Source organism: Gymnoscopelus microlampas (assembly GCF_963454915.1).
Source record: "Gymnoscopelus microlampas genome assembly, chromosome: 13".
Classification (NCBI taxonomy): domain Eukaryota; kingdom Metazoa; phylum Chordata; class Actinopteri; order Myctophiformes; family Myctophidae; genus Gymnoscopelus; species Gymnoscopelus microlampas.
Genome location: NC_139950.1, coordinates 13,906,498 through 13,967,445, shown reverse-complemented (window position 1 = coordinate 13,967,445; position 60,948 = coordinate 13,906,498). Strand labels below are relative to the sequence as shown.

At 41.4% G+C, this 60,948-nt stretch overlaps 2 protein-coding genes across 2 annotated transcripts; both read right to left on the bottom strand.

Annotated features, from left to right (window-relative positions):
- Positions 1–443: 443 nt before the first annotated feature.
- Positions 444–9,387, bottom strand: LOC311059141 (caspase-8-like). Its single transcript, XM_084076821.1, has 6 exons — positions 9,358–9,387; positions 5,163–5,470; positions 3,932–3,969; positions 3,636–3,741; positions 2,158–2,722; positions 444–1,951 (listed from the first exon to the last, which is right to left on the bottom strand). The coding sequence occupies exons 2-6, from the start codon at positions 5,458–5,460 to the stop codon at positions 1,813–1,815; spliced, it is 1,146 nt and encodes a 381-aa protein (XP_083932947.1). The 5' UTR covers positions 5,461–5,470; positions 9,358–9,387; the 3' UTR covers positions 444–1,812.
- A 4,534-nt stretch (positions 9,388–13,921) lies between these two features.
- On the bottom strand, positions 13,922–41,287 carry LOC311059140 (acetyl-coenzyme A synthetase 2-like, mitochondrial). The gene is made up of 14 exons (XM_084076820.1): positions 40,867–41,287; positions 38,663–38,759; positions 37,068–37,267; positions 33,032–33,207; positions 32,743–32,895; positions 28,612–28,759; positions 27,040–27,177; positions 26,575–26,667; positions 22,104–22,216; positions 20,397–20,523; positions 19,976–20,103; positions 19,381–19,444; positions 16,070–16,191; positions 13,922–15,140 (listed from the first exon to the last, which is right to left on the bottom strand). The coding sequence occupies exons 1-14, from the start codon at positions 41,216–41,218 to the stop codon at positions 14,967–14,969; spliced, it is 2,085 nt and encodes a 694-aa protein (XP_083932946.1). The 5' UTR covers positions 41,219–41,287; the 3' UTR covers positions 13,922–14,966.
- Positions 41,288–60,948: the final 19,661 nt, after the last annotated feature.

Here is a 60,948-nt window from a genome sequence, read left to right as displayed (position 1 = left end):
GTAGATTTAAAATAATCAACTTATCAAGTCAACTGACTTGATAAGTTTTTGGTTAAAACAAAAATATTTTTGTTAAAAGGTTAAAGCACTATATTCTGATAGCACTGGTTCTCAAACCTTTTCATGTTAAGGATCCCCAAATTGATATTTATTTGGCCGCGGACCCGCATCTAAAAACGTTGGTATAAAGTGTGTAATCTATGATCTTACTTAGGGTGTGTTCGGAAATTGCGCACCGGAGCGCACTCGCCTATTAGTTTGTATTGGCCAGTGCGCTCAGTGCTGTATTTCCGAACGCACCCTTAATGTGCGTTAAACTAGTTCAATGAAACCAAATCAATGTCTCCGTTGAACAATACAGCCATTATGCATCTTGACTGGCATGAATATAGCATTCACTTCATAATGCAACTTTCAGTACAATCAAATAAAAACATTCAAAGTTTGAGTAAAATAAGTATTTTATTCTCAGAAAATTGTGTGTTGAAGGCATATATCACAGCTTATACCAAGACATTGTCTTGGCATGTACAGGCATGTACAGCAATATTCGAAATATGAATGATAATGCATCAAACGTGTATAGCACTTTCCTAAACATTCAAAATACACTTAAAGCTGCACTATGTAACTTTGCTCTTCTACCCCGGATTTGAAGTCAGTTTCCTGCGCAAGTGCTAACTTTTTTTTTATCATTGAGCTAATAGAGCCTGCCTACCTGATGGTCAATTTAATCCTAACCCTAACCCTTTGACTTAATTTGTCTTAATAGAAGTGGGGGGAGACAAAATAAAACCACCACAATTGTATAAATTATATTGAATTAACATACTCTACCATACAGATTGGACAAAATTATATTTCATTTATGGGGGAAAAAGTGACATAGTGCAGCTTTAACCTGTGGTTATTATTAAAGGAAAATCAATAGGCCCGGGTGGCACAGGGGAAAATGTCCTGCCCACCACTGTGGAGACTATATAGTTTGCTAAAAGGGGAAAAAGTAAAAGAAATATATATATTAAACAATAATAAACAAACAATAACAACAAAATAAGTGGTGTTAAAACACGGTAGGATACAGTAGGTATCGAACAAATTATATAGTGATTACAACAATGTGGAACATTTAAAATGCTATGGAAATATCGATTCTAAGATTATGAAACATTTCTATAATTTATCTCAATCACCAGCTTATTTGCTACAAATTGATAAAGATTTTAGCACCAAGAAATTGTTGCCAACTTCAGAGGGTCCCTTATGTACTTTATGTCCTTTGCCTGAGCAAAGTGCAGCTCTCACAGAAAATAGCAGAACGCTGTGACACGTTGTGAACTTGTCAATCGGGTATTTTCAGCAAAAGCTTTCCCCAGCATAACAGAAAACAGAAAAGACGCTAGTATAGAGCCTGAAGGACTCCGCTACATCAAGTCCAACACTTTTTCAAAAGGAAATCAATCAAGAGTGTGTGGCAGAGATTATCTCCAACAGCATTGATAGCCTGCCCTACAATTCCTGGAACTTTGAACATGACAGCAGCAGGAGAGCGAGAGAGTGGAAGAGAAATAGAGACAGTTGTCACCCAAGATATTTATGTCTAGACATCTTGAAGGACGGTGGGGAGTCTCACTTTTTGATGGGTAGGGCATTCCACATTTTGGTGGCATAGCAGTAGAATTAATTCATCCCCATGTTTGTGCCGAATTTGTCCCATCAATCTCAATTTGGATTGCAGTTGCCTTTTCTTTGTCATGAGCAAGACAGGAAGACCCACTTCAAAAACAACGCATGTGAGCTTGTCGTTTGGAATCAATTGGAGATGGGCGTGAACACCAGCTTTTTCCTCAGGGTGACCTTTTTAGCTTCAGGCATCTGCGTGCCCCCAAACTCCCCCTTCTGGGCAACGTCGTCATTGACCCGATAGAGAATGGTCATGAGGTCAACGCCACTGTAACAAACACACACACACACACAACATTCAGAACACTCCAACAACTTTAAACTATGTAGTACATGCAGCAATGAAGGCAATTATGAACATTTAAAAATAATTATGGTGGACAAAGTTTGACTTAGCATTCGTTAATAACATCTTCATTTGACAGTTTATATTCATGTTGGTGTCATATTCTTAATTATGATTTTGAGAGTTACTTGGGACAGAGCTCTCGTAGTTGTTTCCACAAACACTGCATGAACCAGGTCCCGTTTATTGCGTGTCTGTTTGCCGCATAATTCTCCACGGTGGCCATGGCGACCAGGAAATCTGCTTCTGCTTTCACGACCATCCTAGAAGGCATGGTGTCTCCTTCTGCAGAGTTGTCTGCTTGACCCCCAGACTGACTATTCCTCTCTTTCTGACAGGCCTGGATGAAGAACACCTTGGGCTTTTTGTCAAGGAGGGGGCATTTCACCCCATTGAACGTCGTGGTGATGTCATCAATGCAGAGACGCTCCCAGTCGGTCCCAAAGACAGCGCCCTTTTCCCCGTGACTCATGACGCAGCAAACGAAGGCGTCTCCGTGCTGTGGAGGATCGTCAACATTAAAGTCGGTGAACTCGTCTCTGGACCATTCCCGTACTTTGCCGTACATCGGTAGCTCGAAGAGGTTCTCCAAAGAAGACAGTAGTTTCAGCGTCTCCTCCATTTGGATCTTGGTTTGGTCTTTAAACATCAGCACTCTGAAGCCCAGCCAGCTGAATGTACGTGCCAAATCAACTACAAACAACAAACAAACAACCAAACAAACTCATTAATGTTCAACCTCCAAAGAAACACTACCATTACAGCATATGGTCATGTTTACATTTTAGATTTAAAATTGACACGCTTGTGAAGAGCAGTTTACGACCATTGCAGTCATAGAAGGATCAGTAGATCAGTGGTTCTCAACCTGTGGGTCAGGAACCTCAGGGGGGTACCCACAGTATTTTGGGGGGGTTCCCCAGATGACAGTGAGTGAATTGACAATTTAAGGACTTTTAATGCCAAAAAGAAATTACTGCATCAACAGTAATCAACAAACTATACTATAAAAACTGGTTAAAGGAGTAGTTCACCCCAAAAAAAATACTTATTTCCTATCAATTACACACCCCATGAAGCCTTGAATTTATGGAGATTTTGTTTTTGTCTCATTCCTAAACCAATAATTTGATGACCGGCGGAGACTCAAATAGTCTCCTACTGAGTCTCCTACTGACCTATGACCTGTCATCAAATGATTGGCTTAGGAATGCAACAAAAACATTCAAGGCTTCATAGTGTGTGTAATTGATAGGAAATAAGGCATTTTTTGGGTGAATTACTCCTTTAAACATTGACCAAATTGTCAAATAATATAAGAAAGAGGCAAAAAGTGTGTAAATAGACGATCTACAAGCTCAAAACTGAGCTTGTAGATCTGCTATTTTCACAATATTTATCTGTGGAACTGAGTCAAACAAAATGTAATGCCTCAACTCCTACATTCAAAGTGCTTGTCAGGGCGGGGGGTCCCCAGTCCAAATATGATTATGTTGCGGGGTCACGGCCTGAAAAGGTTGAGAACCACTCCTGTAGATAACCAACATTACAAACAACCAACAGAGAGCATGAGCGTAGTGCCATAGCATCCAAACAACATTCATACCAGCATCCTGGTTTGTTCCAGCTCTAGGTCGAGAGCCGGGAAAGATCTCATTGTTCATGATCAGACAGAGACCTGTAGGTTTGCTGGTCAACTTGTACTGACCGTCCTAAAAACAGCAAAGACAGATTTTTGGGTTTTGCACTTCATACACAATGGTACACTACAATGCATGCTCCAGGACTAATCAGACTAAAATACAAAGTTACTACTATCTGTATGCAAAAGGAGTTTTTATAATTCATTTAATAGATAATGCTATTGTTGTTTTTTGTGAATGTTTCACTACTTTTACTTACACATACTGCCTCGTGTCCTTCGTTGTGGACAGGACCACCTGTCAAAAACAAAATCACATTCCAAAATATACATCTTACTGGCTTTTTTTTAAATCATATTTTTATTGACTTTTTGTGACATACAGGACATACACTATCACACACATTCATACACATATACAACACCCTTGCACTTGCAATTAAAAAAAAACAAAAAAATATCACATTGTTTACACTTTCTTTACCATATGAAATATAGTTTTCAGTTTCCTTTTCTCTTAAGTAATGATCTCCATAACATTCATGTTTGTTTTCCAGAGCTGGACAAATTCATTCTGCCTACCCCTAACTATATATGTTAGTCTTTCCAGACTCATAAGTTCCCTGGATGTGCCACATCCTTAATGTTGGGGCATCCATGTTTTTCCAACATAGCGCAACAACTCTCCTGGCTTGAGGAAGTCCAAAGTCCAAGATTTTAGTCTGGTTTGTTGTTTGTACAAAGTTCTTTGGATATATTCCAGTTATACAGAGTTTAGCACTAGAGGAACTGTAGTTTTAAAGATTCCTGACAGACATTTTATGATTTATTTCCAAAATATCTGCATCTTGGGACACTCCCACATACAATGAAATAACGTACCTTTCTCAATTAAACATTTAGTACAGACATCTGGGATACTAGCGGATATATGATGGAGTTTGACAGGAGTTATATACATTCTCAGTAACCATTTATATTGGAGTTATTTAAACCTTGTATTTATTGTCTGCTTTTGCGCTTTTAAACATGCCTGTTTCCACTCAGTGTCATCAATGTCTTCTTGAATGTCTAATTTCCACATTTTGATGACATAAAACTTTTTAACTGTAAATATTTAAAAAAATGTTTTTTAGTGATCTGATATCTCCGACATAAATGTTCAAATGAGAGCATACACACACACACACACACACACACACACACACACACACACACACACACACACACACACACACGCCTTTGTTTGCTCTGTAGCAAACAAAGGCTTGTGTTATTATATATCACAAGTTTCATTCATCAAGATGATCTCCACAAATCAACACAATTTCCAAACCACACACAATTGCATCCAAATATATAACATACAATTTTGGGTGGTCCTGGACATGGGTTTGAGAACCACTGATATAGCAACATAAACTGTTTTAGAGGATATTTTTAGCCTCAGGTCTTAATGGGTTAAGTTAAAGTATTATCAAGGTAATGAACCTGCATTGGTGTCCCACTGTATCTCCTTCAGCCCAGGGTAAGTGTCCTTGATGCCTGCATCAGTTTGTAGTATGTCCAGGAAGGCTTTGCACGTGGTTTCTCCTTTTCCAATAATCTTGTCCACAAGTCCGCCGATTTGGTCTTCATGATTGGCCTTGGTCATGCTGGTCAGATTTCTGTACTCCCGGCGGGTTATAAGCTTCTTCTTCTCTGCTGTGTCAACGATGAGTTTGGGGTCTTCACTCAGAATGTCCTGTAGTTCTGTTTTTCTACCAACAATTGCATCTATGGCTGTCATCGTGCTGAACCTGAAGAGAGGAACAGTGTTAAAAAATAAATGAATGAAGATACAGTCGTTTTGAAATGTGAATCCCATGGATGTAACTTCCTGAAGTGTGTATAATTGTTTTAGGGGTCATCCACATGTCCGTACAAACGTGTCCGTGGCAAGACTTGTCCATGTCCGAGGCACTTTTTTTTAAAATGTTTTTATAAAGATATAAAGATATTCCTATATAATTTAGGAAATGTCAGTGCAGATGTCAGTCATAGCCAGGCCCCGTCCCCACGTACCCGGGTATTTTTTATAAACGTAGCTATATATATGCGTTTGGGGGGTTCGTCCACACGCAGATGCGTTTTTGGCCCATGTAAATGCATCTTTTTGAGAACTCCGGCCACAGTGTATATTTTTTTAAACTCTGTTTATACGTCGTCGTGTGGACGGCATAAACGGATCGTTTTCACATTATAAGCACGCGCAGTGGGAGTAGGCTACTGTAACATACTGTAATATAATATAATATAATATAATATAATATAACATAATACAGTCTTGCCATCGCTCTGGATTAAGAGCGTCTGGTAAATGCCTAAACTGTAACCATCCCGGTGTCATCGGGTACATATGCTCATATGCCTGAAGAACAAAAGCCCAATAAATCCCCCGGCCAAGGGGATTCCTGTTTAGGCTTGTGGTTAAGAAGTTTGCTTTAGTGCAGCACAGTTTCTCTTTCTGTCACACACCTACCAGCCACACACACACACACACACACACACACACACACACACACACACACACACACACACACACACACACACACACACACACACACACACACACACACACACACACACACACACACACACACACACACTGCCCACACCTTCTGGACTTTTAGTCCAAGCGTTTCGGGCCATATTTTGATGGAATCGTGCACTTTACGATACAAGCATGAAATTTGGCACACAGTTAGAGCATGCCATAAGGAACATTTTTGGCTATAGGGCCATCGCAGATTTGTCCTGTGGTAACCATGGCAGCCATTTTCCAAAATGGCCTCCATCTGCTGTTATTTTACCAATAACTCAGGTGCTAGACCACCTAGGATCTTGATTCTGGTGACTAATCCTACATTTTCAAGGATGAGGAATACAGTGGTACTATTTAGAATTGTCTTGTGGTAACCATGGCAGCCATCTTTCAAAATGGCCACCACCTGCTGTCATTTTAGGCTAGACCACCTAGGATCTTGATTCTGGTGACTAATCCTACATTTTCAAGGATGAGGAATACAGTGGTACTATTCACAACATGCTAGTAACTACCTAACTAACTACAGTACATGAGGAGGCTGATACTCGTGTCATATTACACCTAGAAGATGCTGTGAAGAAAGGGTATAGCAAGGTGACAATACGCACAGTAGACACGGATGTGCTAGTCCTGGCAGTAACGTCAGCCCAACGCCTCCACTTGACTGAGCTGTGGGTTGCTTTTGGAACTGGGAAAAGTTTCCGTAACTTAGCAGCTCATGAGATGGCAAGGGCATTAGGCCCAGATCGATGCTTAGCCTTACCCATGTTCGATGCCTTTACTGGATGTGACACAGTGTCATCTTTTGGAGGCAGAGGCAAGAAGACGGCATGGGAGACCTGGAAAACCTATGGTGACGTCACACGTGCCTTCAGTTCCTTAGCTGCCATCCCAGACAAAATAGATGACTGGATGGAGCCTCTGGAGCGTTTTGTGGTATTGCTCTATGACCGCACTAGCGGCCAGGCATCAGTGATTCAGGCACGGAAGCAGCTATTCACCCAGAAGGGCAGAACAATTGATGGACTCCCCCCAACACGAGCTGCACTGATTCAACATACAAAGAGGGCAGCCTACCAAGCTGGCCATTGTTGGGGACAGGCGATGGTTGCAGCCCCTGAACTCCCATCCCCAGGTGAATGGGGGTGGAAGAGGAAGGAGACAGGTGAATACAAATAATTTAATCCACTTCTTTACACTTGTAAACCTGTGATCTGACAATAAAGCTTATTCTAATTTTGACAGGAGGATGGGAAGTGCACTGGACCACACAGAAGCGAGCCTGGCCTTTCGGGAACTCCTCCGCTGTGGTTGCAAAAAGGGATGCAGTGGACAATGCAGCTGTGTTAAGGCAGCACTTCAGTGTACTGCCCTTTGCTACTGTGGTGGACTGTGCAACTAACATTGTGTAGATTATCTGGCTTTATTGAATAGACCCCTTAACAGACGACGTCACACTGATAAGAACCAGTCTGCGCGGAACCAGTATGCGCGCAATGAAACCCATTCTATCAGGTCTCGCTAGGACGCGCCTCACTAGCCAACACACAAGAGGGGGTTGGGGTGTGCTGAAATCAGCGCACCCCAAAACAACAGGTTGAGAATTGATTGCGTGAAACAATCACCTGTGCGTCCAGTCTCAATGTTGGTAAACAAATAATTGGTCTATATGCCATTAGGCTATGACTCATGAGTACTCTGCCTTTGTTGTGTCTTATAGTCCATTGAAAATAATTATGCAATACTACTACTACTTGGGGCGGCTGTGGCTCAGGAGGTAGAGCAGGTCGGCCAATGATCCGTGGGTCGGCGGTTCGAATCCCGGCTCCTCCTCCTGTCCACATGTCGAAGTGTCCTTGGGCAAGACACTGAACCCTACACTGCCTCCAATGATTCGGTCGGCGCTAGCTTGCCACCATTGGTGTGTGAATGTGGGAAAAGTGGGGACGCTGGCGTCGAATGTTCGCCGCTCCACCTCCCAATGTCCCCTCCCTGAATGAATGAATGAACCATTGTAAGAGCGCTTTGAGTAAGTTTGAGTACTTAGAAAAGCACCATAAAAATGCTATTCATTATTATTATTATTACTACTAATAAAAGAAACAGTGAAGTACTGCATTCTTGACTCTCACGTGTCAGTTTGAAAACATCTACTGTACTACATCATTACATATTTTGATGGGTTTATTATTATTTAATTAACTGAATGCCAGATATATGCAGTTAGGTAGTAGAATGTTGTGAATAGTACCGCTGTATTCCTCATCCTTGAAAATGTAGGATTAGTCACCAGAATCAAGATCCTAGGTGGTCTAGCACCTGAGTTATTGGTAAAATAACAGCAGATGGAGGCCATTTGGGAAAATGGCTGCCATGGTTACCACAGGACAAATCTGCGATGGCCCTATAGCCAAAAATGTTCCTTATGGCATGCTCTAACTGTGTGCCAAATTTCATGCTTGTATCGTAAAGTGCACGATTCTGGCCCGAAACGCCTGGACTATTTGAACACATTAGACAGACAGACAGACAACACACACACACACACACACACACACACACACACACACACACACACACACACACACACACACACACACACACACACACACACACACACACACCGCCCACACCTTCTGGACTTTGAACACATTAGACAGACAGACAGACAACACACACACACACACACACACACACACACACACACACACACACACACACACGCACACGCACACAAATGCGTGGATTCATGGTCTTGCAGATTATTTTCCAAAAATCCACGCATTTGCATTGACAAAGCATTGGCAGATTCCGCCCCAGGGGTAAAATAAAAGTGCGGTGGGAGCGTGCCCTTACTTGATAAAGTGGATTTTTTTTTTAAAGTGTTTAGTTTTAGTTTCATATATTTTTTTATGTTTCCTTTGAGCCATTTCTTTTTTGTTTCAACACGATTTGCACGCGACCCCACCCAAAAAAAAGCAACAGGCTGGTTGAGTTCCAAGTCTTACAACATCTGGCTTAGCCTTAAAACATAATGAATCATCTAGGTGCAATTGGTATGTATACAGTAATATAAAAGAATAGACTTACTGGTCTTACTGCGGTAACAAAGTTCTCAAAGTTATTAGGCGGTAGCTATAGCTCTGGTCGGCGGTAGGTAATCTGTAGGCTCCTTTATCATTACTTTCTGTTTTAGCTGACTCTTTATCACTGAGCGTGGCAGGGGGAGGCGGGGCCTTGACCTTGAGAAACGTGACACCTCATACACACATCTGGCTGCTCAACAGTGGCGTACAGTATAACTACATGTACTCAAGTACTGCATTTTCACTTTAGTTGAATATTTCAAATGTTCAGTACTTTTACTTCTACTCCACTATAGGCAAATGTTGTACTTTTACTCTACAACAATTATTTGAAAACTTTATACTAGGTAGGCCTACTTTGCAGATATACATGATTATAAAACCAACATTAACCACTTTAGCCCTATTTTATACCTAGGCTATTTGAAAATAAGTGTACTTTTACTTTTGGTACTTTAAGTATTATTTTGATGCCAATGCTTTCGTACATTTACTCAAGTAACATTTTGAACACAGGCCTTTTACTTAACAGAGTATTTTTATGTTGTGGTATTGCTAATTTTACGTGAGGCATGACAGTGTGCTCATGTGGTTGGGTTCATGCGAGGACAGTGACAGCTCCATGCATCCTGTACTATAAAAAGAGACGTTAACAGCCTCCTGTCATTTCCTGTGGAGTTATGTGAGGATAGGCAAATAAAAACTCCCATCATGCAAGTGATGTTCAAATCATAGTCAAATAGAAGCACCAAAGCAAAGATTAATACATACTCTCAGTCTCACCCAGACAGACAGAGCGGCTAACAGTAGAACATTTTGCATTTCATCAAGCCGCTTTTCAACTGTATTCAAAAAGGCCATGATGAAGAAACAGGTTTTCCTTTGTAGAAGCATCAGAGCGCTGCATCCTGGCCACCCAGGACCACTGAGGTGACTGGTTGACAGTGGAGGAAGAAGCACTCAGATATTTTCCTTAAGTAAAAGTAGCAATACCACAATATAAAAATACTCTGTTACAAGTAAAAGGCCTGTGTTCAAAATGTTACTTGAGTAAAAGTACAAAAGTATTGGCATAAACATAAGTACCAAAAGTAAAAGTACTAATGTTTGAAAATAGTAGATCTACAAGCTCACAACATGTCGCGATGCAATGCGTTGGATACGTTGATTTGGAAGATTTGGGGAGGAGGTTCTTCCTTGGCCTAGGAGTGTGCGTGCATCGGTCGGTCCAGCAGTGTCCAAGATTAGCTGCTCAAAGACAAGACAGACTCACAGGGGTGAAAACATAATTCATCTCCCACCCCTGGCCACTTCGGCCTGGTACCGGATAATGATGAGAATTATGTATTTTTTTGTGGAAACAAACAGACACTTATTTATTTCATGCTTTCATACATTATTCTTTCTCAATAGACTATCACCTGACATTATCCATATTTCTACAGAAATATCTATCAATGTGTGTGTGTGTGTGTGTGTGTGTGTGTGTGTGTGTGTGTGTGTGTGTGTGTGTGTGTGTGTGTGTGTGTGTGTGTGTGTGTGTGTGTGTGTGTGTGTGTGTGTGTGTGTGTGTGTGTGTGTGTGTGTGTGTGTGTGTGTGTGTGTTATATTATGAATGTATTGATTTATTTTCTTTTTGTAGCTTTGCCCACCTACAACATGTGCCACTCAAACTTTTACACTCAAAAGGGCCACAATGAAAATAAGCTCTTGAACTTTGTTTTATCATTCAATGTCCATGTATATGAATCTTTGTTATTATAAAACATCCAAACCTGCAGTTTTCTGTTGGTTTTGATGTAAAGAGAGTCAACGGAAACTTCATTCAGCCATGTGTTATTTCGTCCACGTTTTATTTAAGGGTTTCTCCTGTGGGATTGTGCCCCCTAGTGGACTGCATTAATTCCAGCATGGATAGTCATCTTGGAGAGTGGAACACTTCACTGCATGCATGTGTGTTCCCTATTCTCTCTGGATGATCTATAGGAATCACGGATTTTGTCATATTGGTAGACATTTTCTTTTGGCATATAGCCTACCAGTATTTCTTATCTATCAGTAACATTGATTTGGACAAAAAATACTTTTTTTTAGGCCACACTGAAAGTCTACCATGTCCTCAATGTTCAGGTCTCACTGTAAAATACATGGACTGAAACGCTTCGGCTGAGAAAAAAAAAAAAGAAAAGTTAACCACTTAATCCTAGTGGCCGTATTCTGGGGCGAACATTCAGCAAAGATAGCAGATCTATAAACTCACAGCATCATGTCGCATGATATGTTGTGAGCTTGTAAATCTGCTATTTCCTGTGCTGTAATGGGAAATACTACCAGAGCTAGAGCCCTGAATGACACTGGTCGGACTAGTATAGGTTTTAAGTAGTTAAAGATCTCTCTCAGGAGGAAAGGTAAAATAGTCAAACACTCTAGCCTCGATGCAAAAATGATTTATTTCTAAAGGCTACTGTGCCTGTTTACACTGAGGTCTTCATCAAGGCAAAAAGAAAATAAACAAAAACCTCATGAATACAAGTCAAAACCTTGGCAGTGAATGCATATTTGTTTGCATGGAGGGTGAAAGGACGACTTCACCCATTTTCAACCTATCTTCATATAATTGGTCCTCACTAATGCTCATGATAAAATGGTAAAAAAAAAAAAAAAAAAAATCTACTCGGTCTGTGTCATAGGAGGGCTGTGGACACTTCAGAAACCCGCCTACCAGTGAGATCATCATTAGGCAGGTTTTTTTTTCTAACAAGATTTTTTTTTTAATGTTTTGATTTGTATTAATGCAAGAACAATGGCTTCCATGATATCATTACAGCTTTACAGGAAAAGTCCACAGCCCTCCTCTGAGACACAGATGGGGGGTAGACAAAAATGGATAAAATGATTGTGACACTATATTAACTAAACAAACAAATAAAAAAAATCTCAGAATGAATGAATAACATAGGCCTTAAAAAACACTTTAAAATGTTAACACTTTTTAAACAGCACTTATATATGAATGCATTTATTATAGATTATTTGTTTAGTTTTGCTACGCCCCACGCGGCTGGTATTTAGACAGTAATACTCTATTTGATGTTGTGTGGAAGCTGGTATTCAGAATGAGTTACCATGAAAAAATGACAATATGACAATTCAATATTCACATTGCAAACAGTTTATTCACATAATGCTAAAGAACAATATATTTCTTTCCCATCAAATATAATTAATTAAAAGTGGCTTATTTGCTACCTATAGCAGAACAGTCTGATTAACTGTCGTTTCATTCTTTCAGTCTAAAGATCACAAGGCAACATGGAGAAAAATACATCTCTTATTTAATCACTTACACCCTATATACTTATATAGGGTTATATACAGTACTATACCTTATATCCTACTTTGTCATACGACAGATACCGGAAATAGCGATCTGCAAGCTCACAATGTGTCACGATGTGATGCATTGTAAGATTGTAGATCGTGAGTGGTCAAATCTTCTTCCTCCCTCCCTCACTTCCTTCCCTTTCTTCCTTAATTCCTTCCTTCCTATATATTAAAATCTACCTCCCTTCCCCACTTCCATTGTCTCAGATTGAGACCATGTGAGTTTGGAATGAATCAGGTATCTTCCTGAGCTAACTATAAATAAACACATTCCACGTGAGGAGCTGTTGCTCAGCCAACACATCATCCTCACATGGGAGACACGGTGATGACACGTTTTTTTGTTGTCATATTGCAACATTACATTATTTTCTTATTATTCTATACTTTTTCAATTAATCGAATAATCGAAAATTTTAAGCATATTTTGATTATCACGATAATATCGTTAATCGCAATTATTTTTGCCACAATAATCATGACATTTATTTTTCATATTGTCCCATCCCTAGTCTATTCTCATGCAAGACCCCTGAACAGTGTTTTGCCAAGTTTGGAGTGGATTGGAGAGAAAGAGCGCCTGTGGACCACATGTGGCCGCTGGTGTGACTATTCTCATGGCAGACCCCTGAACAGATTTATGCAGATTGGAGCAATGTTACGCCTGTGGCCTCCGGGGGACCCTGGAGAGGCCCCTAGGGGTTCAGAACAACGGTGCGCCTTGTCCGAATGTTACGTTTGACCCATTAGGCAATTTTAATATAGGATTTGAAAATGTTTGCCCTTTCTTTTTTACTTTTCGCACATAATGACATGCCCCAAATATTGATTGATTATTAATGTATTTATTTAAATTATTGGTTATCGATAAAAAATAATAATCGATTAAATCAATTAGTGTTGCACCCCTAGTCAGTTTGTCACATTGTGAGGTAAGAAGTATGTATATAGTACACATATTTCGGAAAATATTTTCGGCTCAGCTTTCCAAAGCAAATAATATACATTTAATCTGTATCATACCATAAAGGTATCCCCATTCACTGAAATCAGTGAGAAGACACTCGAAAATGGGTGAAGTGGTCCTTTAAGTAAAGGTAGTAATGCCACAATGCAGAAATACTCTGTTACAAGTAAAAGTCCTGCTATTAAAATGTTATTGAAAAAAAACTTTTGTATAAGTAGAAATACCAAAAGTATTGGCATTAAAATATACTTTAACATATTACTTGTAAAAGTAATATTACTTTATGCTGAATGGTCCATTTCACAAACTTATTGGATTGTAATTAGTAATGCATTAATGTGTTCATCGGAGTAAAAAGTACGATATTTGCCTCTGAAATGTTGTGGAGTAAAAGTAGGAGTAAAAGTATCAACAAAATAAATAGTCGTGAAAAACTACTTATTGAAAAAAAATAATAGTACCTCAAAATTGTACTCAAGTACAGCACATTAAATGTACTTGTGACATATTAGCAGATAATGTTTTAAAAGGTCACTTAGAGTGTGCAAAACATCAATTCATTTGCAACTTTGGTTTTCTCTGCGTATAACGGCCAATTTATACTTTGGCATACAACAAGCGTTATGCACCGAAAATAGACGATCTACAAGCTAACAACGCATTGCGTTTGCACCGCGTTAATTTATGAAGAACTTAGATTATTTTTTGTGTGTGGAAATTTAGGAAAATCTTTTGAAATAATAATAGTTAAAAAACAAAATGTAGGAAACAGAAAAACTCGCGATAAAAAATGAGTCCACAACCTACAGTTTATGAAACACTGCTGTACAAAATCCAGCCGATTATAGAGATTTGATGCTCCCAGTGTGTGCGAGTCTAATGACGCTTTCAGCGAGTCCCTCAGGGCTCTATGCTAGTGTGTTTTCAGTTTCCTGTTATTGTGGGGAAAGCTTTCGCTGTGAAAATAGCCGATCGACAAGGTCACAACGCGTCGCAGCGTGACCTTGTCGATCTGCTATTTTCAGTTGTGCATTTTTTTATAGGAATTGCTATTTACTGTGTTGTCACTGTATTTCAGTCGTGAGCTTATCGACTTATCGGCTATTTTCCCACGAAAAGCTTTCCCCACAATACGGATGCTGTGGGTTTTAAGTGGTTTAACTGTCTACTGTCACTGCCTGTGATGATGTCATCCTGTGGCTCCGCCCCCTACTTCTACAGCTGCCGTTTGTACTGAGCGCGTGCCTGGACGATCTCTGTGGCTCCGCCCCCTACTTCTTCAGCTGCCGCTTGTACTGAGCGTGAGCCTGGACGATCTCGGCGACGACGGAGGGGTCGTCCAGCGTGGAGACGTCCCCGAGGTCACCGCTCTGGTCCATCGCCACCTTCCTGAGGATGCGACGCATTATCTTCCCTGAGCGCGTCTTTGGAAGCCTTTTCACCACCTGGGCATACGCACACATGCACCAACGCACGCACGTACACACACACACGCACGCACGCACGAGAGCACGCACACACACACACACGCACACGCACACGCACACACACACACACACACACACACACACACACACACACACACACACACACACACACACACACACACACACACACACACACACACAGTGAGAGAGTAACACACACACATCCTGATGACATTGTTTTTGCAATTTGTCACAGTTGCCACAGTATTTCTGCTTCTTTGGCGAATAGCGCTCGGTCAAACTAGCCTGGAAACCAAACGAATATGCCACAACAACAAAAAAATTGCCCGGGGCAGATTGGTCTGGCACTCCTCGTTTTGATATACATTTAGCTCACCCCAGAGTTGTGGGTGACCAATCAGAGCCTACTATTCAAAGTGGGACATATTTTGCTGTGACGTTTGAATCTGCTTGTAACCGCCCCTTGGAAATTAATCTGAACAGAAGTTCCAGACTAGTATCTACGCAGTGATATTAGTCTAGCCATGCCAGGCTACAGTCAAACACGCAGATGATTGTCTCTCTTTTTTTTTTATAATTTCGAAACACCAAAATGTGTATGCTATGCAGATTCAAACATATTTTATAACCTTTATAAATGTTTTAGTTGCCTTAGGTTCAAGATTAAATATGGTATTGGCAGTTTGTGTGCTCTTTGGAAATCATGAAAAGGCGCAATAAATGATTTAGTATAGGTGAGGATCTTCCCACTCAAATGGTACCGATATCTGGTCTGGGCCCATAACTAAAGTTTTCAAATAATTGAAGTTGAGTAAAAAGTACAATATTTGCCTCTGCGATGTAGTGGAGTAGAAGTGTACATCATGGAAATACTCAAGTAAAGCAAAAGTACCTCATAATTGTACTTTAGTGCTGTGTGAACTCACCAGGAAGTGATCAGGGACGGCGTACTTCGCTATCTTGGTGGCTACCAGCTGTCTCAGCTCCTTCACCACCGCGTCCTGACCCACTGTCACCTCCTCCTTCAACACCACGAACGCAAAGGCCACTGCAGTGGAGAAGAGAAGAGAAGAGAAGATAAGAGAAGAGAAGAGAAGAGAAGAGAAGAGAAGAGAAGAGAAGAGAAGAGAAGAGCTTAAACTAAGTTACAAGTGGAAAATAATATTGGCATTAATTTAAGGCCATAATAATTGAATAGAATCCCTACACCCAACTAGACATAGGTAATAATAATACATTGGTCTGCACTCCTTTGCAGTATTTGTCATTGTATATTTGCATAATAAATACAGAACAGGAGAACTGTCGCGCCTTTTTTTGTCCTTTTGGTGAAGATTAACTGCAGGTGCGGTGGTCTCGAAAAACATAAGGGTAAACTGACAGATGGAGACTCGCTCACTGCATGGAGGTTAAGGAAAAAACTCCTTAGACAAGACTTAAAGAAAAACATTTTCTTTATTTTTAGATGCCCATAATGTGCTCGGTGCTCAGTGGATTTTTTGTCTATGCATCCAGTCCAGTCATGTCAGCATTATCAAGATAATGCTGACATGACTGGACTGGATGCATAAACTGTTTGTATAGTGAACTTCATGATTCAAATGTAACACAAATGTGTAATCCTGGTTTTTCTGTCTGCAATTGATCTGTCCACGCCCTATGGTAACCATGGTGATGACTTTGAGTAGTGATCCTCAGCACCTGAGCTGAGGTGATCAAGCACCCTATAAAAGCAGTGTATTTGTCTGTGTCCCACCATTATAGCACTGACGAAGGTCCTGGGAGGACTGACACGTTTGCTTTTTAATCCACTGAGCACCGAGCACATTATGGGCATCTAAAAATAAAGAAAAATGTTTTTCTTTAAGTCTTGTCTAAGGAGTTTTTCCTTAACCTCCATGCAGCAGTGGCGTACCCACCATAGAGGCAGGGCAGGCGGCCGCCTGCCCAACTAAAATCTAGCCTCCCCTAGAAAATAATAGCCTGGTAAACCCTCCCTCTGGAAATCTCATTTCAATTTGATTTCAAGAATGGAAATGAGATTTCCGGAGGGAGGGTTTACCAGGCTAAGAAAATAAAGTAAAAGACTGAAAAACAGGCAGTGAAAGACAATAGTGGCCGTCGGACCTCCTCGTCCATTCACGCAGCAGAGCGACGTCGCCTATAGTGATGCAAATGTTTTCCTTTATCTTCATGGGGTGCCAGGAGTGCCAGGTGTGGGTGTCTGGGCCATCACCTGTACTCACCTGGCATAAAAGGGGCTCTGAGAGCAGCTTGAGCCATTAAACTAGGCTACAACATGAAGAGACCACCACTGAATAATTGATTGATTGATTATACTTGCATATTGTTTTTATTAACGTTTTTCAGTTTTGTAGTCAGTGTAGTGTTGTTGTTAACTTGTTTCCCCCGAGATTTCCCGGGGGCGGTGGGGTAGAGAAAAAAAATCTTGCCTGCCCTAAATGTAATTTCTGGGAACGCCACTGCCATGCAGTGAGCGAGTCTCCGTCTGTCAGTTTACCCATAATAAATACAGGAAATGTATCTGTATTTAACCAATCAACAGCAGCATCCTATGCAAAGACAACAATTAACTTTCTTTTGATTTTTGTCTGGCAAATTTTGAGGCGATGGGAGGAATGATTTGCAGCAAAGGGAAGGAAATAATGTATTTCACCACCGGGTGGCAGCAGAACACAAAGAATCAACCAGTGAATATAACCTGCAGGAGTTCACATGAGGGTCCTCTCACAAGGGCAGTGTGTATTTACTAGTAAATGTTACCTTACAGTGTCCCTAACTTATATCGTCTCCACAAACACCCTCTTTACGTGATAAAGGCTTAATTATTAACCTGAACAACAACAGGTGTGTGGTGGTGTGTGAGCAGATCAAATATGTTTTTTGTGTTGACTCAGGGTAGGTGAAGCTGGCTGGGTTGTGAGATTACAGTTTTAGTGTCCAGTGGCTGAACTGAACTGAAAGCCAGTGGTGGAAAGTAACATTTACTTAAGTACTGTACTTGAATAAAACATTTAGGTGCTTTTACTTTAACTGAGTGTTTCCCTTTCACACTTTCATACTTCCACTCCACTACATCTCAGAGGCAAATGTTGTACTTTTTTTTGTTCTCTCCACTGCAATTATTAGGACTTAGTTACTAAAGGGATTATTTAGATTATTACAAAATATACATTAACCAGTTAAGCTGTGTTTTAGACTTGAAAATAGCCGATCTACAAGTAAGCTTGTAGATCGGCTATTTTCAAAGGATTTTGACAAATGTTGTAAACTTTTGAAAAAAGGTGTGAAATGGGACATTCTGCATGACTACTTTTGGTACTGTAAGTATATTTTGATGCCAGTACATTTACTCAAGTAACATTTTTAATACAGGCTTTTTACTTTTTACTTTATAACAGAGCATTTCTACATTGTGGTATTGCTACTTTTCTGAAGAAAAAAAGTTATAATCTGAGTGTTTCTTCCACCTTAACTCATGTTAAATGAGTGTTAATATCATGGGATGTAAAGCCAGTGTCAGTGTTGACATGTACACAGATGTGTGTACAGTGTAAGCAGACACACACACGTGGGATCTCAGTGGCTGAGGAAGTCCACCTACTGTGTTTACTGTGACACAAACACACCATCCAACCTGTGACTTTTTATTTACATGAGACTCAGCCACCATGTGTGTGTGTGTGTGTGTGTGTGTGTGTGTGTGTGTGTGTGTGTGTGTGTGTGTGTGTGTGTGTGTGTGTGTGTGTGTGTGTGTGTGTGCGTGCGTGCGTGCGTGCGTGCGTGCGTGCGTGCGTGCGTGCGTGCGTGCGTGCGTGCGTGCGTGTGTGTGTGTGCATGCGTGTGTGCGTGTGCACGCGTGTAAGTACAAAGGTATTGGCATCAAAATATACTCAAAGTACCAAAAGTAAAAGTACTATACAAAATGTGCAATTTCACGTGAAAACAGCAGATCTACAAGCTCACAATGTGCCACATTGCGACACGTTGTGAGCTTGTAGATCTGCTATTTTCAAATACCCTAAGTAGGGCTGAAGTGGTTAATGTATGTTTTGTAAAGTAACTAGTAACTCAACTTTGCTAATAATTGTAGTGGAGTAAAAAGTACAATATTTGCCTTTGAGATTAAAAGTACTGAAATTGGATATACTCCAGTAAAGTAAAAATACCAAAATATTGCACGTGTGCGTGCTTGCGTGCGTGCGTGTGTTGTCACCTTCTCCTTTGATGTCATGTGACACTCCGATCACAGCAGTCTCAGGGACGGCTGGGTGTTCATCCTGGAAGCCGAACACAACCCAGATCAGCCTCCACAATCAGTGTTGCCATGTCGGCTTATTATAAGCAACCTTGTGCTTAGTTTTTCTGTAAAGTTGCTTGTAAATATTAGTAGCTTGTTTCCTAATGTTGTTTAAACCAGTGGTTCTCAAACATTTTCATGCCTTCTACATCAGTAGTTCTCAAACTTTTTCGTGCCAAGGACCCCCAGAATGATATGTATTTGGCCATGGACCCCCATCTGAAAATGTTGTGTGCCAGAGAAGATCTGTGTTATGTTGCTATATAGACAGCTAAAATGTAAAATGACACAGATGCTTTCCCATGGGAGCGGTAAGGGGTTTAAGTGACGTGCTCAGAGACACTTCGAGAAACATACTGGTTAGGTCAGCGGATGAACCGGGGACCTTCTGATTACCAGACAGACCTCTCTACTCATTCTGTCACCCCCCCCCCCCCCCCCCTGTCTGTACCCACTCAGTTTTCCCATTGTCTGCCCATAAAAGAAAACATAATAAGGCGTGCGGTCTCACCAGAGCGTCTTCTATCTCGGCTGTGCCCAGGCGATGTCCACTGATGTTGATGACATCATCCATGCGTCCAGTGATCTGGTAGTATCCGTCTTTGGAGCGGTACGCTCCGTCTCCAGTGAAATAGTGACCTGTGAACAAACTCACTTAAAAACTCTCCTCAACCACTTTTTACTTTGGCTATTCAAAAAGAGTCAACAGCAGAGCTCACAATGCTTTACAAGCTCACATTCACAAGCTTGTAGATCTGCTGTTTTCAGACGTTGGCCTATTATGACCATGTCCAGAATAGGGATGCTAGTGTTCATGTAGTTAAAATAAAAAAAGTCATAGATTATAGTTTTAAACTGGGTTGCATTGTTGTGCTATTGAATAGAGAGGAGAGGAGAGGAGAGGAGAGGAGAGGGGACTGTGTGTTACTGACCAGGGTATGGTTTGAAGTATGCGTCCACATATCTCTGGTGGTCTCCATAGATGGTCCGGGCCATTCCAGGCCAGGCTTGTTTGATACACAGAGCCCCGGTGACATCATTACCGCACACTGTCTGGCCCTGAGGACATAATATCAACCACAAACACGCATTTCATTCATAAATTTACATAGAATGAAAGTGACATCAAACTGAAGTTCAAACGCAAGGCTTCAATGTGTCTGAAGTTTGACCTGTTGCGCCGCGGCGCCTGGTACTCCCCTTGTGGAAACAAACCATTCCTCCCCCATTGTCCCTATATGTGTATCAAAACTTCTGCTTTTGAACGTGCCTTTTGAAGTCTGAAGTTTGAGAATGGAGGCGTGGGGTTGGGGTGAAAGGTTATGAGGATGTCCAGGATCCCAGGGGAGATGAGTGTGACTTCTGAAGAGGACTGTGTGTCGAAACATTAATCTATAATAAAGCCTTGACTGGGAGCTTTTGCAAAGTTACAGTGTGCAGACTTCTATTTTGTATCTTGCCTTTAATCCACTGTTGGTCCTGCACCTGCCATCCAGCGGATGTGCCAGTTTTATGTTGTCTTTATATGAGTGTGACAGGCCTTATATTAAGAGGAATAACCCAAGACCACACTTAGTAAACAGTAATTAAAAATAACCTCTCTCTCTCTCTCTCTCTCTCTCTCTCTCTCTCTCTCTCTCTCTCTCTCTCTCTCAGACTGAGCTCTATAGATTACAGTTCTTGGACAGACAGAGGTTAAACAGGGTAAACTGGTGGATAATTAAGCCGGAGTGTTAACAAGGTCAAACAGATGCTGTCCAGTTTTTAATTGCAGAGGGTGACGAGGGCGTGGCTGTGACCCCATACAGTGCAAAGGTCAGTGGAGGAGGTCAGATCAGATGGGCCTGAGAGATTGAAGGAAGATCTGTTTAAGAACTGATTGAAGAGGAGAGAAAGTGAGAGTGTGAGAGACAGAGATAATCAAATCTGGGCTTTATTGATTAAAGCTTAACCACTTTTCCTGCAAAAGCTTTGCCCACAATACGGATGCCGGGGTTTAAGTGGTTAAACACTTGGCTATCGGCACCCCTGATATTTATGTTTAACATCTCAATTTAACAATGTTTATTTTTTTTAAGTATGTTAAGCACATATTATGTTAACCCTCTTTTGAGAAAATGTGTCGATTTTGTTTTCTCTTTTTTTTTTCAAAACAGTGAAAACAACCGATCTGCAAAGTTGTAGCTTGTAGAATCGTAGGCTATTTGTCATACAAATAAGTATATAAGGCTTACTGTAAGTGGCTAAGAATCCTGCTGAAGGGGCACTTGGGGTGGCGCAGTGGTACAGTATCTGCCCACCTGACATGGAGGTTGTGGGTTTGAATCCACCGTGGGCGCATCCGTCTTTGTCAAGCGTCTATATGAACTCAATTTATGGGCCCGTGTGTCACTGCATGTATTTGTACGGCCTGGGGGCGGAGCCTGTCAGCAGGGAGTAATGGGCGCGAGGAGTAGGACGGAGGCTCTAAGTCCTGCCGGTGGGGTTTCCTCACTGGCAGTGGGTCAGTAGGATAGAACAGCAGTGAACAACAACACAGAAATGTGTGTGGGGAGGAATACATTGGCATAACGACTAAATTGGGGGTAAAAAGCAAAAAAAAAAAGAAAGAACCCTGCTGAGGAGAAACGTGAAGTCACCTTGTCATCCAGGAGAACTGGCTCGATGCCAAAGAAGGGTCTCATGGCCATTGTTGGAATGACCTCTGACCCCGGCTCTGCTGGCCGCGGAGCGATACAAATACCTCCTGTCTCTGTAGAGAGATGGAGAGAGAAGATGGAGGGAGGGAGAGAAGAGGGTCGGCAGGAATTAGGTCAAAACAGACCACACAATTGCATGCGCATTGCACAGTGAACCAGTGATGTACAGTAACTAAGTACATTTACTCAAGTACTGTTTACTCAGTACTGTTTACTCAAGTACTGTGCACGCACACACGCGCGTGCGTGCGAGTGTGTGTGTGTGTGTGTGTGTGTGTGTGTGTGTGTGTGAGAGAGAGGATTACTGTACTTCATTTGCACAGTGATGCGGTGCAGATGTTTCTGGCCACTAATCGTAAATTAGGGTTAAGCCTGTTGTAAATGACAGCATCAACACAGAGGGGGATACCTAGTATTGGCCCCTGTGGGACGCCAGTCATCTAGAGTTTAAAGGGCAAGAGCACTTTGGTAGAGGTTTGGGTTGTGTAGTTACCTTGCCATGAGGCAACTTCAAAGGTGGACAAGAAAACTAAAATAATTGCTCCATTGATTAAATATGCTCCTCATGTACTTACATTGTACGGTGAACAGCTTTCAAAGACACTCATTTTGCCCCTAAACAAACACAAACAAAGCGCACAACCCAGTGCTGTTTGTTTTTTGTATAAAAATGTCAACTTCCTGTTGACTTAATATTTCAAGATCCGGATCCACTGATCTGGTCCAGGGCTTCTAATAAAAATCAACAGGAATTTGACATATTTATTCAGAAAACAAACAGTACTGGGTTTTGACACATGTGATGCATTGTGTTGTCAGGGAGAAACCTTGTATCTCCATTATATTATACTACTACTTTTGAATATAAAATGTCCAAAATGTTTTGGACATATGAGGTTTCCACCCGACTGACAATATATTACTTGAGTAAATGTACTTAGCTACTTTCCACCACTGCCACACGCGCTACGCACGCACGCACGCACGCACGCACGCACGCACGCACGCACGCACGCACGCACGCACACACACACACACACACACACACACACACACTCACGCACACACTAGAGCCGTGTGCACCAGAGAGAAAGAAAGGAGGATAAGATGGCATGATGCCAAATGTCCTACTGCTCTTCTACAGAGACACCACACCACTGAGAACATCCTGACTGACTGCATCACTGAGAGAGAGACAGAGAGAGAGACAGAGACAGAGACAGAGACAGAGACAGAGACAGAGACAGAGACAGAGACAGAGACAGAGACAGAGACAGAGACAGAGAGAGAGAGAGAAAGAAAGAGAGAGGGGGGGAGAGGGAGAGAGAGAGAGAGAGAGGGGGGGGGTGGTATCTGTTATGGAATCTGTAGATGTGAGCTTCCCTCGATCCAGTGCATAACATATCGTTGCTGTCGCGCAGAAACCTCTTACAGAATCTCCATATTTAAACATAACATAATGAGGTTTCCACCCGACAGAGACGATAAGCTATCAATTGTTTTCTAAAAGAACCCTTTGCTTTGGTCAAACAGTGAGTATGTTTGAATGGAAGTGAACCACCTTGCAGGGTAGGAGGTTGATGGAATCTAATAATGCAATACTTTTACTAATTGATTTAGCTGATTATTATTGGAATCTGTTTTTACATCTACTTTTCCAACACACTCTCACTCCCCAAACGGCCTATTGTGACTTCTTGGGACAAATGTGACCAAAACGTCAAACGTTTGACTGGAACCAAAAGCTCACCTCACCTAACCTGACCAGTTATGATGCACAACGGTTTATAGTTGTGGAATAAAAGATCATAATTATAACTGTGAAAGGACATTTTACAAGCTCCAGTGAATGACACCGCAGACTGTAATAACCAGTGGTGGATGAAGTTGTCTGATTTTCTTTATACGTAAAAGTAGCAATACTGCCACATAGAAAAAGGTCTGGTCCTTTTAGTTGAGTAAATGTGCAGAAGTATCAAAGCATCAAAATACTCTTACTATACAGTACCAAATTAGTAAAAGTAAAACGAGTTTCAGCACTGCAGAGAGCACCTGTTGATTTAGCTATTTGTATGAGGAAGAAAACCCGGACTGGATCGTAGTACCAGGTTTTGTGATGTTCTATAATCTATACTGTCAGAATCAATTTTGTTTGTTTACAGGCTAAAAGAGCTCCTCCTGAGTCTCTTCACCGTACAATTGATGTCATCGATGAGCATATTTTGAATGATCAATTTCTAGTCAATGGAGCAATATTTTTTTCTTGTCCACCTTTGGTGTCGTTACATCATGGCAAGGTAACTACACAAACCTCTACCAAAGTGTTCTAGCCCTTTTAGTACAGTATACTTACATACTATACATTCCACCACTGCCAATAATTCTCTCTGCATTCATATCCTTTGTTCTCTTCCTGTTTAAAGGTTGTTTTTAAATACTTTTTTTCATTTCCTGGTATCTTGCGCTGAACCTCCAGGTTATTGTCTTTTCCATCTCTGTCACATATCAACATGCAGGAATGTTGCTTCTATTGTCTACAGCACTGGTTCTCAACCTGTTCAGGCCGTGACCCCCCAAAATAATCATATTTGAGCTGGGGAACCCCCATAATAATCATATTTGAGCTGGGGACCCCCCAAAATAATCATATTTTAGCTGGGGACGCCCCAAAATAATCATATTTGAACTGGGGACCCCCCACCCTGACAAGCACTTAGAATGTAAGAGATGAGGCATTAGATTTTGTTTGACTTGGCTGCACAAATAAATATTGTGAAAACAGCAGATCTACGGCTATAGTTTGTTGATTACGTTTGATGCAGTAATGGCAGTACATTTCTTTTAAGTATTAAGTCTTAAAAGTCCTTTAATTGTCACTTCACTGTCATCTGGGACCCCCCAAAATGAACCACAGGTTGAGAACCACTGGTCTCTACAGCACTGGTTCTCAAAGTGGACGACGAGGCGGGTCGGAATGGACCCTTACGGATGAGTTAGAGCGGTTTCACATTGGGTGCGTTTGAAGCGAAGCGTTCCTCCTCCGTTCCCGAGTGCGCTTCGTTGGCCAGCATTCACACTGGCCAAGACTCGAGACCATTTCATTTAACAGTAATGGTAAATAGGTGCCTGATGGGGGCGCTGTGGACTATGACGCTTTGGGAGAGCGAATGTCATTCACAGAGGAAAAGTCATTCTAGAGTGAATAATAAAGTTTGACTGTGTTCCTGACGTTGTCTTGAGTTATAATAACAACAGATCAACAATACACAACCAAAGCAGTGTGTGCACTGGTCTTTGAAACCTCGAAATGCACTGTCGTCTGTTAATATGATATTGGCGTCACGGACGCATCCTTTGTAATTTAGCAGTGACGTCACGTCACGGACTAATCCTTGGTGTATTTATCCTTACAAATACGTTCGCCACACATGTGTTTTTTGTTTATTATTTTTCACGGCTCGCGCTACTCAAACACTAGCGGGATTATTATTTCTTGTCAACATTCAAGTATAACTATGAGAAGGTATAACCCAGCTAAAATAATGTGTCATTATAAAAATATATAAATGATATATGATTAGCAGTCCACTTCCTTCTCTTGGTACGGATGGATTCACACTGCCGCGTTTCGTTCCCGACTCCGCAGCAAACGGACCTGAGACTACCTCCCGAGGTGGTTTCGAGTACGGAACGGTGATGCGTTACGGGGAACGGTTCGCTACGTTCACACTACCACAACGTCAGCCAAGTGGTCCAGGGTGCGCACCCGGGACCATAGTGTGAAACCGCTCTTACAGATCCATACAGATTTAGTTCCATTTGTACACTCTCAGAGTTACAGACCCGTAGGGGATCTTTTGGACCCCTGGTGGCCCCCGGACCATTCGTTGAGAAACTGTGGTTAACCTTTGTACTCAACCATGTGATGTTTTAAAGAGTCAAGACTTTTATTGTTACATCCCACAATAAACAACTACACCGGAGTAAGATTCTTGGTTTTATGTTTGCAGACTGGTGATCTTATTGTTTTTTTGCTCTCACTACTAGGTGACATAAATAAATATGTAGGTGTACTTTGGGGGAGGAGTAGGACGAAGGCTCAATGTCCTCCCGGTGGGGGCTCCTCACTGGGAGGTGAGTCAGTACGATACAACAGCAGTGGCAATGCAGAAATGTGGCATAACGACTAAATTTGGGAGAAAAAAAGGGTAAAAATGTTTGTCTACTCAAAGAAAAAATGTAAGAGAGAAACAATATATATTTTAACCAATTTGAACCTGGCATACATATTTTGGGCATGCAGACGAGAAGAAAGAACAAATTAATAAAAAATCAATTAATATATATATATATTTAAAATATCTTTGAAAACTGTTTACTTCTAGGTTTTTATGATGAATATATTATTTACCTGTCTGCCACCAAGTGTCCACTAGGGGGCAACGTCCTTCCCCGACAACATGGTAGAACCATTCCCACGCCTCATGGTTGATGGGCTCCCCAACTGCACAAAGACAAACTCCAGTCAATTACAAACACTAGGACAGCTCCGGCCTATCTGGGGCCATGCATGTCGGGAACGATGCAAGTCGTTCCTATTGCACTGCTATGCGGCACAAATGCCACATGAAGTACGGCCAATCAGTTAAGCCTACGGGTCAGGTTAGCCAATCAGGGAAGCCGATGCAATGCATACAATCTTCCGAACATGCTGAGAATTTCTGAGTGTGTTGGATCGACCACGTTTCAAGCTTGCAGATCTGCTACTTTTGATGCTTTTGTGTGACGCTGTAGTATGATCTAGTAGGGCATTAATGTACAAAAAGTTAGAATATGGAGATAAGAGGTTTCTGTGAGTAGTAGTGTGTTATTGTACCAGAGCCCAGGGTCTTCAGGGAGGAGCGGTCGTATTTCTTCACCCAGCTGTCATCATATTTGAGCAGCAGTCTCAGAGCAGTTGGAGCTCCATAGAACTGATTGATCCTCAGCCTCTCTACCGTCTCCCAATACCGACCTGGAGAGGAGAGGAGAGGAGAGAAGAGTGTTATTAATTGTATAATCATTTTTATTGTTCATAATCCCGTAGTGAACTAATTAAAAGTGACCAGCAGCCAGCCATAATGTTTACATTTTACACATTATTTTAGGCTAGTTCTGCAACTGCTTTCGACCACCTGACGTCCCTAATTTGGGCATGTAATTAAAGGTGAACATTTATAACATTTGTAACATTGTTTTATTGTTTTTTATTGTTCAAAAACTATTTATAAGCTCACAATGTGTCACAGACAGTGCAGCGCTTTGTGTTGTACGAAATTTCCCCCCGCATATCTCAATAACTGTCCGACCGATCAACTTCAATCGCCGAAAATCCCAAGGAGTGACGTGCCGAGCGGGAATTTTGTACACGTTGGCGCGTGAGCTTGTACAGTCTAGTTTTAGTTTTAGTCTAGTTTTTATTTGTTAACATCATTGTCAGTATATTTTGTCATAGTTTTAGTCATAATTTTTAATGTTTTTATTTCGTTTTTGCCAGTGATAAAAGGAAGTCGGCGAACATTATCGTCATAGTTTTAGTAATAACAGCGGCCATTACGCTATACCTCACCTTTAACACGAGGTGAAGGTCCTTTATGTGTGTTTTATGTGTGTTCACATAAAAGCAGGGCAGTTAAACCCTCAACCTCTCCACAGCTTACGGGTCATAGAGCCAGAGGCTGATGCAGGTTAATGAGCCACCACACCACTACTTCACACTCACATTGTGTTACAATGTAAATAATGACACACACCTCTATAGCTTGTGATTCATTAACCTCTCAAGACAGATTCTGCTGCTAACAGCAGCCTTACACATGTGTGCTGTTGTTAGTAGGAATAAACACAGAGGCACCCGGGAGGAAGTGGTCTATGAAAGGGGAGGAGCCCAAACTGAGTTCCTGTCTCTACACAAAAAAATTAGGTGGTGGCCCCAGAGGCAAAAATGGGCTCCCAGATTGGTGATTCATTAACCTCTTCCATGTTGTATGCTGTTATTGTGGTGTTGGTTTATTTGTTACTCTGTGTTTCCTCTGTCTGTCTGTCTGTCTGTCTGTCTGTCTGCCTGCCTTATGCTTCCGTCCGTCCGTCCGTCCAGCATGTTTATTCTAATTCAGGGATTCCCAAACTTGACACCCATAAGAGAAATGTACGTTGTCTCCCCAGGAAGCAAACGTACAAAGATGCATTATGAAATAACCACTTTAGCCCCTATTACTGTAGCTAAGTTTATTTCAAAAGCATGAAAATAGCCAACAGCCTACTTTGAAAACCTTTTTTTTTCATTCACTATTCACTAATGATAAAAAGATGCATGCGTGTCTGCGTGCGTGCGTGCGCGCGCGTGTGTGTGTGTGTGTGTGTTCCTCCTGCCTGGGTTGGGGTAGACCGGTGTGTGTGTTGATCCTACCTGGGTTAGGGTAGACCGGTGTGCTCTCAAACAGCACGGTGGTGGCTCCGTTGCACAGTGGTCCATACACCACGTAAGTGTGACCCGTTATCCAGCCGATGTCCGCCATACAGCCAAACACGTCCCCCTCCTGGTAGTCAAACACACACTGACACACACGCACGCACGCACGCACGCACGCACACACACACACACACACACACACACACACACACACACACACACACACACACACACACACACACACACACACACACACACATCCATGCATTAACACCTGCTAGTCAAAAACACTGCAACAACAGAACATCACAGTGCACATTAATACCTTAAGGACAAGTCCAGACTAAAATAACACATAGCCTTTTTATCCACCTCATATTGATCCCCAATGACTGGCCATGGGGTCTATTTGCAGAATGTCCCGCTGTGACGTGTTGTGAGCTTACAGATCGGCATAGATCTATGAAAATGTTTAATCAACCCAATGTAGTGCGGCGGTCCCTGCTTCATCTCTCTCTCTCTCAGCTAAGGGGTCCTTGGCCTGAAAAACGTTGAAGACCCCTGTGCTAGAGTATGTTAATACAATATAAGTTATACAATTGGGTCGGTTGTATATTGTCTCCCTGCTCTTCTATTGAGACATTTAGATCGTGTCAAAGGTCATGTCTCACCTCGACATAGGATCTGACAAGAATTTTGACCTGATGGCCAAGATTCAATTTATCCCCTGAGCAAGCAGGCTATTAGCTCAATGGTAAAAAAATGTCAGCACTTGCACAGGAAACGGGGTTCAAATCCGGGAGTAGAAGAGGAAAGTTATAGTGCAGCTTAAAAAATATTATTTTAAACAAACACCAAACACCCTCTTGTGTCTCTCTTGCCGACCAACTCGGTCCCTGACACCATCTATCCACTTGCTCTCTCTTAATCCCTACCCCCCCCCCCCCCCCCCCTCTCCCTCCCTCTCTCTCTCTCTCTCTCTCTCTCTCTCTCTCTCTCTCTCTGGCAGGGTCAGTAGGTATTGTGTGTGGATAGAGTAGGCAGATAAAGCGGCTTTTGTCTGATAGTCTCTCCATAACAACCAGCGTTGCCAAACTATGCGGCCCACAGTCTTGTCTAATAAACTCCTTCACAACTTAACCAATTGAACCTCAGCATCCATATTCCGGGTGGGGGGGGGGGGACATTCGCCAGAAATAGCAGATCTCTGGCTTAAGCCCTGCGTTGAGGAATTCAAAAGTACATCGACTGGATCTGTTTTTTTTGCTATTTAGAAACATTTAGAATTTTTTGAAATTCTTTGAAAATGTGTGAAAGTGTGTGTGTGTATTAAAGGCTACGTACAAGTGTGTTTTGACTTGAGTATGAAGAATGTGGTGAGGATTAAGAGAAAAACTCATTTGGGTTTTTCTCTTTAGATAAAGGTCTTTAGACTAAATTTTCTAAATTAATTAATCTTTAAATTAAGTAAAGTTAGAGAAGAGAGAGCATGATAGGCCTATAGATAGTATCGATACTGTGGAAAAAAGAGTATTGTAGGAGCCATTTTGATGGTTGTATATTATTTGCTAGGTTGGCATTAGTACTATTGGACACTGGGGGTGGTTATTTAAAGGGTCACAGGTGCACTGATTAGGCAGGACAGAGGACACAGTTTGGTGAGGAGCCACACCGTTTTTACACTACAGAAATGACACTGCAATATCACTGGTATGTTCTTTTCAACTGCAAAGACATCCATCTTGTTTGTTTCTACTGTATGTCTACTGCGTAGGATCACTCCACCTACAACACCTGTGAAGTAATGTGCAATATAGGAACCCTGGAAAGTGGAAATTGCCATTACAAGTATTGAAATGGATTGAAATATTCAGTAGCATATGCATTGACAAATGTATATATTGTACAACAATACATGCATTTACACATACATTTATATAAACACATGTAGCCTGGCATGGCCAGAATAATCACTGTTTTGTTCTTAACCCATTGAGACCTGAGGCGATTCGACAAATGTCTTCTAAATCCTAAGAGTTTTCTGAAAAACTTAAGTTGCTATATCAGTGGTTCTTAAACTTTTTCATGTCAAGGACCCCCAAAATGATATGTATTTGGCCGCGTACCAACACGTCTCACACCCCCATCTCAATAATATTTTGTTCTAGGGAGGGAACCCCAGAAGCAAAAATTTGATTTGTGCACACATTTTAACAATTTTTCCAAAAATAACAGATCTACAAGCACATAGAAGCTCGAAGTGTCACAAAGCTTGTAGATCTGTCATTTTTGAATATCAAAAGAAATCTAAAATTACCGGTTTCAATGGGTTAAAGATTTGTCCCCCCCACACACACACACACACACACACACACACACACACACACACACACACACACACACACACACACACACACACACACACACACACACACACACACACACACACACACACAGAGTTCCCAGGGTTGGTTACATAATCACTGTCATAGTTTTACCATGTATTGTCTGTGGCCCTAATCACTGCAAACAAACAAGTCCACTTCTGTTGTCTAAATATAATAGAAGCTCTTTAACCACTTAAACCCCTAGCTAAAACAGATTTCCACTGGCATGGCTCCACACCACCCCACCCCACACCTTGTGCCACTGTTTCCACTGTTTCCACTACAAGGAATTGGGTTGAGTGGTGTCAAATGGCACAAAAAAAAGTCACCACTCCTGGGGCCAAAGCAGTGACGTATAACGCTGCTGCCACTGATTGGTCGGAGAATCCATTCCTTACAGCTGTGTCTGTCAACACAACAACTTGAGACAGATTTGAATTTGCGAATCGCTAAATAATATAGCACAGTGCAGTAGGGGGTGAAACTGAAGTTTTGTAGACAACGATTGTTTTTGTCTAATTGTGGACTCAGGTTTAGTGACTTTTATTGCGTTTTAGCCAGTGGTGAGCTGTGGATTTTTGAACTAAGGGTACTGTATTTTATGACGTCACGTGCGCGCGCACGTGCGCAGGCATGTGCACATAGCCACTTACTAATACTGTATTCAACATGTGATTATTAATGTATTTATATTTCTTATTATTTTGTTGCATTGTTAATTTGTTGTTTTTATTTTTGTTTCAATTAATCAATTATTTTATTTTCCTTTTAGTTTTATATAAAAGCCCTTTACATAGACTCACCCACACATAAGCAGTTAAAATAATCAGACAACTTGTCTTTGTCTTGTCTCAGAGAACTGGGAACTCATTGTGAGAGGAACACATTCAATTGAAGTCCATGGCTTTTCTCCAGTAGCCTAATGTTATGCAAAGCAGCCAGGTAGACGCTATAGACGCTATATATCGCCACTGACGGCGCGAACCTTCAGAGGCTATTGTTTAAACTTTAAGGTGTTAACGACCGCCGCTGACGGTGAGTGCATGTGGAGCACGCGCGAGCCCCCAGCCCCCACAGTCTCAGAACTAGGGGTACGCCGTACCCGCCCGTACCCCCTAGAGCTCAACCCTGGTTTTAGCTACAAGTACTGTACACTTTTGGCTGCCCACAGTTACCTTGGTCCTTGGCTGAAAATAAACCCCGCAAAATGATGGACTGAGCACACTCTCAGAGTTGATAAATCTGTATTGCATCTGTATTTCTTATTGTTTAGTATGGTCGAGTTGCCTGTGCACTCACAATCGGTGTTTGTGACTTGACTATTATTGTCAGGCTGGCCTCCTTAAAGTACCATGCATGTATCAATGTATCGATTAAGGTAACAGGGTGGCCTTGTGTTGTTGGGATATTGGAATACGTGGCAGTGACACTGGTTGCTTGGGAGACAAGATTAAGGTCGTGGTCTGTTCTGGGGACGAACTGAATCGCTTCATCACAATCTGTGTATAAAATGCTTGTACTCGCTGTTAAAACTTCTGAAACTATATCAAAACCACTTGTTAAGAGACTTTCTCTGGAATAAACCCTTTTTATTTATTTTAATTAGAAGTTTTCTCTCTTCATTTGGCTTCATATTTGGCTTAATTAACTTTGCTACAAACAATTGAGCTTTTTTTTACGAGATCAATGGGGCTCCTCGGAATTCCAGCTGGAGAATCACTCATGGAGTAGCGTACTGTACCTGGTGTGTGACAGCGGCGTACAGCAGGTATCCAGCTTGAGTGTGAACGATGCCTTTAGGCCGACCCGTACTGCCTGATGTGTACAGCATGAAGAGCATGTCTTCACTGTCCATGGGCTCTGCAGGGCACACCGCAGACTCCTTAGACATGGCCTGGAGGGGAGGAGAGGGGATGAGAGGAGAGGAGAGGGGATGAGAGGAGAGGAGAGGAGAGGAGAGGAGCTTTGTGAGCCATTTTCGGCAAAGACGATACTCGTGTACTCAGTATCTCAGTTACAGACTATCTCACCTCCTCCAATGAGACGTCCATGCTGCCCATGTGGGCGGGGCTGGAGGTGCGCTGGGCGGTGAAAACGTGCTGGACAGACGGACAGCTCTGGACGGCTGCGTCCACCGTGGGTTTGAGCTCTATGGTCCTACCCCCCCGCACACCCTGGTTACATGTCACCACCGCCTTACACTGAGCTGCAGGGAACACACACACACAAACACACCTCTTATCTCATATCAACCTTTTGTGTTTTTTCGCAAATGAACGCCCTACTTGATCGACAAGCTCGAAAGGCCTTTTGAGCTTGTAGATCTGCTACTCTTGCCGTTTTGGACATAATCTAAAAATCTATAATCTAAAAATAATAACCTTTTAAATCACCGCTATAGCACATTCAGAACTCATGGCCTCATGGCCACTCATTGCCGATCTACAAGCTCACAATGCGTCAAGCTGTGGCACATTGTGAACATGTAGATCTGCTATTTTTGCCTAATGTTCCCCTATAGTATATGGATGCTGGGGTTCAGTTAATGCTATTTACCAAGTACCAAGAAATACCACGGCTAGTATCCCAGTGTCAATACCAACAGAAATGGATGGCATTGGCAATTTCTACAGTGAAAATTGTTAAATGTGGACATCAAAATCTTATATTGAAAGCCTGCGTTAGTACTGTAAATAAACTGCAAATGATCAGACTTCTCTCTTTGATTTCTGTTTAATAACATGCAGCAAAAACAACATCCTTTTGACTTTTCTACACACATCAGATGTTGCCTCTTTTTACGTTGGAGTGAAATAACTCAAACAAACAATACTTCTCTTTCTCTCTGCCATACCATTCTCCGCCTCTGACCTCGCTGCGACTGACTGCGTGTGACGTGTGAGAAGAAATATTTCAAAAGATTTTCAATTTATATATTTTTCCCACAATTATTAATAAAAAAAAAAATCTAAATTCTATAAAAAAAAATACAAACTAGTGAAAATAGCAGATCTACAAGCTCACAACATGTCGCTATTGGTTCCCGATCAAAAAAAGGTTTTAGAGGTTAGGGTTAGGTTTAGGCATACAACCACGCCCACCTGGGCGAAACACCAAAGAAAGAGGGAGTCCCTTCATGCACTATTTAGCAGTGTAGTTGCTCATCCATGTAAATGTCATGTTTAGTTTTAGAGGACAGACAGTAAACACAACAGTCCTGGAGATGCATCCCATCTAGAGAAGCTGCAGGCCTTGTGATCTTGTTTGGTTTAATCATTTAAGAAATACTACATGAAACACTTAAGCCACAGAATGCATTGTAATTTACATCACTTCACAATAAACAGGCAAGCTTGGTGATCGCCTATTTCCGAGAATATGTATTTAATGAAAATACATTACAATGTACCAGAATAGAAATAATATTGCATGTCTGCATATCCAACAGCATATCGCATCCTGGACTGGTGAAATCTTGTAGTGTGTGATCCCTTGTCACCGAGCAATCATGCAGTCCGGAAACCACAACTTAACCCATTAAAACCGGGAGAGCATCTGTGTCATTTTAGATTTTTACTATTATAGCAACATAAGTTTTTCAGAAAACTCTTACGATTTCGAATGCATGTCATTGCTGTCAGGCAGAAACCTCTTATGTCCATATTCTAACGTTTTGTGTTTTTTTGTAAATGAACGCCCTACTTGATCACACTACAGCATCACACAAAAGTAACAAAAGTAGCAGATCTACACGCGCCGCGTTTTGAGCTTTTGGTGCTTTTGAATGTGAATCCTGAAAAGTTACAGTTTTGGACATGAGGTTTCCACCCGACAGAGATGTTTACTGTAGTGTGTGAACTACACAGCGATCTGACGACTATCTGATGGTTCTGAAAGTCGTGCAGGAGTCAGTGTGTATGAGACTTATGTAATCACAGGCCACCTCTCTCCCTCTCAGTATGACCTTGAAAGTGTTTTCCTGGCCAGAACCTGCAGCATTGCTTCTGAAGGAATGTGGGCCTCGCAGCAGTATGAGGGAAACATGTCAGACTGACCCACGCAGAGCTGTGCTGAGCCGTTCCAGGACAGCAGCACACAGTGGGATAAAGAAAAGGGAAAGGAATTCTAACCGTTGCTCTTAAGGGACGTTAAACAGACAGTGGAAAAAACTAAGACTAGGGATTAATAATAGCAACTCTATTTATATAAAACACTTCTTAAAACAAACGTACAAAGTGTATCCGAACAAGAAAGTCCCAGGCACTCACAAGTGGTAACAGGAAGGAAAATACATATTTTAAAAGTCTTTATTGTAGAGTGGAGACATTCTATCCTATATTAAAACTGTCTAGAGCGTGTGTCGGCCGCGGACGTCACAAGTGTAACATCCGGACTTGTGAGGCGTACCGTTCCTCCAATCTGCACCAAACTTGGCACAAACACTGTTCAGGAGTCTGCCATGAGAATCGTCACACCAGGGCCCCTGGCCCCCAACGGCCATACATTTTTGAGGCGCACCGTTACTCCAATATGCACTAGACTTGGCACAGACACTGTTCAGTGGTCTGCCATGACAATACGGGCCCCCCCAAGGGCCACACGTTGTCAAGGCACGATGCTGCTGCGGTCCATACCAAACCAAACTTGGCACAAACACTGTTCAGGGGGCACCGCAAAACCTAAATTACACACTACAGCAGTGTTACTGCAGTGTTTTACACTTCAAATGGCCATAACTCTACAGCAGTGCAACACAGGACTATATTTTGAGGCCACGTAAATGAAAACAAAAAAAATGAAAATATAGTGATTTAAAACAGTGGTTTCTCAAACTCTTTCATGTCAGGGATCCCCGAATTGATACAGCATTTCGCCGCAAACCCCCATATGAACATGTTTTGTGCCAGGGACCCCCAGAGGAGAAGATTTGTGTTAAAAAATTCAAAATTATTATTAATTAAAAAAAATACGTGTCACGTATAACGCGTTGTGAGCTTGTACATCTGCTATTTTTGAATAGCCAACGTTTAGAATAGGACCCCTGGGGGTCCCTGGACCCAACTTTGAGAACCATTGATTTAAAAGGCCAACATGTATCGACCACACAGCTGGTCTTTATCAGGAAGATGAAGAGAAACATTAGAGAAGCACTTCGGCCCTTTTTCAACCTTATCTTCGTGTAATTGGTCCTCATTAATGCTCATTATAAGATGTCACCATTTCTGTCAATACTCACTCTGCGTCTCATTGGGGGGCTATGGACAAGTTCAAAACACTGCCTACCAATGACATCATCAATGGGGATTCCAAGCTAAATAGAAACTACCTTTCTCCTCCTGGAAAGTTTGCATGCTGAAATAGAAGCCATTGTTCTTGCATTAACAATTATTTATAATTATTATCATTTTTGTATCTTGTTGGAAATTACCAGTGCCCTCAATAGCCTCATACCTGACTAACTACTTCTCCAAAATGAGTGACACCCACAGCCACAACACTAGAGGGAGCGATCATGATCTGGTACCAACCCAAATATAGAACAAACATGGGAAAATTCTCATTCTACTGCTCTATCCGTCACCAAAATGTGGAATGCCCTGACACCATCCTTTAAATGATGTGTATCACTGGTTTCTTTCAAAATTGGCCTGAAAACCCACCTACCAGGAGGCCACAAGGGGAGGTGAATGCAACTTCCCATAGAAAGGAGATGCGATTCACTGCTGCCGTTTTTCCTTTTTCTCCCTTGTACATACAGTGTAGACTCCGCCAGTCATCGCCGGTCAGTAAATTAGGCTTCATGGCATGTGTAATTGATAGAAAATAAGCACTTTGTTGGGTGAACTACTCCTTTAATCTTACTGTACCATGTACTGTTTACATTTAAAGTAGTCAATCAATCAGTCAAGAACCACAGATGATGTCATTGGAGGAAACAGATGATGTCATCGGTGGGCAGGAATAATCGCTAACCATGATGTCGTTGTACATTTTAAATGTACAACGACAAAAAAAAATAAGTTCACTTAAAATAAAAACGCTAATAGAACAATAAAATAAACTGACCGTCCTGTATTCTGCCTGCCAACGCCTCTGAGCTGAACCCCGCGAAGACCACGGTGTGCACGGCTCCGATGCGCGTGCACGCCAACATGGCCGCCACCGCCAGCGGAGAGACGGGCATGTAGATGGCCACCCTGTCCCCTTTCCGGACCCCGTGGCTCTTCAGGACGTTGGCCAGGCGACATGTTGTCTCCAGCAGCTCTCTGATGGGGGGGGGGGGACAGGGGGACAGGAAGGTCAGGAGGTCACACAATGTTTGACATCAGTATCCAGAGATGAGGATCATTTGTTTCAGATTTAACCCTTTAAGACCTGAGGCCGATTCTACAAATGCCTCTCTAGTTCTCAAAACTTTTTTTGTGTCAAGGACCCCCCAAAATGATACGTATTTGTCCACTTTGAGAACCAATGATCTAATCTATACAAATTGGTGTTTTATTATTTTCTAAAATGTCTTCTTTCTGTAGTTTTCTTCAGTAAATAATTGTCAGATTCTCCATGTGCATTGCTGAGGGAATAACTGCGGTCATAATAACAAAGAGAAGGCACACAGCACTGACTGAACTCCAGCCTTAAACAAACACTTTCACTTTTAGGCTTGGCTGGGGTTCATGGTCGCCGTGACAACCAATTACTTCCTGTTTACTGTGTACAGTACAGTACATTACAGTAGAGTACAGTACAGGAGGCAGCTCTGTGTCTGAAGCAGATGTTTCTCAAAGCATGTTCTGATACAGTACAGCAGTAGTAGTTCTCAAACTTTTTCATTTCAAGGACACCCAAATTGATGTGCATTTGGCCGCAGAACAAGACGCTAGTGCGCCTGCTCTATTTGCTCCAATGTTGGAGCCAATCCAAGAAGAAGGGCATCTTTCATTGAAATGAATAGGTGGGGGCGGGGCCGTCAGATACATTGTAACTCTATCGGCTGGATGTTGAATGGGAGGAGTAGGACGGAGGCTCTAGGTCCTCCCGGCGGGGGCTCCTCACTGGTTGGTGAGCCAGTAGAGTACCACAGAAGTGGCAAGCAGTGGAAGGAATTCATTGGCATAACGACTAAATTGGGAGGGGGAAAAAAGGGTACAAACAAGATCTTGAACAATGACATCATGGCCTATAGGTCACACCCCCAATGTGAACACACACCAACGTACAGTTTAAGTGTATAATCTGCACATTTCTAAAGTTACAATTTAAGGACTTTTAAGACTGTTTTAATACCGCTAAAATAAAGAATTAAATAGGCCTACAAAATAAAAAATAAGACTATTACTGCATTAAAAGTAATCAACAAACATAAAACATGAAAAATAGTCAAACATTGGCCAAATTGTCAAATATTATATAGGAAAATATTATTGTGAAAATAGCCGATCTACATGCTCACGCGTTGTGAGCATGTAGATCGGCTATTTTCACAATTTGTATCTGTGGAACCGAGTCAAACAAAATGTTATGCCTCAACTCCTATTATTCCAGGTGCTTGTCAGGGTGGGGGGTCCCCATTTCAAATATGATTCTTTTGGGGGGTCGTGGCCTGAAAAGTTTGAGAACCACTGCTTTAAATGAATAAACAAAAAGTTGAAGACAAGTCTCACCTGTATGTGACCCTGACCTCCGTGCCGGGCTCGTCTCTTTCCCAGATGAGAGCTACTCTGTCTGGATGCTTCTCCACGTGCACGTCCAGACAGTTCACTGTCTCACACACACACACACACACACACACACACACACACACACACACACACACACACACACACACACACACACACACACACACACACACACACACACACACACACACACACCAGTGTTAATTTTGTCGTCTAAAACTATGACGAAATATATTGGTCGAAAACGAAATAAAAACTGAGCTATGATTACTAAAACTAGGACTAAATATACGGACAATTTTGTCAACAAATAAAAACTAGACTAAAATGTTAGGGAGGGACTAGTGGAGAAGAGATCCAGTAGAACTAAAAGACAAGTAATTTTATGTTTGGTTGTGCTCGGGTGTTGCACTCTGAAAATAGCAGATCTACAAGCTCATCTTTAAATAGATTAAACTGGTTACACTTAAAAGGTGAAAATCATAATACTTAAAGGTAGGGTAAGTTATTTCCTTTGGTTAAAATAAGGGTTAAATAGCTCTATATTCTGATAGTACTCATTGCTTTAGAGTGTAACAGGAGTCTCCATGTCTCTCCTGAAAAATCGTTTTCAGGTCAGGATACCAATTTTATCCAATCAGGATAGAGAACTCAGACAGTATACAGATCAAACAAGTGACATTGGAAGTGATGACACAAAGAAATGCAATTGGAACTGGAACACTAGCTGATAAATGGGTACTCTCTCCTGATTGGCTGACATTTTGTCACCTACCTGAAAATGTATTTTCTGTTTATTGAAGAGCTGGAGAGACATGGAGAGCTGTTACTGAACAAACACTATAGCTTAATGTTTATTTTGTCCAACCTGTATGGTAGAATATGTTAATAATATAACTTATATTGGAGTGGTCTCCCTGCTCTTGTATTGAGACATTTAGATCCTGTGTCTGGTTTGACATAACCTTTGACATGATCCCCCCCCCCCCCTCTCCTTCTTCTTTTGTACATATTTCTCACTCTTTATACCAGTAACCTGTAAACTGATTGTATGACATTCTATAGTAGTTGTGTATAACTGTCTGTCTCTTATATGTCACCATGATTTGTGTGCATGGGGAACTCATTTGAAACAAGCTCAGTGCTTTTATGAGTCTTCCAGTTTAGTAGACCTCGTATTGTGAATTTGTACTTCCATGTACTGTTGTTCTCATGTCTTACTAAATAAAGTACATCAATCAATCAATCCTGTTTCTGGTTTGAGGCAAATTTTGACCTGAAGGTCAAAATACAGTTTCTCCCCCCGAGCAAGCAGGCAAAACATTAAATAAAATAAAATAAATAAACAAACAGAGACTTTGACACATTTTGAAAACATTTGGATTTTTTTTTTTTTTTTAATGGAACATGCTGCATAAGTAGGCAGTAAAGGCACTTTACATTTGATAGCATAGGCTGCAGTATATTTTGATGCCAAATTAAACGTATACTTTTAGCATTTAAAGTAACATTTTGAATAGCCTACAGGACTTTTAGCCAACTTGTAACAGAGTATTTCTACATGGAGGTGTTGCTAATTTATTAAGTAAAAATTATAATAATCTGAGTAGCCTGCATTTTCCACCACTGTCAGCCAGTGGTGTAAAGTAACTAAGCACTGTACTTAAGTGCGCTGTTTACTATCCATGGAGTTTCCCATTACTTTTACTTCTACTCCACTACATCTCAGAAGCAAATACTGTTTTACTCCACTACAATTATTTGAAAACTTTAGTTACTAGTTACTTTGAAGATTTTGACTATGATTATGAAACATCCATTAACCACTTCAGCTCTATTTAAACTTTGGCCATTTGAAAATAGCAGATCTATACATGCTGGCGTTGTGAGCTTAGATCTGCTATTTTTCAATTACGTTTTATACATTTTAGACATAATATGCATAACTTGTGCAATGGGACATTCTGCATAATTAATTAGTACCTACTTTTACTTTTGGTGATTTAGCTTTAAGTATTTTGATGCCACAATAATATTGTTTTACTCAAGCACATTTTGACTACCAGACTTTTACTTGTCGTTTAGAACTACATTGCAGTATTTATATACTTTTACTTAAGTAAAAACATTTGAGTACTTTTTCCGCCGCTGCATGATGTCAGCTATAACACCATCCAGTGAAGTCTTACCAGAAACATTAAGTTGACCTCCTAGGAACCAGTTGACCTTGGCGCTGCTAAGGTCACAGTCCGTGACCCTGTGGAAGGGTCGCGTCCACCTGAGTCTCTGTCTGGCCACGGACCCCCAGAACGTGTCGGGGTCCGTCAGGGACAGCTCCACCAGCTCCGTGTGCGACCTCCTCCCGGCCAGGAGAGGATCCGACGGAGACCCCGGTCCCAGGCTGACCCCTGATCCCGATCCGGTGCCGGTGGTGGTGGTGGAGACGGTTCGGCCGCCGGTTCGAGATCCGTCGCGTCTTGCTGCAGCCGCGACGCTCCTTCTGGCGAGGATCAGTCTCCTGCAGGAGTGGAATGCTGCCATGTTCGGTACCTTCCTCCTCCTCTAGACTTTATTTAAGATCCCAGTCTCTCCTCCTCCTCCTCCTCCTCCTCCTCTAGACTTTATCTTAGATCCCAGACTAGTCTCTCCTCCTCTAGACTTTATTAAAGATCCCAGTCTCTCCTCCTCCTCTGCAGAAGTTCTCCCAGGTAGGCTGTAGCCCACGGGTAGGCAACCTACCCAATGGTGCCAATCCCGGGTGCCAACATTGGCACAGGGGTAGCCTTTAGTTTGATCAACTATCATAGATGTATTTTATCGAGTCTGACTACTTTCGTATCTGCGATAGTCTTGGCTAGCAGCTAAAATACCCCTCTTTCACCAGTAAAGCCCGTAGCCTACTTCTCTGTACACTGTGCTGACCCAGTTGCCCCAAATGTTAGTTCACGCTGCGGGGTCTTTGTGCAGTGTATTAGTCCGTATTATTCATAGATATGTGTTTTAATCGCGTCTGTGTCTGATTCTGTCCGAAGTTCGTTAATTGCGTTCCTCAATGGGCGGTAGTGACCGGGCGGGCGCATCCGGTGAATTCTGGTATTATACTCAATGTAAACAGGAAGTCAACGAGGGGGATACGATATCGTTCGTCCACAGACGGGATTAAAATACATATGTATTGTAAGATACGGAGTAATACATTGCACAAAGACTCCGAAGCGTAAGTTAACATTTGGGGCAGCCGGGTAAGCACCTTATATATATTTATTTTACATCTATGGAGAAGTACGGGCTTTACTGGTGAAAGTGCAGGACGCACTGGGGGGTGGTAGCCAAGACTATCGTAGATACGAAAGTAAAAGTCAGACTCGATAAAAATGCATAATAGTCTTTCTTGATCCAAGGCTAGCACAGGGGAGGGTGATGATCACACTGGTACAGTGTGAGAGAGAATATTATTCTTTTGGAATTTAAAAAAAAGTTGAGTCAGTTGAATAGACCAATTATTTGTTTACCAACATTGAGACTGGATGCACAGGTGATTGTTTCATGCAAATGTGCCGCACTATGATCAATGATCATCATTACAATGTCCTGATATGAAAGAACATATTTCTAAAGAAGGAGAAGAAGAAACAAAGGTTGTTATGCAAAAAAATGTATTTTGATGTGGTGTTATAATTAAACTTAGTTTTAATTTGGCACACTGACTATGAAGGAAATAAAAACATGGCACTTCATTTCTAAAAGGATGCTGACCCCTGCTGTAACATTGTGTCATGCAACGGTTCTTCTCTCAGAAAAACACCAAACAAACAACTGAAGTCTAATATAAATGCATGCATTGTAACTCTGAGTGTACAAATGGAACCAAATGGTTATTTGTCCAAATACAAACACTCCATTTGTCAAATAAAAAACACTAAGGACTTTACAGTGTAGTCTCTATGCACAGCAGACATATTATCACTTCCTTCACAGGTGTTACTAATGATACTAATGAAGGCTCTGTTCCATTTAGTGACCCCCACAACTCTGAGAGTGTACAAATGGAACCAAATTGACCCGGGGCCATTTGGAACCCCATGAGGGTCCCTGGACCCCAACTGTAGACCCACTGGTGTAGCAGAGTGTTTCCAGTGAGCCAACATGCACAATATCAGCATCCTGACTCTGTTTGGCAGCGGTGGCCTAGTGGTTAGAGGGGCGGCCTTGATGCCGGAAGGTCCCTAGTTCGATTCCCCAATTCATCACATCAATCATGAATCACCGCTGAATAGCCCTTGAGCAAGGCTTCCATGCAGGGTCCGGCTGGAAACAAGCTTCGTGCTTAGTCCGACACCCTGGGTAAACAACAAACTTTGCTTTGCTTTTGCTTTGTTTGACCAGAATGGAACAGAGCCTTCATTAGTATCATTGGTAACACCTGTGAATGTCTTCATAATATGGCTGCTGTGAATACAATTTATACAATGGAGGAAACAGATAATAACGTTTTAAACCAGAGAAACGTTTCTGTGCAAGTTGTTATTATGTAGCCTGCAAGTAAAAGTATCAATCAATACTGCTATGTAGAAATATTCTGTTACAAGTAAAAGTCCGGAATTCTAAATTTACTTTACTTTACTTTACTTTACTTGTAAAAGTACAAAAGTATTGGCATCAAAATGTACTTAAAGTACCAAAAGTAAAAGTAGTCTACTCGATATACAGACAGTGGTCCCGTTTCAAGCTTTCAAATGTATAAAAATATTTTTAAAATAGCAGATAAACTGACAATGCGTCACATCTCGACGCATTATGAGCTTGTAGATTGGCTATTTTCAAATGGCCAAATTAACCCTGAAGTGGTTAATGTATGTTTTGTAATAATAATCAAAACTCTTCAAAGTAATTAGTAACTAAACTTTTCAAATAATTGTGGACTAAAAGTACAATATTTGCCTCTGAGATGTGGTGTAGAAGTAAAAGTACTGAAAACTGGAAATACTCCAGTAAAAAATCTACTTATACTTTTGTTTCAACCACTGAATTTCGGTGTAAATGGTATTACCTGGGTACTGCTGCCACCTAACGGCGCAGAATGGAAATGTGAAAGTAATCTGCGGATTAAAAAACAATATTTCTCAACGGGATTATTTAGGATTTTAAAAACAACACTTATTATTGCGCAGATTGACTTGTTTTTCAAAGCAGATGTTGTAAGGTAGACTAAGGATTGGTTATTTAGGTTATAGTTGTTCTGTTGATACACACACACACACACACACACACACACACACACACACACACACACACACACACACACACACACACACACACACACACACACACACACACACACACACACACACACACACACACACACACACACATTTGAGATGATATGGACCAGTGGTGTAAAGTAACTAAGTGCATTTACTCAATTTGTGTACTTATACAATTTTGAGGTATTTTTTACTTTCTTCAGTATTTACAATTTTCAATACTTTTTTTCAGAAAACATACATTAACCACTTCTGTTCTATATTTTGGCCATTTGAAAATAGCTGATCTACAAGCTCACAATGCGTCACATGGTGACTCGCCATGTGAGGCATTGTGAGCTAGTAGATCAGCTATTTTCAAAATATTTTTATATAATTTGAAAACTTGTGAAATGGGACATTCTGCATAATGAGTAGGTACTTTCTATGTTGGTACTTTAAGTACATTTTGATACCAATACTTTTGTAGGCTACTTTATCTCAAGTAAACTTTGCATTCCGGACTTATCCTTGTAACAGTGTTTCTACATTGCAGTATTGATACTTTTACACAAGCCATCTGAGAACATATGGACTCATTAATTGGACTGCTAGCCTATATGTTTGCCATGGTGATGTCTTTCTGAACTGGTCAGACATATATGTGGACATGGTAGGCTAATTTGAACAGCATAGACTTAAACCCTATATTATGCTTTAAATGTTCTGAAGAGTAAATGTAAAAAGACAAAAAACAGAAATGTTTTACAAAACTATATGCATTTTATTTAGTAACGTTTTAGAACAAATGTGGCCTATAATGAAATGAGGGACACCTGGTTGAAAGTGGTTAAAAATAGCCTACATTTGAATTCTCTCAGAGATGTGAATTGTGTGTATATAGATTTTACAGTATTGATAAAGAATGGTGTGGTGGGTCTGTGGGTCATAATGCATAATCAAACTAGGATCCTTGATTGATTGGTGTACTTTATTTCGTAAGACGTGAGAACAACAGTACATGGAAGTACAAATTCACAATACAAGGTCTACTAAACTGGAAGGCTCATAAAGCACTAAGCTTGTTTAAAATGAGTTCCCCACGCACACAAATTATGATGACATATAAGAGACAGACAGATATACACACAAAATATGTGAAATTAAAAGGGCTGACAAACAGTGCTCTGCTGAATGGCTGTTTGTTTTTTTCTGACACACTAAGTAGATTTAAACCATTGACGGACAAAACACATCATTAGGTTGATGATGTTCTGCCAGGGCCTTTAATACACGGTTATATACCATTCACCACACTAACAAACAACTTAAATCCACACTGATCCATAATACCTCCACACATAATATCATTGCTGTTGGGCAGAAACCTCTTATCTCCATGCTCTTACTTTTTGTGTTTTTTTTCGTATAAATTAATGACCTACTTGATCATACTACAGCGTCACACAAAAGCATTAAAAGTAGCAGATCTACAAGCTCGAAACGCGGAATTGAATTTGAATCCTGAAAAGTATCAGTTTTGGACATATGAGGTTTCCACCTGACACAGAGAGGATATAATGGTTTGTTGTTTGATGAGCTAGAGGTGATTAATATGATGTGTTGTTCAACCCAGTTTATCTGTTAACCATAAATGCCTATGTTTGTTTTAGGAGTGTATAGGCAGTGATGCATCCTATTATTATTATTGAAGATTATTGGTTATAATGCCTTCTGCTGCCTAACAAACAATTCCAACTTAGATCCAGATTAATAGGCCTCCCTTAATACCCCCAGGAGGCCAGGGATAGTGTGTGGTTGATAGAAGGTGAACTATTGAATGAATGGACTGATGAATATAGGCCATTATACTATATTACCCCAAGAAAGTAATCCAACTTAATTCCAGATTATTTAGACCCCCCCCCCCCCCAATCTACAGCTCTTCACCCCAGAGTATAATAATATAATATAATATAATATAATGTAATGTAATGTAATGTAATGTAATGTAATGTAATGTAATCACATAATATCATTAGGGAGACAAGATGGGATGGTTGGGCTATACTATATATTAAGTTGTGATTGATAAGTACAGGTCATAATGCTATTATGTTTCCATTATTATGTTATCAATTTACAAAACCAGCTTAAATAGAGCATTATCTGTACCCACTGATATTTATGTGTACTTTTATTTGTCACGTCTTCTCAATGATGACATTAGCATAACTATGAATGGGCCATAAAGGTCGCATAAATGAACTGAGGGGTCAAGTGTCATAGATCTCTTTTGTTTCATTGTTCACATGTTAATCTTTTTGTCCAGACCCTGATGGAAACAATCACAATCATGTTAATCTTTATGTCCATATGATGCAAACAATTATCACATGGGCCTCAAGGACACTGCTGACTGGTTCACTGAGCATCCGGCCGTGACCAGAAATGAAAACAAACTGGCCTTATTCATAAACCATTATACCATCAATAAGCAGGCATTATGTCCTAATTTCAGACACAATCCATTATAGAATCAGAGAATTATTGTCTCTGGCTCAGCTGTCCAACTGTCTGCAATGTTTCCCATACATTGATCTGTTTGTGGTTTCCCATGCACCTCAATATCATGTGACCTGTTGGTTTTTATTTTTCCTTTTTCTAATTTGTACAATTTTATATATCATTGTAGAGCTTTGATTCTCTCAACCCCCTCATTTGTACAATTTGTACAATATGATAAATCGAAATGTTTATAACACACCATTGAAATGGATATGACTTGTATTTTATGCTTACTGCAGTGCTGCTATGACACCTGAATTTCCCTCATGGGATCAATGAAGGGCTTTATCTATCTATCCCATCCAATAATAATATATCTATCTATTCCATCCAATAATAATATATCTATTTATTCCGTCCAATGTAGGTGGTTTTCATGGTTTACGGTGTTTGAAAACATCTTGAAAGGAAGCAGAGAAGATCGCCCAACACCGAACGAGCTGGAGGAAATTCATAAATAACCTATGCTCCCAAAAGAGCAAAAGGGTTTAAGTCAAGTAAGTCACTATTATCACAAAAGGATACAACATAGCACATTATGCCATCTGTGTATGTAATCATTACAGCAGAATATGGCCATACGGATTGATAAGGCAATTGGATTTGCTCTCAGTATAGCATAACAAAGAGTCATAATTAAACAAGCTTACGATGTAAAACTCCACCGTCAATTGCTTGTATCACAGTAAACAGTAAACAGACATGTGTAAATCCTTGTAAAAGAGTTCATTCTGATGAGGGCTTGGAGGACAAAATGGACAAACCAAAGATTTTATGCCGATTTATTTTCAATAAAGTGTCAAAAATAATGTTCAAAATAGTGTTTAAAAAAATAAACTTACTGTCTAACAGACTTTAGGGCAGAGCTCCCCAGCAGCTTTGTGCCCTTGTGTGAGGATATGGTAAGTATTTGTATTCATTTAGCAATAACAATGATGAGCTTTGAACTGTTGTGAGATTAATAAAGGTGTATGTTTCAACCAACTATTGTACCTGTGTTGTTAAAAAAATGTAATTGACATGAAATTAAATGGATGTTACCCACACAGCTAGCATTGTACTGTAGTACACAGGTGTTTGGTGCTGACCATGAGGCTGTGACAAAACATTATGGAGATCTCTAACAAAGGGTAATGGAGTAAGGGAACGGTGAATATGCTGCAGCATGAAATAATGGTAAATGAGTAGTATGATAAGATGTATATGATAAACACAACAAAAACTTGACCTCAATCCTACATTGAATCCCTTTCTCCTGCTCACAGATCAGGTCGTCATTAACGGATAATATATCAACAAGTTTGTGTCAAGGGTTATAAGCTGGCTTTGAGACAAACTTATCAACGTAACTGAGAAAGGAATAATGATCACAAGAAAACGAAGGTCAATTAAGACTGATATATCAGTGAAAATCTGTATTGTGTCATACCAACATATACAGTATATTATATACATACATATACAAGCAGGTCAGATATAAATGCAACATTTAGATGAAAGAAAATGATTCTGATGATTATCTCAAATAATTGCAATTAGGCGATTATGTAACAATTGATTATGTAATACGGTTGATTACATAATAATACTATTATGTAACTATATACATATAACTAGAAGTTCTAACTACGCGGCCCTCACACCTTCGTCGCACTGCCCATCAGGCCGATATGCCCATATATGGAGATCCCTGATGTCATCAGTATATGCCCATATATGGGTGACGTCATTATGTCTCAGTCATAGTGACAGATCGCCAGACGACCTCCATACAGTATGGTTATGTCTGAGTCATGACAGGGTTATGTCTGAGTCATAGGTCCGCCAGCCCTCCCATTAGCAAAATTGTATATAGGATTGTGACAGGCCTACATGTCATAGGAGCTACCTGTGTGTGTGTGTGTGTGTGTGTGTGTGTGTGTGTGTGTGTGTGTGTGTGTGTGTGTGTGTGTGTGTGTGTGTGTGTGTGTGTGTGTGTGTGTGTGTGTGTGTGTGTGTGTGTGTGTGTGTGTGTGTGTGTGTGTGTGTGTGCGCGCGTATTTTTTGTCACATTGGTGTGCCACTACAATTCCCAAAGTAGCAAGATGTGGTTTTGTTAGAGGTGAGACTCTATCCTTTCCCCCAAGATCTCCAACTGTCAATGTTAGGTCTTCTCTCCTCTATGAGTTCTCTCATGACGTTTGAGATGACTGCTCTGACTGAACCGTTTCCCACACTGGTCACAGTGGTAGGGCTTCTCACCTGTATGAATTCTCTGGTGATGTTTGAGAGCACTGCTATGGCTGAACCATTTCCCACACTGGTCACAGTGGTAGGGCTTCTCACCTGTATGAATTCTCTGGTGATGTTTGAGAGCACTGCTATGGCTGAACCATTTCCCACACTGGTCACAGTGGTAGGGCTTTTCTCCTGTATGAATTCTCTGGTGACATATGAGGTCACTGCTCCAGCTGAACCTTGTCCCACACTGGTCACAGTGGAAGGGCTTTTCTCCTGTATGAATTCTCTGGTGCTGTTTGAGACTACTGCTCTGGCTGAACCGTGTCCCACACTGGTCACAGTGGTAGGGCTTCTCACCTGTATGAATTCTCTGGTGATGTTTGAGAGCACTGCTATGGCTGAACCATTTCCCACACTGGTCACAGTGGTAGGGCTTTTCTCCTGTATGAATTCTCTGGTGACTTATGAGACCATTGCTATCCCTGAACCTTGTCCCACACTGGTCACAGTGATAGGGCTTCTCTCCTTTATGAATTCTCTGGTGACGTTTGAGATTACCGCTCTGGCTGAATCCTTTCCCACACTGGTCACAGTGGTAGGGCTTCTCACCTGTATGAATTCTCTGGTGAAGTTTGAGAAGAGTGTCTATGGCGAACCGTTTCCCACACTGGTCACAGTGGTAGGGCTTTTCTCCTTTATGAATTCTCTGGTGACGTTTGAGACTACTACTCAGACTGAACCATGTCCCACACTCTTCACAGTTGTAGGGCTTTTCTCCTTTATGACTTATCTGGTGCTGTTTGAGACTACTGCGCCGGCTGAACCGTTTCCCACACCGGTCACAGTGGTAGGGCTTTTCTCCTGTATGAATTCTCTGGTGACGTTTGAGATTACGACTCTGACTGAACCATTTCCCACACTGGTCACAGTGGTAGGGCTTCTCTCCTGTATGAATTCTCTGGTGCTGTTTGAGACTACTGCTCTGGCTGAACCGTGTCCCACACTGGTCACAGTGATAGGGCTTCTCTCCTGTATGAATTCTCTGGTGAAGTTTGAGAAGAGTGTCTATGGCGAACTGTTTCCCACACTGGTCACAGTGGTAGGGCTTCTCTCCTGTATGAATTCTCTGGTGACATATAAGGTCACTGCTCAGCCTGAACCTTGTCCCACACTGGTCACAGTGGTAGGGCCTTTCTCCTTTATGAATTCCCTGGTGAAGTTTGAGACTACTACTCTGACTGAACCATGTCCCACACTCTTCACAGTTGTAGGGCTTTTCTCCTTTATGAATTGTCTGGTGCCGTTTGAGATGACTGCTCCGGCTGAACCGTTTCCCACACTGGTCACAGTGGTAGGGCTTCTCTCCTGTGTGAATTCTCTGGTGACATATAAGGTCACTGCTCAGCCTGAACCTTGTCCCACACTCTTCACAGTTGTAGGGCTTTTCTCCTGTATGAATTCTCTGGTGTTGTTTGAGACTACCGCTTTGGCTGAACCTTGTCCCACACTGGTCACAGTGGTAGGGCTTCTCTCCTGTATGAATTCTCTGGTGAAGTTTGAGACTACCGCTTTGGCTGAACCTTGTCCCACACTGGTCACAGTGGTAGGGCTTCTCTCCTGTATGAATTCTCTGGTGAAGTTTGAGAGTAGTGTATGTGGTGAACCGTTTCCCACACTCTTCACAGTGGTAGGGCTTCTCTCCTGTGTGAATTCTCAGATGATGTTTGAGATGACTGTTTCCGCTGTAGACATGTTTCTTCAGTGGTAGTTTGACAGGAAAGACTTCTTGAAATGGAGAATGAAAGGAGAGAAGAAAAATATAACATTTATTGAAATAACATGGAAGCTGCGTCGTATCACCAATATCACCTGATGATGTTCTAGATTTAGGGCAGCAACTGCCAGGCACAGATTGGCCATTGGAACATTTAGGCCGAGTCTTGGCATGCCTGATGAGTGATTTTTTTCTGTAGCTAGTTGTGATTAAAATACAATACATTGCATATGTTTTGTAAAACAGTGTTATTGAGTAACACAGTAAGTACTGCCAGGGCTATAGGCTGAACTGGGGGGGTCACATCAGACAACCTTTACAGGACCCCCATCTGAAAATATGTTATGCCAGGGACCCCCATAAGGGAAGAAGAGAAGCCGGAGCATAAAATGGGGTTTAAGTGGTACAAATGTTTTTGTTCAATATATAACTATAACTCATTTTGTTGGAAACCCCCTGAATCCCCCCAAGGACCCCTGGACCACTTTGAGAACCACTGCACGGTCCTGTATCCATGTGGAAGTCTGCAGGCCAAGGTCACATTCCACCAACTCTTTGGCATTCTGGTTCAACGCGCTCACTCCATCACTGGCAGTATGCCTCCTTCCAGCAGTAAATCAATGTAGATAAGAGCTGTGAGTTTGTGTGTGTGTGTGCGTGCGTGCGCGCGCGTGTGTGTGACACACACACACACACACACACACACACACACACACACACACACACACACGTGTGTGTGTGTGTGTGTGTGTGTGTGTGTGTGTGTGTGTGTGTTTGTGTGTGTAAATCTCTCTTTTTCTCTCTCTCTCACTCACTCACTCACTCACTCACTCACTCACTCACTCACTCACTCACTCACTCACTCACTCACTCACTCACTCACGCACGCACTCATACAATAGCACAAAACATTTTCAGATGGGGGTTGCACCAAAAGGACCTGTGTTGATGAACAGGCTATGTAGAAAACTGCATTCAGGAACCACGGCATGGTGTCCCCACTGAAGGGACACAAGCATTCCTGTGTCTGGAGAGACTGTCTGTATCCAAAATGCAAACCCAAAACAGAGAGACAAAGAGTTGTGACAGCTAAGGTAAAACTCTTCTTCTTTTACACACACACGCACACGCACACACGCACACGCACGCACACACACACACACACACACACACACACACACACACACACACACACACACACACACACACACACACACACACACACACACACACACACACACACACACACACACACACACACACACAGCTCTTATCTACATTTATTTACTGCTTTGTTTTCTCAAATCCTTTGAAAATAGCAGATCTACAAGCACACAACACGTTGCTTCAGGGCGCGTTGTGTGATTGTACATCTGCTATTTTCAAATATCTTAAGTATAAAATAGGGATTAAGAGATTAATGTATGTTTTGTTATATAACAATTTTAATCTGCAAATTAACTCTTAACTAATGTTTTCAAATAATTGTAGTGTATTTGCCTCTGAGATGTAGTGGAGTAGAAGTAAAAGTATTGAAAATTGGAAACGCTCAAGTAAAGTAAAAAAAAAAACTAAAAATTGTACTTATATGGTACATGAGTTCAAGTACTGTAAGTACTAACTCAACAACACTGGTGTTACTCCATAGAGTACCAACATCTCTGTATCTGGTTGGTATTGAAGATTAAATAAAACTGTACAGTGACATAAAATCAGCACACACCTATTCTGTGTAACTTTATCACAGGCTTCAGCATCTCTGCTTGGTTGATCTCTCGCTGTTCCTCTTCTGATGCAGTGGAAAAGCTGGACGACACAGATAGATCATCTTCAGTCCATTTTGAGAGTCGATATTCGAGGCCCGGTTTTGCCGCCGGGGATCCAACTTTACTTGTTGACATGTTATCGTCTTGAGTTCAGTAGGACGTTGGTAAAGATAACTTTATAAGTAGTAGACCTACTCCTCTTCTCCGCTGCCTGGATAAAAACTCTCAGATCCACACAGAACAGTGCTTACATAACCAGGACCCTCCCACTCTCCACCAGGCGGCAAGGAAGCTCCGCTGGATATGAAGCCAATCAAGGCTATGATAGAAGAAGGTAGGGTCAGCCCACAGGCCAGTCATGCACCATTGACACGCATGGGAGGCAAAACTGGATCCGGAAGTTTTGTGAATTAAATAGGCTCTATGCATATTAGCAGCCATATTGGAAAGAAATTGGGCCTCTTCTTACTTCCTTCACAGGTGTTACCAATGATACCAATGAAGGCTCTGTTCCATTCTGGTCAGGGTGCTGATAGTGATATCGTGCATGTTAGCTCACTAGAAACACTCCATTTTGGTTCCCAAATGGCTCCTTATGGTGGGTGTGTAACTCTGAGAGTGTACAAATGGAACCAAATGGACCCTTATTTGGTTCCATTTGTACACTCTCAGAGTTATGGGGTCCTTGAAAATAAGACAACCACTATGCCACACTAAATGGAACAGAGCCTTAATAAGTATTATTGGTAACACCTGTGAAGGAAGTAAGGCAGGGGCCCAATTCATTCCCAATATGGCTGCTGTGCATAGAGCCTACTGGAGTCAATGAGAGGTGGCTGGACCAGCTTGTGAACAAACACTATTTCTGAACGATAGTGTCCTTTGTCCGTCAATCGGTTTCAGGAACATAAAAGAAGACATACTTTTATTAAGGCATCAACAGCACTATGTATTGTTTCTGGCTTGACCGTATCACGATTTAGTTGTCAGGCTGTCAATGATTGCCAGTCTTGCGAGACTTTGGCACGTTCAGAAACATACTTTGTGCCCTTTAGATAGCTCCATACAAATTATACAGTGTACACATCGAAAAGTCACTATTTTCATGGCAGAGCCCTGGCAAAACAGAGTTTTGCCAACTTTGCTGCAGATTGGAGTTACAGTGTACCTTGACCAAATGTGGCCCTGTGTTGTACAATGCGACGGCAGTAGTAAGCTAAGTTCTGCTCACAATGATGTGTTGTGAGCTTGTAGATCGGCTATTGTTGTATAGTCAAAGCATAAAATAGGGCTTACGTGTTTAATGTATATTTATGTATGAATAATCTACAGCTACAAACTACAAAGTAACCAACTAACTAAAGCTGTGTAAAAGGTACACATTTTCTTCTGAGATGTAGTGGAGTAGAAGTATATATGTGAACAAGGCCGTAATTGTATCACATTTGACTTGCAATCAGCTTGCGCTGTTACACTCTTCTCTTTAATAAATAATTCAAATCAAACTCACAACAATAAAATATAAATACACAATAAAGTGCTGGGTGCGTGATTATTGTGAGTCTAATCTAAATTTGGTTGTTTGTCGACTACGCCACTTTTGTTATAGAGGGAAAGTCCCCTTTTGAATACACTTTACTTATTTCACAGGCTTCACAGGTTCGAGTTACTGGTAAGTTCAATACTTTGGTTTTGAGAACACACACTTAGAAATCCCTTGAGGAACTGGACACGGATACAATGGATCAAGGTAAGTAAATCATTTATTAGCCCTAACAGGTGGCATCTGCGCCATAAAAACAATCAAAAATAAACAACTATACTAATAAAACCTATCTAAAACACAAAACAACAATCTACACAACAACTATAAAACGAATTATAAAGTTGTGCAAAATGTGCAAGCTGGGTCACCAGGGGTTCTTTGCAGCAACTACTTCACAGTAAAGTGCGGTGTCAATAAAGTGCTTTTGGGATACTCAACACGGGTTGGTTCAGGGGAAACTCTGTATGTCCATATATGGGGGTAAGGGAAGAGGATTTGAGGCCAGTCGTCTTTGTCTTCTGTTCTTCTTCTCTCCGCCTGCAATCAATGGAAACTTGGACCAGTTTACTGTGCATTTACAATGTACATGCGCGTGTTCACAGGTAGTGGTTTATACAAGGATATACGTTGCGTGGACCGGTACTTACTAGCAGCCAGGCTTTTTACACCTGGCGCTGAGTAGGTTGCGTGTGCAACGTTATCGCCACTTTTTGTCTCAGCGCTCCTTATATGGTCATCCGCTTATGGTCTGGTCTCGCTCTCTTCCTCCCCTTCGGTTCAATCGCTGCTCCTTCTGTTCCTCGTAGGTAGGCACACCTCGGCTTCCAAACTCCCAGGTGGCTGGTGTGTCTACGCTCGGTTATTCGTCTCACTGCTCCGTGTCTCTGTACCCAACCTCTCCCGTTGCTGTCCCTCTCCCTAGTGACACTGTTTTCTCTCTTGGGCTCTGCGTCTCCCTTCAACTGTCAGGCCTCCTGTCTTGTACCTGGGAAACCACTCCTCCTCGCCTGTCATTCGCCCGTGGTGACGTGCCGTCTCGGGACATTGGCCATGACCGTGGCCTTGGGCGTGACCACGTGTGGTCACGCCCGGGGAGTGAGCCGGGGGGAAAACGGTTGTAACATATAATACAGTGCAAATATAAGGACACACAAATAATAAGATGATGGGGTTAAATGAGGAAACAGTTACACATTAGCCACCAATAAAACAATTACAAAACTTTTAAGAACCCCTCATTTCACCCTCGTCACATATACTTCATACGGTACTTGAGTAAATGTACTTATTTTCCACCACTGGTTCCTTGTTATCAGCCACTATCTTATAGAATAGTTTAGTTTTAGTTTTTCGTTTTTTGTTTGTTTCATTTATTCGCACAATAAAAACAGTACGTTACTGTAGCATTATTAAAAGACATCGAAATAAGTGCGGGTGCAGTGCCAGGGGCCGCATTGTACAACAAGGTTCTCACCTAAAAAAAAGAAAGTAGTAAGTTAAACATAGTAATCAAACACAAGACACAACAAGTACCTTGTGTGCAGTTGAATGTGTGGGTGTGTGTATCTTGTGTGTGAGTGTGCGTGACCATATAATACATGAACAATTATTTAACAGTGAAAAGGAACTTATGGAAAATATTTGATATGCCCAAAATGTTTTTATTCATTCATTCATTCATTCATTCAATGAACAACTTTCAACCTGTTGTCTCTATTTTGGGCATATCAAACATTTTGTAAAATGTTAAAACACTTTTCAAAAGCTTCCACAGTTTTACTAACTTTTCAGAATGTTCCCAAATCTACAACCTACAGTGTATGTATGCGGGTTATTTTCATTCAGGTCCTATGATGAAGTATAAAATAGGATTTAAGTGATGAAGCAGTTCAGAATGAGGCAGGTCCTTGATCAGACTCTAGAACAAGCCAGCTGTTTGTGGAATGGAAACTGTTGCATGTTGCACTGATGCACATTGGGACATGCCGTGTATCCATGGCAACGCTCCCTGCTACCTCAAGTGTCACCCCACAAACCTCACCTCGCAACCTCCGCTCTGCAAGCACTAACCTCCTCTACTCCCGCAGACCAAAAACACTGATGTTTTGTTAAACATCATTGTTTAACAAAATCTAACATTATTGTACGGTTCATTTTAGATAGACAGACATATACTTTATTAATCCCGAAGGAAATTTGACTGCATGATTTTGCCACTCAGTGGAGGGTGGGGGGGGGGGGGGGGGGGGGGGGGAAATCCTAGGAGTTCTTTCAACCCTATGGTATCCATTTCTACACTCTCACAGTGAAAATATTCTGGGGATAAACCTTTGGTAAAAATCACAGATCTACAAGCTCAATATGTGTTGCAACCAGGCTTGGAATTGCCTACTTTATTAGGGGCAAGGCCACTTGGCATTCATTTGGTATCTTGGTATCTAAAATGTCTTAGGCCTCAATGGACAAATGCCAGGGGCCAGGGCAGACCATGAAAAGATCATACAACGACAGTAATATTAAGTCCACAGAAATAATGATTTTAATGATTTTAATACATAGTATGAAAAAGGGGAAAAAAATGTTAATTTCACAAATTGAGCCAAACTGTGGGGGAATGGCCATGACATTCCTGCTCTATCTCTATCACACATAAACCTGTCATACATAAATCTTCATGGTAGCTTGTGTTCTTTTTCCACACGGTCATATTGGTGCTTGTTACCAAAAAAGGTATAGCACTTTCTCATCAGGGCTTGGCTATGTGTATTAGACACATCAAGGATTGATTGTGACACTGAAACCTGACGGGTATAACCGCTATTTTATCAATAAACACATATAACCTGGGTACAATTGAATCCAATCCACTTTATTTATAGAGCACATTTAAAACAACAGTGTTGAACCAAAGTGCTGTACACAGTAACAAGGGACAATAACACAAACAAGGCACCTAAATATAAACAAGATCTAAACCACAGCTGAATGTAATAACGGTACTGCTGGGCGCTCTCAACCTTGACAACTTCATCAACAACATAGCAATGTGTTCATAATTCATAAAGGAGGATGGCTAAGTTATGCTGACTGATAAGCATTAAGGCACTCTCTCCGGTGAGAGGCCAGAGAGATACCAGGGTCAGTCACCCCCCCCCCCCCCATCTTCTTCCTCCCCCTCTTCTTTCTATGGAAATCTTCTCTTCTGGGGGTACCTGGCCGGCACAAAACAATGGGGGTCTGCGGTCGAATACATATCAATTTGGGGGTCCTTGACATGAAAAGGCTTGAGAAGCACTGAATTACACCACCTCAACAGAGGACCCTGGAAGAAAATATACATCTAATAAAGTGCTTCATGCGTAAGCATCTCATCTCATCTGTGTGTGTGTGTGTGTGTGTGTGTGTGTGTGTGTGTGCGTGTGCGTGTGCGTGTGCGTGTGCGCGTGCGCGTGCGCGTGCGCGTGCGCGTGCGCGTGCGCATGTGCGTGTGCGTGTGTGTGTAAAAGAAGAAGAGTTTTACCTTAGCTGTCACAACTCTTTGTCTCTCTGTTTTGGGTTTGGATTTTGGATACAGACAGTCTCTCCAGACACAGGAATACTTGTGTCCCTTCAGTGGGGACACCATGCCGTGGTTCCTGAATGCAGTTTTCTACATAGCCTGTTCATCAACACAGGTCCTTTTGGTGCAACCCCCATCTGAAAATGTTTCGTGCCATTGTATTATGAGGTGTTTCTATAGTGTAGTTGTTTATTTGGGCTTGTTTCTGAAGTTTAGTTGGATATTTGGGCTTGTTTCTAAAGTGTAGCTGTTTATTTGGGCTTGTTTCTAAAGTGTAGTTGTTTATTTGGACTTGTTTCTAAAGTGTAGCTGTTTATTTGGACTTGTTTCTAAAGTGTAGCTGTTTATTTGGGCTTGTTTCTAAAGTGTAGCTGTTTATTTGGACTTGTTTCTAAAGTGTAGCTGTTTATTTGGGCTTGTTTCTAAAGTGTAGTTGTTTATTTGGGCTTGTTTCTAAAGTGTAGTTGTTTATTTGGACTTGTTTCTAAAGTGTAGTTGTTTATTTGGACTTGTTTCTAAAGTGTAGCTGTTTATTTGGACTTGTTTCTAAAGTGTAGTTGTTTATTTGGACTTGTTTCTAAAGTGTAGTTGTTTATTGTCTCCGCCAGGCCAAGACCATAATATGTTTTGCACCCTGTCCGTGTGTCCGTGTGTCTGTCCGTCTGTGAACAGCTAATCTCCGGCACTGTTGGCTTGATCGCAGCAAAACTGTGCACACACACTCCCTGGATGCCAGAGCAGAACCTCTGCCCCAAAGCTTTCACATGGGCCCGTTATAGTGCCACCAGGAGGCCAATTTTTGCGAAACACATTTTTTGACAGTACTCCTACAGATTTTGTTTTTTGACGTTTTACTTCAGACGAGAGGCTATGCAGCCTGTGGTGCGTACGCATTGGCTCGAAAGTCCCATAGCCTTAAGGGGAACTCCTTCAAGGCTATGAATCAGAGCTAAGGACCACCATAACTCTGGGTCCATTTGGTTCTATTTGTACACTCTCAGAGTTACAGACTTCTAAGGGTCCATTAACCCCCTATAGCAATCGTTAAAGGGAACTGTGAAGGAATCGGACACTTAGACACAGATAAATATCGTGAAAATAGCCGAAATACAAGCTTACAAAAGTTTGAAAATGCATGAAAATGTTCACAACGCATCGTGAGCTTGTAGATCTGGAATTTCCCCCCAATTTTTTTAGAACATTTTCAGATAGGGGTTAGCAACAAATACACTGGTTTAAATAATAATAAAAATAATTAGGAAACAAGTCCAAATAAACAACTACACTTTAGAAACAAGCCTAAATAAACAACTACATTTTAGCAACAAGCCCAAATAAACAACTACACTTTAGAAACAAGCCCAAATAAACAGCTACACTTTAGAAACAAGCCCAAATAAACAACTACACTTAACAAGCCCAAATATTAACTACACTTTAGAAACAAGCCCAAATAAACAACTACACTTAACAAGCCCAAATATTAACTACACTTTAGAAACAAGCCCGAAAGCACCCACCGATATTAACAAGCAACTTTAAGGAAATACAAGCCCAACGTCGCTTATAATACACGGACATGGCAACCCTGCCTGGTTGCTTATTTGTCTCGCAAAATCTGGCAACCATGGTGGACATGGCGTAGTTGTTGCCGGAAGTGACGTCTCGTCGGAGTTCCCTCCCTCTTATTCTTCTCTTTTAAAATCTTGACAGCAGAGACACGGTGTTATAGAACAGCAGATAAAACACTACAGTAAGTTTTCAGTGTTATTATAGATTATAGAACACCAGATAAAACATTACAGTAAGTCTTCAGTGTTATTATAGATTATAGAACACCAGATAAAACATTACAGTAAGTCTTCAGTGTTATTATAGATTGTAGAACAGCAGATAAAACGCACCATGTTGAGTTTAGAGTCTTTTAACACACAACTCATTGTAATAATGAATGATTATCATAACACAGATAAAGGTCCAAAGCAGTCTAGAAGAAGAACTGGTACATTCATAAACTATAGACTGCACTGCATCCAAACTACAAGCTGGCTGTTGTTTAGCTTGTTGATCTGTTATTTTTGGCCAGAGATGGAAGAAGTTCTCACATTTTGTACTTGAATAAAAGTATGAACACCACAATGTAGAAATACTCTGTTACAAGTAAATGTCTGGTATTCATAATTTAGTAAAAGTACAAACGTATTGGCATCAAAATATACTTAAAGCACCAAGAGTAAAAGTACTCATTATGCAGAATGTCCCATTTCAAGTTTTCAAAATGTATACAAATCTTTTGAAAATAGCAGATCTACAAGCTCACAACGCGTCGCGATGCGAGCTTGTAGATCTGCTATATATGAACGTGTCACTCCTTTTGATTTTGTTTTACTGTTTCAGGAAGAGCTGGATGCGCTGGTGGATTAACTGTGTGTGGAGGCCATCGACAAGATAGTGAGGATGGTTGAGCTGGTGACCACGACAAAACAACACCATCCACCTTCAGTCAAAAGAGGAGTGTCAGAAGACTTGAAAACACAGGAGGAGGAGTTGACACTTAGAGGTAGGGTTGGTTGGGATCTGGAAACCGGAGGAACCGATCGGAAACGGATCCAACATTGAGGAACCGGAACCGGTTCCATCACATTTGGAACCGTTTCCCGAACCGGTTTTATCACACTGTCAGAGCTGGTTATGTGGACTTCACAACGTCTGCTGTACAATTACAATACCGGTGGTTCTCACACTTTTTTAATTTTCAAGGACCACCATAACAATGAGAGGGTAAAAATGGAACCAAATGTTGTACACTCTCAGATTTACAGACTTCTAAGGGTCCATTTGGAACCCCCTATAGCAATCGTTAAAGGGAACCGTGAAGGAATCGGACCGTTAAAATCCTAAATGATCTCAATCCTGCTTAGAGGTCAGGATATTCACACTGAACGTCTTTTATTCACAATTCACAATTTATTCTCGAAACCAGTGTGCCAGACAACAGTGGCTGACACCAACCAGAGGCCCAGCCAGATATCTTGCCTTCTGGGGTCAGTGCTAAGATTCAGCTTTTGCGAAGAATGGAAATTATGCAGATTTTAATTGTGTATTTCCCTGTGCATCGGTCGACGCAGGATATCCACTGGATTTAATGGAGAACTGTAACACCGGTAAGAGCAAGTGGTCACTCTATAATGAGATTGCAAAAATTATGACTACTAGACCATACCCGTGGGGGGATATGCGCACATGATCTGGCAACCCGGGAGCCAGCGAACACAAAAACGCTAATAAACAGAGATTTTGTGTAATCGTAAAAACGGGCTTCGCTGTTAGGTGCACATGGTAATGGTCAATGGCTGTGTGCAAATTCAGATCAATTGCTCCCGCCACTGAGGAGAAACTGGCAGAACCAATTTTTGCCTCCCCACTACACCACGCACTACAGAGGTTTGTCAAATTATAGGAGGATTATTTATTGAAACGAAGTGTAGAATTTGATTGAATTTTCGGGTGCTGGGTTGGCGCGGTGCTTAAGTGCCTGCCCACCATCGCGGAGGTTGTGGGATTGAATCCACCGTGGTGCATCGTGGAGTGTCTA

What these genes read in the sequence shown, in the direction of transcription:
- LOC311059141 (XM_084076821.1), bottom strand. Translation starts at nt 5,460, where the DNA reads ATGACAGCCATAGATGCAATTGTTGGTAGAAAAACAGAACTACAGGAC. An exon ending in AAGGACACGAGGCAGTATGT is followed by an intron (nt 3,742 to 3,931) that starts GTAAGTAAAAGT and finishes TGCTGTTTTTAG; the next exon opens with GACGGTCAGTACAAGTTGAC. An exon ending in CTACGAGAGCTCTGTCCCAA is followed by an intron (nt 1,952 to 2,157) that starts GTAACTCTCAAA and finishes TGTTTGTTACAG; the next exon opens with TGGCGTTGACCTCATGACCA.
- LOC311059140 (XM_084076820.1), bottom strand. Translation starts at nt 41,218, where the DNA reads ATGGCAGCATTCCACTCCTGCAGGAGACTGATCCTCGCCAGAAGGAGC. An exon ending in ATACTTCAAACCATACCCTG is followed by an intron (nt 20,104 to 20,396) that starts GTCAGTAACACA and finishes GTTTGTTCACAG; the next exon opens with GTCACTATTTCACTGGAGAC. An exon ending in CCGTCCCTGATCACTTCCTG is followed by an intron (nt 15,141 to 16,069) that starts GTGAGTTCACAC and finishes GCGTATGCCCAG; the next exon opens with GTGGTGAAAAGGCTTCCAAA.